Source organism: Dipteris shenzhenensis, chromosome 17 (assembly GCF_047967505.1).
Source record: "Dipteris shenzhenensis isolate YYH24624 ecotype China chromosome 17, Dip_SZ_1.0, whole genome shotgun sequence".
NCBI lineage: Eukaryota > Viridiplantae > Streptophyta > Polypodiopsida > Gleicheniales > Dipteridaceae > Dipteris > Dipteris shenzhenensis.
This window is the reverse complement of record NC_141612.1, coordinates 2216059-2288147: the sequence shown is the minus strand read 5'-3', so window position 1 is coordinate 2288147 and position 72089 is coordinate 2216059.

Genomic DNA, 72089 nt, shown 5'->3' with positions numbered 1-72089 from the left:
TTAGGGTTTAGGGTTTGGGGATTCGGGTTTAGGGTTTAGGGTTTGGGGGTTTGGGTTTAGGGTTCAGGGTTTGGGGGTTTGGGTTTAGGGTTCAGGGTTTGGGGTTAGGTTTTAAGATTTGAGGGTTTGGGTTTTGGGTTTGGGGTTTAGGGTCTAGGGTTTAGGGTTTAGGGTTTAGAGTCAAATTTGTAGTTTTTATTATTTAAATTTAAATTTATTAAGATTTAACTTCTTATTAATGTGAATGTTAAATTCTTATGAGTTGTAGAAAATTAGTTTTTGTAAATAAAAATTTTATCTTTTTAAAACTCGCAACCTGAGTATATTAAAAAGAGCAATGGAAAATAGATTATTTCTTGCTTTTAACTTGCAACGTAAGCATTTAAAAAGAACAATGGAAAATAAATTATTTGTTACTTTTGTTCGCTTCGACGGTTGGTGTAGTCTAGATTAGCATAGATTAGTTTGTCCTTAGAGGAGAGAACTCCAAAAAAACCAATCAAAGCCATGCTCAAAATTTTTCGACTAGTTCCGAATCGAAGTCCATTCGTTCACATTCAGTTTCACACTCATAACAACCCTACCATTTAAGCAACGATCAAGGTTTTAAAACTTTCAAGATAGGGCGATCTAAAGCAGTTCACATAGAAGCCTTAAAAAATAAACCCCGATGTCAAATGCAAAAGGCAAGTACTTCACGAGCTACAATTCGAAGTCCTATAACTCAAAAAAGAGGTCATTCATATACAAAGAAAGGGCAAAGAAGAGAAGAGGAAGAACACGAAGAGGATGCGGAGGGTCTTGAAATGGAGTCAGATTTAGAAGAAATGTTATCAATGAAGAACCTAAATCTTCACTTGAATGAGGCTGTGATAGATGAGGATCCAGGATATATATGAGGCTAGAATACTCAAGTTATACATGCTTCAACAGTGGTCAAAGCAAACGTCTGAGAGTGCTCTCAACGGAAGCAAGAACGGAAGAAGAAGAGAGAGAGACAGAGAGCCACACAAGTTTTGGTGGGTGCAGAACCACCCTAATCTTCTTTTTCATTCATTTATATATGTGTTTGAGTATTGTACATAACCGGGGTTAAGGCACAGTGACCTTTAACCCCCACAACCTCCCACTTAAAGGACAATGTGCCTTTAAGGGAGAACAACCAGTGAGCATACTATCCAATGCCCATCAATACACGACAATACTCAAACTGCTGACTAGGTAGACTCTTCGTCAGCATATCTGCAGGGTTATCATCTGTATGAACCTTGACAAGCTCTATGCGCTTGTCCTCAAGTACCTCCCTGATGAAATGGTACCTGACCTCAATGTGTTTGGTCTTTGCATGAAAGACCGGATTCCGTGCTAGCTGAATAGCACTCATGGAATCACTATGCAATGTCGGTACACCTGTATGAATCCCCAAATCTCCCACTAGCCGATCAAGCCATATAGCCTCCTTGCAACCCTCTGTGGCTGCAACATACTCAGCCTCTGTGGTAGACAAAGCAACGCACTTCTATGTGCGAGACATCCACGACACTGCACCACCTGCAAAGGTGAACACATAACCAGAAGTGGGTCTCCTACTATCCACATGCCTTGCATAATCTGAATCTGTGTATCCAAGTACACGCATGTCTCCTCTACCAAAGCAGATGCACATCTCCTTGGTACCCTTCATGTACCTCATGATGCACTTAACTGCCTCCCAATGCCTTTTTCCTGGATTAACCATATACCGGCTAACAACTCCCACTGCAAATGCAATGTCTAGTCTAGTAGCTATCATAGCATACATAAGACTCCCAACTGCTGATGCATAAGGAACCTTGGCCATCATGGCCCTCTCCTCATCTGATTTGGGACTATCTGTATGACTCAGTTTCACATATGGAGGCAATGGAGTACTCACTGCCTTCCCCCCCTCCATATTGAAACGCTGTAATACTTTTGTAACATACTCTTTTTGTGAAAGCCAAAGGAGTTTCCTACTCCGATCACGCGTGATGCGCATACCAAGAATATGACCTGCAAGTCCCAAATCCTTCATATCAAAGGCCTCATGCAACTTGGCCTTTAATGCATCTAGCTCATAAGTATTCTTGCTAGCCAATAGCATATCATCCACATATAGTGCCAGGATTATCAGGCTACTATCCTTAGCCCTTTTAGTGTAGAGGCAGTGATCGATTTCACTCCTTCTAAAACCTTGGGACCGAATGAAAGCATCAAACTTCTGATACCATTCTCTAGGTGCTTGCTTAAGACCATAGAGACTCTTCTTCAGCTTGCAAACTAAATGCTTTTTGCCCTTTTCTTCAAAGCCTTCCGGCTGCATCATGTAAATTTCCTCATGCAAATCCCCATGCAAGAAAGCTGTCTTGACATCCATCTGCATAAGCTCCATATCCTCTGATGCCACTAGTCCAAGCATGCATCTAAGTGTGGTCATCTTCACAACCGGAGAGAATATCTCATCAAAGTCCACACCCTTCTCTTGCTTGAACCCTTTAGCAACCAAACGGGCCTTATACCTAGGCACATCATCAGTTGTGACCTTCATTTTGTAGACCCATTTACATGGCAATGCTTTCTTTCCATGTGGCAAAGAAACCAAGTCCCAAGTCTTATTCTTCATAAGTGAACTCATCTCTGATTGCATAGCATACTCCCACTTGCGTTGATCCTCACGCATCATAGCCTCTCTGTAGCAAGAAGGCTCCCCGCAATCAGTAAGCATCACATAGTCTACCCCTGGAACAAACCTATCAGGTGGTCTAGACACTCTAGATGATCTTCTCAAGGGCATTTCAGCTTGCTGTCCCACCTGCATATCAGCCACATTTGGCTCATCATTTCCACTAATAGATGATCCATCATCTACCCTTGATTGTATACCTGTGGGAGTACTTGGTGGTACCATTTCTTGCACATTTGGTGCATGGACAGCTTGCTGTCTATCAACATATGCAGGTGGATTCCCATCCTGGAAAGTGATTCTCCTCATTTCCACATCCCTCATGGGTGCCTTATGCATCTTCTTCTCATTGAAGACCACATCATGGCTGCGTATGATCTTCTTTGCTTCTGGATCCCAGAGACGATAGCCCATCTCTCCACTTTCACCATAACCCAGAAAGATGCATTTCCTAGACTTAGGATCTAGCTTCTTTCGAAGCTCTTTTGGCACATGTGCATATGCCTCACACCCAAATATACGCAAATGAGAGTAAGAGGGCTTCTTGCCACTCCATGCCTCTTTAGGAATACCACCATCCAAACTCTTACTAGGTGATCTATTGATCACATGCACTGCAGTCTTCATTGCCTCAGCCCAAAAACCACCAGAAAGACTTGCATTGGAAAGCATGCATTGCAACCTTTCTTGAATGGTACGGTTCATCTTTTCTGCAACTGGATTTTGCTCTGGAGTACGAGGGGATTTAAGCTCCCTCTTAATCCCACGAGTATCACAGAAATGCTGAAAGTCATGAGAGAGATACTCTCCACCATTGTCAGTCCGTAGGCATTTAAGCGTTCTACCTGACTGATTCTCAACCAAGGCCAGCCATTTCTGAAATACCTGGAACACATCACTCTTCCGAGCTATAGCATAAGCCCACACTTTCCTAGTTGCATCATCAATGAATGTCACATAGTATTCAGCCCCGCCTAATGACCGTGTAGGCATGGGACCACATATGTCTGAATGCACCAAATCAAGCATTTCAAACTCTTTCTTTCCCCTTCTTTTATGGGCTGATTTAGTTTGCTTCCCATAGAGACAATGCTCACAAAATTCAAAATCAGAGAAAGTCAAATGCGGTACATAACCCAAACGGCATAAGAGTTTCATTCCATTCTGGCTCATGTGCCCCAACCTACAATGCCACAAAGAAGTGCTTGGCTGCTCGGTTATTGCAACAACATGATCAAATACCCCTGATACATGTAAGGGATACAAAGTCCCACACTTGGCACCCCTGGCCAAAAGCATAGAGCCCTTTTGAATTTTCCAACTCTGAAAGCCAAAAGTGGTGTGAAAACCAGCATCATCTAGCTGACCCACTGAAATAAGACTCTTGGTCAGCTTAGGCACATGTCTCACATGTTTCAAAACAAATGCAGACCCATTTGCAAAAGAAAACTTTATGTCACCTGCTCCCACTATGTCACATGCATAGTCATTTCCAAGATGCACACAACCTGTCTTTCCACTGTCATAAGTGGAGAACCATTCCCTATGGGGAGTAACATGGAATGAAGCACCAGAATCCAAAATCCAATCCTGGGAATATGCATCATCTGAAGTGGTAAGCAACTCTGTAGATAAACTAGACATGAAGAGAACGTCATTGTCACTATCATGTGTGACTGCATTGATCTCCTCGATCTTCACTTTTCCTTTGTCCTCCCTTGGACTCTCTTCCTTTTGATTTGCACCCCAATTTGCATTCTTTTTCTTATCCTTTTGCTCTCTTTTCAGCTTGTAGCAATCCTTTTTCATATGGCCCTTCTTGCCACAATGGTAACACTCAATGTTCCGTGCCCTGGATTTGCTACGAGACTTCCCTCTTTCTTGGGACTTTCCCCTGAACTGTGATCTGCCCCTTTGCACATTTAAGGCTGCATCCTGCTTGTTGCCATCCATAGACTTCCGTCTAATCTCCTCGGCCAACAAGCTACCTACAACATCATCAAATTTCAGTACTCCACCAGGTGCAGAGTTACTGACAGCTGTACGGAAGGTATCCCATGAGGATGGCAATGAACATAAGAGAAATATTGCCTTAGTCTCCGCATCAAAATTCATTTTCTGAGCCTGAAGCTGGCTGAAAATAATATTGAATTCATTCAAGTGAGAAGCAATGGAGACCCCTTCCTTCATCTGCAGCTCAAACAACCTCTTCATGAGGTAAACTTTATTAGAGGCAGTTTCCTTTTCATAAGTGGCACACAGTTTCTTCCACAAATCCTCCGTAGTCTGCTCATTTACTACTGTGAAATAAACTGACTCTGCAAGATGAAGTCTAATAGTAGACTTTGCTAATGCATCCAACTCATTCCAATCATCCTCAGACATATTTGCAGGCTTAGCTTCAATCCCTGCCAAGGGTTTAATCTGCTTCTTTTGAATAAGCACATCCCTTATTTGTTCTTTCCACAAAGAAAAGTTTGTCCTATCAAACTTTTTAATGTTGAAAAACTCCTTTTCAGACATGGAAGAGGATGCCATGATGCAAATGAAACAAAATCCCAAATGCTAGTGCCTGCAAGAGAGAATCACACCAAATACCAGGTGCACCCAAATGTGTATGCCACAATAGAGTGAAATGTCACCAAAACTCAAAGCTCAAAGCATCAAAAGATGCATCTGACTCATGTGCATATACTATGCATCCATATGAGCAAATCTGGCCCAAAAGAAAATGCCAATAAGTGCCAAATGATTCAAGCATAAACACCGTCCACTGGCATATGGATCAATAATATCTCATCCAAGAGAGCATAGCACTATCAGTGCATCACCAGCAATGTGTCAAAACTGTCCCTTAGCATAAAATAGCATCCATGTGCAAAGCGTCCATAAAAAATAGCATCCCACAAGGCAATTTGGGCCTATCAGCGCATCCAATAAGGACCGCAATGCATCCAAATGGCCTATAAATCATCCATTGCAACCCAATGCATACCACGAATGAGCACACACTACTCAAACTGCAACCAGAGTGATCTGCATAAGGTATGCTCAAGAAATCATAGTCCCACGGTAATGAGCGCTACTGAAAATAGAACCTGAGATGCCTCAAAACATGGGCGCCATTGCATAATCGGACTCAGCAAGAAAATCTGCAAATATCTCTCTTCTGCCAGAACTCCAAAATCCCAACCGATGAGTGAGAAATGGGAGTCAACACTTATCCACTGCCATGTGGCATAAATCTAAGGTTTCAAAACCTTAGAATGAAAAATGCATAACAGAGAGACGAAATCGAATACACAGAGATTTATAACTCTGAAAATCCTCCACCGAATCATGCAAGAACTGATAGGTAGGGGTTTTTGGGCATCCGGAACGCAATGGGATAGACGGTTTTGGAAACCGTAGTCTCAATCACTGGGTCCAACACACGGACTGAAAAACGTTTTTGGAAACAGAGCTGTTTGTAAACTCCACCGGAGTGCGAATGATGAGCAACATATAAGTTTTAGGACCTCCTGAGTCCACCGGAACTGACAGATCTGTAAATGGTTGCTCCAAACTTGAGTTCCAACACCCGGGCAAAAAACGCAGAAACTGACACAGTGAGTCAGAAATCCAATGAAATGATCCCAGATTCAAGAATGAAGGTGTTTCCAAGCTCCTGAAGTAATGCGGACACCAAAAGCAAGCAATAGTTGCCTCTACAAGTCAATATGGAGTCTCTGTCATCGAACGGAACAGGGAAAAGCTCAAAAAATGACTTTTTCGTTGAAAGCTCTTAACAGGCTCTCAAAACCACTTCGCAAAGCCAAAGTGACTTTTCCAAAGGTTCCTCCAAGGTCTCTGCACACTCGGATGCAAGTAAAGTCACCCACAAAGCTTCCCACAGAGCTTCTCCTTCCTCCCACAGAGCTGCTGAGCTTCAAAGCATTCACGCACGCTCAGCTAGATCACCCGGGCTCTGATACCAGTTGAGAGTGCTCTCAACGGAAGCAAGAACGGAAGAAGAAGAGAGAGAGACAGAGAGCCACACAAGTTTTGGTGGGTGCAGAACCACCCTAATCTTCTTTTTCATTCATTTATATATGTGTTTGAGTATTGTACATAACCGGGGTTAAGGCACAGTGACCTTTAACCCCCACAACGTCTTCACCAATAGCAGGACCTTAGATATTGTCTATGCTGAAAAGATTTTTCAGGCTTTGATTGATCGAAAAAAACTAGTTGTTTCTAATTTGGTACTTCATCCAAGGGCATTTTGGCCAGTCAGAGGAGATTCTAGTCAATCATCAATTTCTCTCAGCCTATAGATTTTGAGATGCAATTCACTAAGTTCCTCGAAAAACAAGTTCCCTCACTTCAAGAAGGATAGAGTTCAATGAATGATCCAAAACGACATATAAAGGATGCCGAGAGAAATTTCTTAGCTCATTGCACATTTGAGGCAATAGATGGTCAGCACTATGCCTATGCTTGTAATGAGCATTCTAGAGAGGCATACAACAAAGGAGAAATTACTTATCAAACCTTCGCGAGTGTGCCTCAATTTCACTACTATTCTGCATGCATTTGTATCTTCAAGAACGAGAAAAAATATTTGATTGAGTCGGAAAGACTTAATCATGACATTCATGAACTACGAAAGATCATCTCCACTTCAAAGATGTTGCTCAAAGCTAGGACCATATGGAGAACTTTTCATTCTCCTGTGACCACTCTCAAAAGAACTGTAACTAAAGTGGAAGTGGATAATCTTGTTGACTTCTACACATGCTTGAGTGCCATTGTACCAAGGGGAAAGCAGGAAAGAACAGAGGTGATTACAAGCTTTAAGACAGCAAGGGACAGGTATCAAGACTACACAAGCATACTTTTCTGTAGTGATGAAGTTTTTCATCAGATCAAAGACGTGTGTCTTGCATGTGAGAAGGGAGATGTCACATATGAGGCTCCATCATTGATTAAAGACAAGGCAAAGAAGATTGAGAAAAAAGAGATGATGGCTCGGATGTGGAGGCCTCTAAGAAACTTGCCAGACAAATACGCAAGTCTTGCTACAGAGAAATTAATGTCCAAAGAATGGTTTTTTGGCAAAAAGGATAAAGATCATTGCATGGAAGATTGCATCATCCAACAGGTCAAGCATGATGCAGTAAAGAGTGCAATTGAATATTTGTTGGTAGAAAAAAATATTCCAATTAGCCAATGTAAAATTGATCATAGCATTGTAAGGTAGATGGCATCAGCTTTACCGTCGGCTAAACAAAAGGCTTGGGTGCATAAATGGGTGAAGGTAGAAGATGATGGATATGAAATTACTCCTTCTATGGTAAGTGACATTCCGGAAAATGTGTATGCATATGCATAAAAAGTCATCAATAAGCATACTCTCAGAAAAGCAAAAACTTTGAACAAGGGCTTTTTTTTCATACATGAAATCATTTCAGAGTCTAGAAAGAGTGTTGAGTGCAAGGGAGTTTCATTGAATGATTTTTTGCCCGACGACACTGCTTGGGAGAGGCCTCAGCTTTTCTTTGTCTATGAAATATCACCGGATGATATTCATCAACTCCTTGAAAGAATATTACATACCACCATTGGTAGAGTGGGACTATGTAACATAGTCATATCTGCTCATAAAGATGACAAGGAAAAAATGTATGCTACCCTAGAAAGACAATATGGCAATGAGCTTAAGATTTACAATGGTATATACTCAAGAAAGAGGGACAAGAGAGAATGCGGTCTCAAGATACAGAGTCTTGAAACCTTTTTCTTGTGCATGAAGAGCCCTTACAATGATCACTCCTTACAGAACAACATAAGAGGGAAAACAAAGAGATTGCAACTATTGCTGGAAGAGCATGAAGCTCCAAGTCCCCTCCATCGCAACGCAAATCACTATGAAAGGCCAGCAAAAAGTGCCGATCTTTTAATTAGTATGATGGAATTTTTGATGCCGTCCGGATGGGAAGTCACATTGTGTCGAATGGGACATTTGTTTGAAGCTCTTATCAGAAAAGGACACCATGTAAATATTATTGAGAGCCCTGCTTTCTTGGAATACCTTGATACCGTGGCTTCTTAGGACGATGTGACCAAAACAAGGCTCAATTCAACTCTGATTCAATTGTCTAAACTTCAAGACATGAGAGGCAAATTAGCCTAGTAGAACACAAATCTTATGCTTGAACTAATTCTAGCTATGGATCGTTTGTCCTTTACACATGCACATAGTCTAGTGGACTTGCACTTACAACATGCGTACTAAATTTGTTTGTAAAGTTGTTATAGTTCACGATGCCTTTGAGTACAAATGAAGCATTTCATCTATTGCATAGTTTTTCCTATCTACCCATCTATCTATCTATCTATTCTTGAGTAAATCCCCACCTATGCCATCTTAATTCTTTTATTTAATAGAGAACCCATGTGCTCTTGCGGAATTATATTGATTGAATGAGAGAGCTGTAAGATGTTCTCAGGCATAGTCACATATTTAGGTGCACTTCATTATGTCATCACATGAAAGTGTGTGTGTGTGTGAGAGAGAGACAGAGAGAGTGAGATGCACTAGATCACACAACTCGAGATCATAATAAAGAGAAATACTTTACAAAGGAGATACTTCTAGCAAAAAGAAAATCCACCTGTCCACCCCCAACCCCTACCTCTGGTATCTCAATCTCAATCACAATCACAATCACAATCACAATCACAATCACAATCACAATCACAATCACAATCTCAATCTCAGTTGTAGGTATCAGTTTGTCCAAGAACAAAATGTGGAAAATAGTATCAAATGTATCAAGATCTCCACAACAAAATTGTTAAAGATAATTGAAATCTTCTTGGGTTCTCATTTCAAGCTATTTCTTGGGATTTATAGCATACTTGCAAGACCATCCATGTGTTTTCAGGTGACAGTTTTTCCATCCAGTTATATGCAAACTTCACAACCAAAAGTTATGACTAGTCTACTTCAATAAGTAAGAATATATAATTAATAAATCAAAATAAAATAATTTTAGGTAACAACAAACACAAATAAATATATAGATAATTATAAAATATAAAAATAAATCAATTTACCAAATTTGGTATTTATTTCATTCATTTCTATGTTAACTTCATAACTAAAAGTTATGACTAGTCAACATCGATAAATTCAAAAATACTAAAACAAAATATATTTTATTAAGAGTAAATACCAATAAATACATACAATATGACAATTATATATATATATATAGTGTTATATTAAAATGCAATAAAATAAATTATTGTATATTTCATGAACTAGTAAATAATTGCAAAATGTACTCCAAATCCTATTTTATTTAAGATACTGCTTGAGAAGAAATTATTATATATTTCACGAAACACTGAATCCAATTCCAAAATGTACTCTAATATTTTTTAAATATAATATACTAATTGCCAAATTTTGAAAAATTTCCATTTATTTCTATTTTCCAAATTTGCCAAATTTGGTAAATTCTCGATCCATTTCTTTGTAAACTTTATAATTAGAATTTATGACTGTCTACAATTATAATAAATAATATTTAAATAATAAATTTAAAAATAACAAAATAAAATACATTTAGGTAGGAATAAACACAAACATGTATATTCATTATGATATAACATAAAATATATACAAAAGTGGTGGTCCATTTGTAGAAGGGGTACCCAAGTTAGACCCACCAAAAAAAGGCACTTTTCCCACTTTTGCTAAGCATTTTGAAAAACTTAGCAGAATTGGCCAAAGTGCCCAATTTTGGGGGGTCTAGCCAGGGCACCTCACTTGCAATCAAACCACCAGTTTTGGTACTTTAGGTCCATCATTTTAGGTTGTCATTCAAGCTAAAGATAAAATCACAAGGGTGTCCATGACCTGGTCCTAGTCATGTCACCAAATTGGCCAAAAGGGAATGCTTTTATGTGGTTGGGGTTTCCAAACTGGACCCCCCAAATGTGAGCACTTTGGCCACTTTAGCAAAAGTGGCCACACTGCCCACATTTGAGGGGTCTAGGTAGGGGTTCCATTCTGCAAATGAACTCTGACTATATGGCATTTTAGAGCCCTCATTTCATGATTTCAATAGAAGAAAACTTCCCATGGGTGTCCTTGAATTGGTCCCAGTCACCTCACAAAATTTGCCAATTTTGATGATGCATTTGCAAGAGGGGTGGCCTAGCTGGACCCCCAAATTTGGGCACTTTGGCCACTTTTGCTAAGCATTTTAAAACTCTTAGTAGAAGTGTCCAAAGTTCCCAACATTAGGGGGTCTAGCCAAGGAACCCATCCTATAATTAAACTCTAGCTTTTTGGCACTTTAGGGCCCTCATTTTAGGTTTCATTCAAGTAGAGGGAAAATGCCCAAGGGTGTCTTGGAACCGCTTCTTAACATTACACAAAAAATGCAAATTTTGATGACACATTTGCAGGATGGATGCCCTGATTGGTTGGACCTCGTAAATTTGGGCACTTCGGTCACTTGTGCTTAGCAGAAGTGGCTAAAGTCCTAGAGTTTTGGGGGTCCAGCTAGGGTACACCCATCCTACAATTGCACTCTCACTTTTTGGCACTATATGGCCCTAATTTTTGGGTTTCATATAAACACAATGAAAATTCAAGTGTTGCCTTAAACTAGCCAAATTACCCTAATAAATTTTAGAGGGTCATGAAACATTTTTTAAACATCCTTTCAGGGCTTTCATAACAAAAATTGTTCTACATTTCTTGATTTTTATTTTTTATTTATCAAATAATACGATTTATATTTATTTTTTTGTTTCTTCATTCTTTTTATTTGTAATTTTATTTGTTAATAGAAATTTAATTTATTATTTTCATTCATCAAGTTATTTAAATATTATTCATTTCCTTATGAGTACAAAGTTATATATATACTTATATATATGTGTGTGTATGTATATACAGAAACATATACATAGATATGTAGTTATATACAAATATTATAATATGCATATATATATATATATATATATATATATATATATAGGTGTGTGAGTGCACACACACACACACACACAACTAGATTTTTTGAATACTATTAATTCACTAGGTTTTTTGTATAAATATAGAAACATATATATAAAGACATATATATAACAATATACAAATTAACATATACATATACATGTATATAAAATGTATGTATGTATGTATATAAACACTAACATTTGGCAAAATTTGTGAAATCACCAGGATAACTTCATGGATAGCCTTGGGAATTTTTCCTCTATTTGAATGAAGCCCTCAAATTAGGGCTAAAAAGTTCCAAAAAGTGAGTGTTCATGTGCAAGATGTGTGCCCTCATAGAACCCCCAAATCTGGGCACTTTGACCACTTCTACTAAGCATTTTAAAATGCTTAGTAGAAGTGGCCAAAGTTCCCAGATTGAGAGGGTCCTCCTTGGGCACACATCCTATAAATGAACACTGACATTTGCTAAAATTTGTGATAACACGAGGACCAGTTCATGGACATCCTTAAATGAGGACCCAAAAGTGCTAAAAATTGAGTATTGATTTGCAGGATGTGTACCCAAATAGGACCCCCAAATCCGGGTACTTTGACCACTTCTACTAAGCATTTTAAAATGCTTAGTAGAAGTGGCCTAAGTGCCCAAATTTGGGGGGTTCTTATTACTGGGCATGCATCCTACAAATGAACACTTACATTTGGTGGAAAACTTTATGAGATCACAAGGACCAGTTCATGGACACCCTTGGGCATTTTTCCTACCTTTGAATCAAACCGTGAAATGAGGGCCCAAAAGTGCCAAAAACTAAGTGTTCATTTGCAAAATATGTGCCTAGGTAGGACCCTCAAATTTGGGCACTTTGGCCACTTCTACTAAGCATTTTAAAATGCTTAGTAGAAGCGGCCAATGTGCCCAGATTTGGGGGTCCTGACTGTGGGGACACATCCTACAAATGAACACTCACATCTGGCAAAATTTGTGAGATCACCAGGACCAGTTCGTGGACACCCTTGGGCATTTTTCTCTCTTTGAATGAAACCCTAAAATGAGGGCCCAAAAGCTCCAAAAAATGAGTATTCATTTTCAGGATGTGTGCCCAGGAAGGGCAGCCCAAATGTGGGCACTTTAAACTTCTACTAAGCATTTGACATTACAAAAAATTTGGACTAAAAAAGGGGCCCTTGGAGAATTACTAAAATATTAGAGGCTTGGATAAGGAAATATGGTATCCATGAAGGAGATTATGCCATGTGAACTTCTCTCTAACAGAGGCTCCCCACATCTAGGGGAAATTTTTGTTTTTTTTCAAAATACCCCAAAAAATGTCATTGGTGGTTCACAATAAAAAATTATCTTTGATAGGCTTGCCCTGACCATGTCAGGCCTCCTTGTTTTCCTCCCAAGGCAAACTATCCCCTAGCTAGAACTATGCTCACGTTTTCCATTTGGTTCAACCATTTGGCCCAAACTTTGACTTCCTAACCAGCTCTCCCCCTATTCTCTCTCTTCCAAAATGTTTCAAACATTATTCTTGCCACTTTCTAGTAGCTGGTTTCAAAATATCTTCTTTCCACTCTTGCTTAGTCATTCTCTCTCCTCTTTGCTCACGTTTTTCTTCCACATTTGAAAATCTCTAAGAGAAACTTCTGTGCAAGCTCTGTTCATCCCTCTTCTCTTCCATTCATTCTCTACTTATTTCACTCTCTCTTAGAAACCAAAGTTGCGACCTAAATCTGCTTGGAAGGAGTGAAAAAAACAGGTGTTCTCTCATTTTTCGGTTCTTTCCTCACTTTTTGGAGTATAGAGAGTCACCTCCTGAAGTTGCGACCTAAATTTGCTTGGAAGGAGTGAGAAAAGCGGGTGTTCTATCATTTTCGGCTCTTTCTCTACCTTTTTCTAGTATATAGAGTCAACTCTAGAAGAAGGAACACAGCCTTTCCAGGTAATGAAGTGATTTCACCTTGAAAGTTTTGTTTGTATTAAGTAGATACGTTTTTGTATCACACTTTGTCTATATGTTTGTTACAAGAGACACGGAAGAGAGAGAGATTGAGGTAGATGATATATAAAACTACAAGAAGATTTTTGACATTTTTTTCTTCACTGGTATAGGAGGGATAGATAGAGGAAGGGAAAGAGAGAGAGAGAGAGAGAGAGAGAGAGAGAGAGAATATTTCGAACTGCTATGTTGTTTTCTATTTGAGGGGATGAGTGAGGGAGAGAGAGACATAAAATAGTCATTTTTTCTTCATTAGTATAGGAGGGATAGATATAGGAAGGGAGAGAGAGAGAGAGAGAGAGAGAGAGAGAGAGAGAGATAGAGAGAGAGAGAGAGAGAGAGAGAGAGAGAGAGAGAGAGAGATTATATTTGAAACTGCTATGTTTTTTTATCCGTTTGAGGGGATGAGTGAGGGAGAGAGATAGAAAATAGTCATTTTTTTATTTGCTAGTATAGAAGAGGTAGATAGAGGAAGGGAAAAGAGAGACATAGATTATATTTTGAACTGCTATGTTTTCTTCTATTGACGGGATGATTGAGGGAGAGAGACAGAGACTGTATTCCAAACTGCTAGGTTTTAGAAGTATTTGAGAGAGAAGGAAGAAAAAGAGATTCTAATCAAAGAGTTTTGGGAGCGAGGGAGAGAGGGATATGATATTGATAATGTTTTCTTTGTTTGTAGAGAAACAAAGTAGGAAGTCAGCATATTGTAACTAAGTATTTCAAAAAAATTTGATGTTTGTTTGTGTGAGGGGTACCTTGGAAGATAGACTGAGAGAGAGAAGTATTTTATGTTTTTTGTAATAATATTTTGTTTGTTTTTGTGAGAGGTTTAGTTAAAGGAGAGATGGAAGGAGGGGGAGAGAGAGAGAGAGAGAGAGAGAGAGAGACTTGCAAAGAAAGAGAAAGATAGGGATAGAGAAAGAGAGAATAGAAGACATAAATTTGGAGGGTCTTTGGAAGTAGAAAGAGCTAATTTTAATCATATGGTACAGGGGCAGAAACTATGGAAGTAGAAAATGATAGATACAAAAGTAGTTTATAGTCTGTTGTATTGAAGAATGTTAAGGATGAGCATGGGGAATGGATTCCTCAGCTCTACAGGAAATATTCTTGGATCACAATGCAACCCACTAATTGTGGGTGCTACAAAGTGGGTCGGAAAGATGCAATGGACATCTCCAAACATTGGAAGGGAAAGATCTTAGATTTTGAAATTTCTCTTGGTAGTAACACAATGACACAGGTATATATTCAGCATGTCTTTACCCATGCAAACATATATGTGCATCCGAATGCAGGACTTCCATATCGTAGGCCCAATTGTAAGTTTTTCAAAGTGTACTAGTACTTCATTTGCTTTTTAGAGTATTTGCATTTATTTGGGGACATTGACACTACTGTCTTATGCCTTGTATTTGTTTTATAGACTTATATCCATTTACTTACAAAGAGTGGGAGCCTGCAGCATGCGTAACTTGGGTGTTGCATATCCTCCATGTTGAGATTGGGAGTCTTCATTATGAAGGTTGCACACCATCAAAATTAAAAAAGGATGGGATCTTCTTCTATGACTCAATGTTCATTGTGCCAGATGAAGAAGGACAGTATGGTAGATTAGAATCTCTTCCCTTGCCCTCTTTTGATAGTCCAGAATGGTCGCTTCCAAGCATGGAGATAAGTGAATCATATAGAAATAGAATGTTTAATGATGTGAGAAATGCTATGAAGCCAACTACTGGTGAAAGAAATGCTAGGTTGAGTTGGTTTCTTCCATTTCCATGCTTTGTTGATTTCTTTGCAGGTTGTAGGCAATTAAGGAAAACAGAGATTACTTACACTTGCAAGAGCTTAGAAATGGACTGGCTATATGAGCTATTTGACAATGGAAGATGCAACCCTTACCGTTGTCCTTGTGACTGGCAATTTTGATGAGGATGTTGGTGAGCAGCCCGAGGGTCTTGCATCCACAAGTGGTGGAGCAAGTCCATCAATAAGTGGTGGAGGAGATGACCTAAACCTAGGCCTGGAGCTTGAGGAGCATACTATTAGCCTAGCTGAGGAGCAAGTTGAAAGTGAGGTCATCTTATGTTCATATTCGACTTGTGCATATCCATCCTCTACTTATAGTCTAGATGAGGTAGCAACCAAGCCACACCTTGCTTCAATTGATCCAATCAGGATTGAGGGTGAGGAATACCTTACCCTATTGGAGGTGATGGAAGAAACCGTTCTCCGAGAGGACAAGGTGCTATAATAGCTCTCGAATGACACTTTTGATGATGTCATTGACTTTGATGCTCCAGTCAATCAATCCAGCAAACGATGAGATTGCATGCTTTGATGACTCGAGCCTCACTGATCTGGATGCAATCCAACTAACACAGAAGGCAATCGAGGATGCCGCACCAGATTACAACATGTCCGATGAGCAGTTCATAAATTTGCAGAGGGAATTGTTTGGGGAGAGAGATGAAGAAGCTGGCACCTCAAGCCAACATGAAGTTCAAGACCAACCATAAAAGGGAGTCTAGTTAGACACTGTAGAGGTGACGCCCTTCACGATGAGGCAAAAAAGGTATGTAGCTTTGCCAGCTTCATCATGTGATTCAAAATCATCAGTACGATTCTAGGTTCCATTTAGGAACAAAAATCATTGCTTTTTCTTCAACTGGTAGGGGATAAAAAATAGGGTTTAGGGTTTAGAGTAGAAAACCCAACCAAAATTTATGATTTCAAACCCAAGACATCTTGCCATTGCCACTTGCCATTGCCACTTGCCCCTAAATTTCTGGAAACAATTAGGGTTATGGTTTTGTAATTTAGGATTTTCCTTTAAAGTTCTAATCAAATTTGGAAGGCCACCAACACCCTAGCAAACATGTGCATCATTTTCAAGCCATTTCTATAGAAATAGGGCTCTGGTTGCATGATGTCGGATTTAGGGTTTTCAAGGGGGTTTTTGGCTTGAAAATGATGCACATGGTTGCTAGGGTGTCAATGGCCTCCCAAATTTGATTTAGGGAATGAAAAATAAGATTGAGGGTTTAGGGTACAAAACCTAACCAAATGTTATGATTTTAAACCCAGGACATCCTGCCACTGTCACATGCCCTGCCACTTGCCCCTGCCACTTGCCCTACCACTTGCCCTTGACACATGCCCCTACCACTTGCCCCTCCCACTCCATTTATGTAAACAATTAGGGTTATGGTTTTTTCACAGATGAAAAATCATATCTTTAAGAAATTTGATTTGGGAGGCTACTGGGACCCTAGCAACCATGCCCATCCATTTTATGTGGGTGAAACTGGGGCTTTGGTCACATGATCTCGGATTTTGGGCTTGCAGGGGTTTCTTTGGCATAAAATGGATGGGCATGGTTGCTAGGGTCCCAGTGGCCTCCCAAATCAGATTTCTTAAAGATATGATTTTTATATCTGAAAAAACCCTTATTAATTCTTGAAAAATGATATTTTATTAATTTATATAATCTTTGGGTTTTGATGTAATATGTTGGTTGTAGGATATTTTATGGGTTGATGAGTATACCAAATGCAAGGGTGGAACCAGAGGGTCTTCTGGTGGGGGGATGGCGTTGATCGGCCACTACATCAATAGAGTGGCTCAACACATTTTGGTGTTCCATCGACAATTATTGCCAGATGGAAAGATGAACATCATGAAGTTCAGGATCCTCAGGCAGATGGTGAAGATGAGGCCCATCCGTCCTACTGCCGATCGTTTGTTCTTATTAGGCATAGTGTAGCTTTATTTTTGTTATTGAACACACGATCTGATCTACTACATAGTGTTATAGCTATTGCAGGGCTAGCTAGCATTATAGATCCTCAGGCTATAGAGAATGAAATTGTGCAACCCTCTCTGCTTTAGCAAGCAAAAAAGGGATCTGAGCCAAGCAGGAAGAAGTGTAGACTAGAGTAGCTTAGGCATTCAAGCTTTGATGATCTTTGTGATACTACTCAATGTAAATAAAGAATACCATTTTCAAATTATTTTCTCTTCCCGTTTACAGAACATTGTGTCCTTTTCTATGTTAATAAGTAAAATTGAGTATTATTTCCTTTTGCATGTTCTATTAAGATTTGATGTTTATTATTTCATTTTGCTTTTGTGTATGTCATCAGAAAGTCTTTCGTAAGTAAATTGAGAGTGCATGTAAGTAAATTAATAGATTGCAAATACACTGAAAATAAATTTGAGATTGCACATACAAAGACAATTCTAAAAAAGACATTTTATTATACTGATGCCCATAGGCAGAGTACAAGGTAGATGCTCGTAGGCAAAGTACAAGATAGATGCCCGTAAGGCAGAGTACAAGGTGGAGCATACAAAATCCCTAAGTGCCCTTGGGCTTCCCAAGATGTATAATAAATTGCATGTCTGCAGCGATCACCGTGACCCTTTTCCTATGGATGGCAGCTAGCTGGGTGTCATCCATGAGGTCTACTAGAGGTAGGCCTTAGCTACATACTGTAGGGCAAGCAAGGCATCTCTAGAAATATGCCAGGGAGCCTCCACAACTCCGCGCCTGAAAAACCGGGACGTTGGCAGGCTACGGTTGAGGTCTTGCATGACATCGTGTACCACCCTTGCAAAGCTAGCCATCGGGATGAGCAGATCAATGGACTTGTGAAGATTTCTGATCTCCCAAAGTGCCAGTTTCCCTAGCTTGAATCTGTACTGCCTCACTAGAGGAGGGTCTCTTTGCCATTGATGTTGAGGGCCTCTTCCTGGATGTTGAGGGCCTCTTCGACCAGCACTTGGAGCTCGGGCACCTCTCCCCCGTTGGCGTGGACCCCTATTGTCTGTTCTTGCCTTGGTCCTCTGCTATGTCCTTTGTTGTTCCTCTTCTGCACACTCCTCCTCTGTGCTCTCCGAGTCATCCGACCGTCTCTATCAAAGGATCTTCTTGTGCCTTCCTCTGTCCTCTTGCTCCATGTCTTGGCAGTTTCTCCCTTCAACGGGGATCATTGGGGGGAGAGGGGGGGGGCTGTTAGTCTCTGTCTATGAGTTTGGAGGTGGGTCTGGCTGTGCCAGTTTCCATGGTGCCTTGATCTTGGGCCTGGCCATGGGGGATGGAGAGAGTGTGCAAGAGAAAGGGTGATGGTACGAGAGATAGGGTGGAAATATTAGGGGCAAGTGGGAGGTGGTGTGGGAGTGGAGAGCTCTCTAAACAATGAAATGAAAATAAGGGCGCATTCTCTTATATAGGGACAAAAACCCTAATTTTTAAAAATACTTGTTTCAATAAAAACCCTAAAAAAAGTAAAATTAGTGTAACCTTGAGCTAAATACTTATAATTAACATCCAATAACACAAAAATTCTCATTTATACTGCAACTCATGTTCATTATACATTGGCTTTACTGCAAATCACATAACTAAAATTTTAAAGAAATTATGAAACTTATGCATGGGCATCCACATTGGAAGAGTCTACACCATCATTTTCATCTGTCTTCACCCATATGCGCCCTTGTCTATGACGAGCTGCATGACACCTTGCATGATTCTATCTTACATTCGATGAGTTGTATATTCTTCTTCAACGTTCCACGTTAACATCCTGCACTGCATGGGACACTAAGGACTCTTTGAATGCTAGTGTTGCAGCTGCTCTTATTTCGATATATCTGTACCACCATTGAACCAATTGAACCAATGGAACCATTGGGCTTGACTTAGTTCTACCACCCCCGTGTTGGGTCGCTCTATTATATGCACAACATGCTTGCCAATGCGATCTTTCCATGCCTAGAGTGGAACACACTCCGATGCTTCCATAATTCCATGCCATGTATGGTGCATGATCATATAAAATGTGCTGCCAAATAGAAAAACAAATCAATAAATATAGGACCATTCAATATGCACATTTCAATGTCCAAGTTAGAGATTACCATGTACTGTGTGAAATGATTCTTTCCCCAAGCTTTCTCCATATTCCAGCTAAAGTCATTCACAACATTGATGAAACACTGTGCATCATCTTCTTTGAATCTTTTCTTTTGTAGTAAAGGTACCAAGCTATCAAGAGCTAACCACACTCTTGCCTTTTCTAGTCTTTTTTGTCCCTTCCCCACTCATTCACAACAGACATTGTGTAACTTTCTCCATACATCAAACTCATTTACACGTTTGAGCTTGTCATTATTTTTCTTTGCAAAAAGGAATTTTAAAGCCTTGACACCACCAAAGCTTGGCTTACATGGAACATTGCCTGTTTTTCCAGATCTTTTCTCATCTTTTGTAATCTTTACTTGCCTAGAGTCTAGTCCCATATCTGAAAGAACCTTTTCAATTCTTGCAATCATCCTCTCACTCTCTTGTTGGGGCTTCAAGTTATATGCATCAATGATGTATAGATGCACCCACCTTTTAATTATTCTCACAATAGCATGAAGCACACAAATGGATACTCGCTCAAGAGGAATTTCAAGAATTGGGCTCCATGATGGATCTTTCCCTGGAGCATCCCTATATGGTGCCTAAGTTTGATCTATCTTTGCAAGTTCAGAGGCCCATTGCTTTTGATTCTTTTTACCACCCTTTGCAGGTACTCTTGTTTGCATGCACAGTGGACAAGGATGGCTTGTATTTTCTCCATGTGCCACATTAAACATACATTTAATAGTCTTGAGGTCAGCAGCTTGTATTTTCTCCATGTGCCACATTAAACATACATTTAATAGTCTTGAGGTCAGCAGCTTGTATTTTCTCCATTCTACACGGTAGGATCCATAACCCTCAACTTCAAGTAGCTCACCATTGTTATGACCTTTGATCTCACTTGGGATATCGGTTTGGTCAAAAAACCACTTCAAAATTGAATGTGACTCTTTCGGCACCTGCAAAAAAAAATCACATGTTATTTCAAAATAGTCTAAGTCTTTTTGCATTATTGCATTAAATTACAAATTTCCATCATACCTCAAAGGCAACCAACCACCAAATCTCCTGTTCTGATTGCACTTCTGATTGCACACTGAATTGTCTCGCATCATCAAGCTCAACTTCAAGGTCCAGTATTCTATTCATCATTTTCAAACTAATTCTTTCTAATTTTTTACCTTTGACCACCTCACTTTCATCAAGCTTTAGTACAATCTTCACAGTACCATTGCATTCCTCCATAGGCATATCATAAAACTTCACCATGGCTTGCAAAACTCTTTGAACATCCATCACAAAGTTATTATTGATTGTCAATTCCAATTCTTTAGTCTCTCCAACCTTTGTTTTCAAAGTTAGTGTATTACATACATGCTGGGGCTCATCGACTAAATCAAGTATGCCCAAATTGAGTGCATGCCTGGCCTTATCAACATTAGTCAGTTTAGGAAGTGAGACTTTAACTTTTGCTCCCACAGAAAGACATGTTGTTTTTAAGCTCTTAAATATGAGCTGATATGCCCTTGTACTTATCCCTGTAGTATCACAAGCTCCCTGTGCACTAGTTGCATTGAAAAGCTCCACAACTTTGTTCATTGACTCACATGTTATCTTTGATTTTAGACTTTTGAATTTTGGGATGTTGTATAATAGACTCCAACATTTTTTTTGTAAACACTTCACCCATAGCACCATAGTGTTCATCATGGATAGACATGAGTTTTGAAACACTCCTACAAGCTCTCACTCGATGCTTCCAGTGACCACTTTTCTTGGATATTCCATTGGATGCAATTTTTTCTTACATAGTCTTGGACCCACATTGGAGTATCCTTCATGAATGATAATGTTTTTTCTAACTTCTTGATCTCATCCTTCAGAGCTGTGTTTTGCATATGTAAGTGAGTTGCATTTATAGTGCTCTCTCCTAATTGAGCATCATTAACCTTTACCTGTAATTCTTGATTTTTCTTCTCTGTGCCATCATATGCAGGCATTTGAACACTTGTAGCTTGCATAAATGATACCAAATGTTGATTCCAAGCCTCCAACATTGCGGTCCCTTTGTCTCTTTCATCAAGCAAAGATTGATATTGGCTGTGAAGGCTACTTGCTCCATGACCAATAAACCTTCGACAATAAACCATTCTCACCCTTACATAGGAACTTTATTAAGTTGGTCAATCCATGGAATTGAGGAGTCTGACAAGTTTGTGGATCTACTGGATATATTTTCCCTTCTAACCACAAATCCATATGTGCTTTTCCTTGATTTCGAAGAGCTACTAAATCACTTTCACTTGCTAAGGAGGATTCATTCCTCTTTAAAAATGGTGCATTCTTTGCATGTATTTGAAAATGGATATCCACCTTTTTTTAATTCCGAGCGGCTTCCATGATTTCATGCACTTTCCACCTAATATCATATAACATTAACATTAACAAATAATATACAAACATGACATGTTTCAGAAAAGTATCAAACCAAGCAAAAATGAAAACCCCAATGGCATGCAAAATCTAACGATTGAAATCTACAAATTCAACAAAACATTTACTTATCATCAAACACTGTTAAACTATGTGAATGAACAATACCTCGGAGGGATCTTTGAAGAAAAAAAAAAGATCAAACTTGTCCTCCTCAATGGTCCCTCTTGTAATCCAAGATGCTGAAATTGATGGATTTTTCTCTAATACTAATTATATGCTTCCAAACAACTTCAAATCTATTTCAAACCATTTTCTATAAAAAAAATCAATAGTAAGAGTGTACCTTTTAAAACAAAAAAATCTTTCTTCCTCTTTAAATCATGTATTAATAGAAAACAACAAAATTACCAAAACAAACTACAAATTAACTGCTTCTTCAAAGTTGCATCATAAAATCTCATTATTTTCATTGTCTTGCATTGTTCTAAAGGTTTTCTCACCTGAATCGCCATGCAAGTTGCTCTGATAGACCCTGATTTGAGTTGAAAACTAAAAATATTATAAAACTACATAAATGAATAGTACCTGATTCTTGGAGCAAGGTTCTTTGAAAGAAAAATGTGATCAAACTTGTCCCTCCCAGTGGTCCCAAATGTGTTCCAGGATTGATGTAGTTGATGGTTCTTGCTTCAAAACAAATTATATGCTCCCAAACATCTCGAAATCTATTTCAAGCAATATTTTGTAGAAAACCATTGATAGTAAGAGTGAAAAAGACTCATTTCTCATGGAATTTCTTACAAAACAAACAAAATTTCAACGTTTTCAAACCATGAAATAAAACAAAACAACACAACTACACAAAATGGACTACAAACTAACTGTCTCCCCAAAGTTACATCATTAACAAACAAATCTCGTCATAATCACTGTGTTGCATTGTTCCAAAGATTATCTTAACTGAACCTCCATACAAGCTGTCTGGATGGACCCCAAACCTTCACAAATGGTTTGAAATCATGCACCCTTAGAGATTGTAGCAGGGAAAGTAACTAGTATTGAGAGATGGGCAAAAGAAAGATTGATTCTCATGCATCAGCAACAATTGCAATGCCTAAAAGTCAATCTTCTTTGATCCTTTCTCAAAGAATCTCATCCAGTAGCTCCTTCTAAGCTCCAAACACCTTGCATCATTCATGGCTCACCCAGAACATTGATTGCCTTGTCTTCCTGAATGAAATGGTTTCAAATCGTGGGAGAATCTCAGATGAGAGAGAAAGTGGCAAGATTTGAAGAAGAAGCGCCCAAAATAGAGAAATAAGAAGGTAGGTTGAATCTCCTTAAAAAATCTTGAACGTTTTGAAAGAATGAGAGTGAAATGGGAGAAAAATGCAGGTAGAGAAGAGAAGTGACGAGATTATGGTGTGAGACTCCATCCCATGAGAGGGAAAATAAAGAAAGAAGCTCCCCGCTCCTGGAGCAAAGAAAAATTCAAAAGTGCTCAGAAATGAGGAGGAAGCAAGAGGAATGAGAGAGAATGAAAGGAATGTGGTAGTTGGATGGGAGGATTTGGTTTCAGGTCAAATGGTTCAAGTTTGGTTGAGAAACTAGGTTTCTCAGTTTGGTTACAGTAAAAAAACGTGATGGGAGAGTTGAGGCAGCAAGTGGGTGCTCCACCTCATTGTTTGGGCCATTGAATAAAGAAATAGAGAAGTCAGGCCACTTCCAATATTCTATTGCCCTCCACCAGCAGCTAATATTCTATTGGTTTTTGTTCACCCTATTCTTCCATGTCACTAGCCCAAGGGCTCCCTTATAGGGCCCTTTTTGAGTTTGAATTTTTTGTAATGAAACACTTATTAGAAGTGATCAAATGGCCTAGATTTGGGGGGTCCTGGCTTGACGCACATCTTGTAAATGAACACTAACATTTGTCAAAGTTCATGATATCACTAGCATTTGTTCATGGATAGCCTAGGGAAAATTTCCTCTCTTTGAATGAAACCCTAAAATGAGGGCCCAAAAGTGCCAAAAAGTGAGTGTTCATTTGTAGGATGTGTGGTCTGTTAGGACCCCGCAAATCTGAGCACTTTGTCCACTTCTGATAATAAGCATTTTAAAATTCTTAGCAAAAGTGGCCAAAGTGCCAAGATTTGGGGGTTCACTGGGCACATATCCTGAAAATGCATCATCAAAAGTTGCAAATTGTGAGAGGTGACTGGGACTAGTTCAAGGACATATTTGGGGAAGTTACCTCTATTTGAATAAAGCTGACATGCACTTTGTAAATGTACATTGACCCTTGTATACTTGTTCCTTGTACACATTAGACACATGTACAATCCACCTTGTACCTTGAACACAAGTAATATGAACATGTATCTTGAAAGCAAGCACCTCACACATGAACATATGTACATGTGTATACATAGATTTTTACAAATACATATGCATGCAAATAATGTTGTATATGATAATTTGCAAAAAAAAAAAAGATAATTTGTATAGGATTATGTATTTCTACATTTATACAAAATACCTAGTGAATTATATATAGAGGTATATTTAAATATACATATACCTATATATACCTAGAAATATGTCTATATATACATAATAATCTATATATATACCTACACATACCTACATAAATGTATACCTACCAATACCTATATGTATACATCTATATGTATATAGATATATATACCTACATGTGTACACCTATATGTAAATACCTATATATATAGAGATGTCTGCATATACCAATATATATACCTACATGTGTATACCTATATATACATATATATACATCTAGATGTATACCTATATTTGTATAACTATATTTTTAAATCTCTATATATATAGCTATGTGTGAATACCTACATATATGTATATACCCATATATATACCTATATGTTTATTATACCTAGATATACCTATTTATATCCTTGCATGTATGCACCTATACACACCTATATAAATATACCTAATATATATATATATAGATAGATACCCATATGGCAAAAAGGAAAAAAACTTAAATAAAAAGTCATAAATCAAATTAATTTATAAATTTGGAATCAAAGTTTAGGCCTACAAGAATGTTTATAAATTGTTTTATTAGCCTCCACATTTTTTTGGGTGAATTGGCCACTTCAAAGGAACACTTGATTTTTTTTGAGTCTATATGAAATCATGAAATGAGGCCCTTATGTCCAAAGAGTGAGAGGACATTTGTAGGAGGGGTGCTTTGGCTAGACCACCCAAAATCTAGGGACTTTGGGATCTTTTGCTAAGCATTTTAAAATGATTAGTAGAAGTGGCCAAAGTGCCCATATTTGGGGGCTCCTGACTGAGCACATATCCTACAAATGAACCCTGACATTTTTGTGACATCAACGTGATTAGTTCATGGACACCCTTGGGGATGTTTCCTCTCTTTGAATGAAACCCTAAAATGAGGGCCAAAAAGTGCCAAAAAGTGAGTGTTCATTTCCAAGATGTGTGCCCATGTAAGACCCCCCAAATTTGGGCACTTAATGTAATGTGCTTTGTTAGGTTTGCTAATGTAATGGTTGTTGAATTGATGTAGGAGGCATTTGAGATCTCTCATTGGTGCACTATCTCAGTCGAGCAGGAGGATAAGTTGTGGTCTTCCACATCCAATTTTTAGAATGGCCTACTTAACTACTGAAGTGCATCAAAGTATTGACAGCTTGATCATTGTGATCCACATCACATGGCTTCTCCTATTGCATTGTATCCCATTGGCAATGGTGTAAAAAACTTTGTGCCTGGCTACTCTGAGAGGAGAGCCTTAATGGTATTAGTATTAGGATCTTACTTGGGGATTTCAAAAGCCTCTTTTACTATGTATTAGAGGTAGCAAAGAGGAGGTATAGGCTATGAAGAGTCTTTGTATTTTAATGGAGAGATTATAATACAAAAATGTACATTTTATCACATTCTCTTCCTTGCAAGATACCATGTCGTAAGCAATAATTTTGATTGAGTCATGGTTGGAATTTTGAATGTGTTGTTAATTCAATACAAGGTAATGTCGCCTTGAATACACCACCTCCAAGTGTGTTGTGTAGAGAGCTGAACCTTTTAGATGCAAACTTGTCCCTTTTCCTTCATTTGTATCCAAAGGAATTACAAATTTATGACCCCCTCAACTTGAGACTGATTTTTGAAAGTCTTCTACATTGAATTTGAACATTCGGGGTTTCTAGTCAAATATCATAGAGCTACTCATGCTCTCGATTTTGAACTAAAAAAATTTGCAATCAGAGTTATAGCTATTTTACTATTCTCTTCATATTCCATGCAATTAAGTTCTATTACTTGTATATATATTTTTGTAAAATTAATTTAGGAAAATATTATGAATATTCCAAGTCAAAATAATACTCTTAACCAAGTTTGGTAATTTTGGTGACCATTTTTGGCAAATGTAGGAGGAATTTGACCACGGTGCAGAAGGCAAAGTTGGTTAGGACATCATGGGGTGTCCAAAAATGCACAAACCCGCCATGGTGTGAATTTGGCCATCTGTGCCCAACTTTTCCTTCTGCGCCGTGGTCAAATTCCTCCTACATTTGCCAAAAATGGACATCAAAATGGCCGAAGTTGTTAAACTCCTTCATCTACCTCTTCAAAATCTATATTTCTTCATAGGAAATCATGAAGTGCATCAATCCTTTACAAGGTGATATAGTAGCCAACCTAAAAATTAAAATAAAAGATACATGGACATAGCCAACCTCCATGACTAAGAAAACATAGAAAATGAAAATTTTAGATTCCTCTTCAAAATATATATTTTCTCATGTAATGCATCAAATTATTTCAAGGTGATTTAGTGATATGAATTCAAATATTTCATTGACATAGCTAACCTAAAAGGTGGCTCCAAAGGCAAGATAAACAAAGAAAATGAAAATTTACAAGGTGATGTAGTGGAAGATCAAAGTCCTCTGGATTAAATTAAAAATTACATTGAAATAGCCAACCTACAAGGTTCCTCCAAAGTGCAAGAAATTATGTAGAGAATATATTGCCTAAGGGTCTTACAAGAGCTGTGCTACAAGGCACATAAGTTGTCATATTGACCAACCGTCATTTGCTATTACTTTGTAAATATTTTCTTTTCCATGTTTATCTATGTTGAAGTTGATGCATCTATAAAGACACATGGATTTCAATTAGTTAGATGAAGGAATTTGACAATTTGGGCCATTCCAATGTCCATTTTTGGCAAATGTTGAAGGAATTTGACCGCGGCATTGAAGACAAAGTTGGTCGGGATGTCATGGGTGTCCAAAAATGCAAAAACCCACCATGGCGCGAATTTGGCGGTCTCCAAATGGCCAAACTCATGCCATGGTGGGTTTTTGCATTTTTGGACACCCCATGACATCCCGACCAACTTTGTCTTCAGTGCCGCGGTCAAATTCCTTCAACATTTGCCAAAAATGGACATTGGAATGCCCAAATTGTCAAATTCCTTCATCTGTCCAAATGGCCAAATTCGCGCCGTGGTGGGTTTTTGCATTTTTGGTGCCGCGGTCAAATTCCTTCAACATTTGTCAAAAATGGACATTGGAATGGCCCAAATTGTATTTTAATTTTTGTAACATTATATGCTTAGCCTAAGGATATTAACTAAAGTGGGAAAAGTAGACTCTATTTCTAGAAAAGACAAGCTATTTTGAGGGCATGTGTGGCTTATCTTCAATTCATGCATGGAGGAGAGTGACTGGAGCTTCTATCGATTTTTTCTCAAAATTATTGAATGATTCAAATACATAAGAAGTGGAAGACAAGAATCACTCCTATGGGGGGAGATTGCAACCAGGCGCTTGTCATGTTTTCTGTTTGTGAGCTTTTAAAAGATTGTGCATATATCTATGTATAGTTTCCAATGTGTGTTTTTTGATGATTTGCAATACCATGAGCGATTTTTGTTGTATTTGGACAAAATTCTCTCATGCACTTGAGATACTTAATGATGCCCTCGCAAAGATGTCAAACTCTCACTTGCATACTAGAGTTTGATAAGAGTCTTATAAATGCACATAAGAGTCCCATATAGAGTCTTACATATATGGAGCATTCTCATAAACCACCTTGAATATATATTGAAATATATATCTAAATAATTCAATATGTGTATTTACAAATACACATGCATCTCAGTATGCATAGCATGTATTTGCAGATATACTCATGAAAAAGGCATTGAAATACCAACATTCCTATAGTTGCATGATTCCTACAAATGGTCTTTGAGTATTTATGCTAGCTTTATTCATTGAAAGAAGAGGAAATCCTATCTCCATGTTTCAGCTTGAAAGTAAATCTCCATCTATTTATTCATGTCTATATGTTTACTATATGTATTCCTATCCATTTATCTACATGTATGAAACCAAAAATAGCAAAAAAACTACATTTGATATCTATAAAAATATAAATATCCACTTAAATAAATCAACAAACATATTTATATATCACCATTTAGTTTCATCCATTCAACATTGAATTCAATTTCCAAATTATCAAAGTTATATTTATATCTATATAATCATTTACAATTTCAAGAACTAGGCTTTTTTATGTAAGCCTTATTTATTCCTTGCATTACTGGTTGTGCCTCATGCGCATAAAAATATGGTGAATCATACCTGTCGATGACATCCATGGCCAGACTAGTTACTCTGCCCTTGAATTCACAACTCAATCAATAATGAAATATTTCAAGCATAAGAAACCTTGGAATCAGTCACCAATATTATTTAATCTTTCAGCATTTAAGCGATGAAAAATCAACAAATCATAGATGGATGGTGCACACATGCAACATACCACTGCATGGTGCACACACTACTACATATGCATAAAATCATATGGATGGTGCACACACTGCTACACATACTGTCATCACATAAGTGGTACACACACTGCTACACACTCATACAGACATAGCCATATATCAAACCATGCATACGGATGGTTCACACACTCCTATGCCATCGCATGGTGCACACACTACTACACACTCATACAAACAACAAGCACACACTGCATCATATGTGCGACAAAATGCTAGATCTCACAACTAAATATTAAAAGATTAAAAAAATAATGGGATAATTACTATTCCCATAACATCCCTCTTGTTTGAGATCGCAATTGTCTTCAATTTTGTGACAAAAAGGTAGTCAACAAATCAAGGTACTAGTAAAAGTACCTTGCGGGCATCCATTTGGCATCTTGTACAGGGTGGTTCTTGAATGTAACAAGATAAATGGAATATACATGGCCACGTCTCATCTTAGTGATATGCCAATCAATGATACAATCTAGCTCTAATAGTTGGATCTCTCCTTGAAGCAAAGGTGCCTCCTCTACAATAAGTCAAATTGATGAATTTCCATGAAAAGGTTTCAAGAGATGCATATGAAAAGAGTTATGAATTGTCCAATGTGGTGGTAATTCTAACTGATAGGTCATTGATACGCTCTAAAACTTTAAAGGGACTATACGATTTAGGAGCAAATTTTATAGTAAGATGTGTCTCATTACTCTTAAGTTGACTCTTTTCAATTCTCAACATCACTAGATCACCTTTCTCAAATATAACTCTTTTTCTTTCCTTGTTTGCTCGTTTAGTATATATAGCTTGAGCGTGCTCTATGTTTTTATGAATATTAGTTAAAATTGTAGAAAAATCTTTAGAAAGTAGCTTATGCAACCAAGCTACCTCACATACAGCCATTGCTGCACCCCCGTACTCAACCTCTGTGCTCGACAAGGCAACTGTGGGCTGTTTCTTGCTGCTCCAAGTGACTACAACACTCCCAAAAGAGAACATATATCCACTTGTGGATCGTCTATTAGAAATACTACTAGCCCAATCAGCATCAGTGTATCAATGCAATTGTATCTGAACCCCAGTCTCATAAAATAGTCCATACTGCAATGTGAACTTCACATACCTCAGTATCCGTCTAGCCGCATCCAAATGCGGTTTCCTTGGAGCCTGCATAAAATGACTTACCAAACCAACAGCATAGCTCAAATCTGGCCTGGTAATAGTCATATAAATCAAACTTCCTACTATGCATCTGTACATTGTAGGGTCTTCCAAAAGCTCACCTACATCTGCACTCAACTTCACATTCTGCTCCAAAGGAATTGAAATAGGCTTATAGCCTATCATCCCATATTTGGACAGCATGTCCAATCCATACTGCCTCTCTAAGAGCCATATCCACTTGTGGATCTAATCACCTCAATGCCCAAGAAGTAATGCAGCTCTCCCAAATCCTTCATCTCAAACTTCTCCTTCAATCGCATTTTCACATGAAGGATATCTTCATCACTAACACCTGTGATGATCAAATCAACAACATAAATGACAAGCAGCATAATGCCTTTCTCTATTTTTCTCACATAAAGTGAGAAATCTGCCTTGGAAATTTGAAAGCCAATAGTGACAAGATACTATCCTATCTTGTCAGACCATGCTCTGGGTGCTTGCTTCAAGCCATACAAGGCTTTCTTCAACCTGCAAACAAACTCAGGATGAACAGCATGAACATAACCTAGTGGCTACTCCATATAGACCTCTTCTTGCAAATGACCATGCAAGAAGGCATTCTTTACATCCATCTGATGTAAAGACCATCCCTTTGATGCAGCCATAACAATGACTGCTCTTATGGTTGCCATCCTTGCAATCGGACTGAATGTTTCTTCATAATCAATGCCATATGTCTGTGCATACCCCTTGACAACTAATCTTGCCTTGTATTTGTTTACAGAACCATGTGCATTGTGCTTCACCTTATAAACCCACTTGCAGCCAATTGCATTCTTGTCTTTAGGCAAAGGCACCAATTCCCATGTAGCATTTGCTTCCAAGGACACCATTTCTTCATCCATGGCTTTCTCCCATTTTTCTTTTCCCATGGCTTGCTTAAAAGAAGTGGGTTTTGGTTCATGTATCACTTTGACCATATAGGCATAGTGAATGGCTGTAAATCCATCATATTTCAGCCTATCCACAGAATACCTAGCTCTGGTAGACCTGCACAAAATAGGCTCGCTACCAGGTGCTCTCAAAACATCCCTTGTCTTCCTTACTCTAGGTGTAACAATAGAAGGAATACCCAACTCATCATCAAGGCTCTGTTCTGAGCCACTAGATTCACCATCCACATAAGAGTGACCTGCATTCACATCAACCATGGGCTGATCTACTTTCTCTTTTCCTTTTTGTGATACTTGCATACCACTATCTGCATTGCTTTGAGGAGATCCTGCTGATCTCAATCTGCCTGTCCATGGCGAAGTATGTGAACCACTACTAGAGGACACTACAGGTCCACTAATATTTTGTGATTGCTGCTGTGAATTCTATGCACCATTACCATTTTGTGCATCCACATCATCGATCACATTTACTGGTTTATACCAACTACTCATCTCATAACTCTGCTCACTATAAACTTACGAGTAGAAGGGTTATAGCATCTATATCCTTTCTGCTATAGAGAATAATCAATAAAGATGCACTTCTTAGCTTTTGGATCCAACTTGGATCTCAACTCATTTGGCACACGAACATAGGCAATGCAACCAAAAACTTTCAAATGAGAAATATCTAGTTTCCTACCAGTATACCTCTCCTCTGGTGTCATGCCATGTATTGCTACAGTGGGAGTCTTGTTCATTATGTAGACTGTTGTAGCAATTGCTTCAGCCCAATAATAATCTAGCAGGTCTTTTTTGTTGAGCATGGCACGAAATACCTCTCCAATATGCCTGTTTTTCCTTTGTGCAAGTCCATTTTGCTGTGGGGTATGACTGCATGAATATTGCTGCTTTATGCCATGCTCCTGCAGGAAACTTGCAAACTCATTTAAGAGGTACTCTCCCCCCCCATCTAACCTTAAGCATTTTATTTGCAGGCCTGTTTCTTTTTCAACCATAGCTTTACAAGCTTTGAAATGCCCAAACACTTCACTTTTCTTTTTCATAAAATACACCCAAACTTTTCTGCTATAGTCATCAATAAAAGCGACAAAATAATGACAACCTCCAATAGATTTAGCTTTAGTAGTCCACACATTAGAGTGGATTAATTCGAATGGCCTATTACTCTCTTGAACACGTATAGGAAATGGTTTCTTTGCCTGTTTTCCAAAGTGATAGGCTTCATATACCTTATGAATTTCTGCAACCTTGAACTTAGGCAATCCTGCAACAATATTTTGGGCTTGCATTAATTTAAGTCACTGTACATTAACATGACCAATGTGTTTATGCCAGATATCAATATCTGCAACTACACCAGTCCCATGTGCAAACATTGCTGCACTCAATTCAGGCATGTCCGCATCCAACATAAACATCCTGCCCTTCTTCTTCCCTTTTGCTGTCAAGTGACCTTTATTTTTCATATCCTCAACAAAGCATCCATGAGGATTAAATCTGACCTACAAGCCCTGCTCAACCATTTGACCAACATAAACCAGGTTCTTGGAGATATTCGAGACATGAAATACATCAAACATGTATTTCTTTTTTCCATCCTGCATAGACAAAGGAATTTTACCAATATGCACAATGGGATGTGTAGTATCATCACCAGTCTCCACAAATCCTGGTGTTTCCATTTTCCTTGCATCCTGCATCCATTCTACATGACCTGTCATGTGGCTTGAGGCACTTGAGTCAACATACCACACATCATTGCTTTGTTCTACACTTGTCACAGAATTGGTCATGTGCTGCACCGTAAACAGATGCTCATTTCTGTCATCACCCTATTTACTAGAGGATGCATAATTGCCTTGCTGCAATTTTCTAGTCATGATGTCATTCTACTTTTTTGAGCAGTCTTTAACCATATGGCCCATTTTACCACAGTAGTAGCATTCAACATTGTTGTTTGCATTTTGGCCTCTCTGCCATCCACCACGACCTCTTTGGCTCCCCTTGCCTCTAAAGTTACCACGTTCTCCTCCATAGGACTGGTTTTCTTTAATTTGCTACATATTCTGATTTCTGCCATGGCCTCTAAATCGGCCTACTCTATCTCTGCCTCTACCTCTTCCAGCATTTGAGTAGAAGATAGCTTCTTTTGAAGTTCCTCCTGAAGAAGATGCACCACCATTTCTCTGCTCTTCAGAAATTAGAAGAGCAATCAACTCCTCAAAATCAGGAAAATTCTCACGGATGGCAATGGATGTCTGGAATTGTGCATAATCCTTTCCTAGACCATTCAAGGTCACAGAAACTAAATCATCATCTTCCACTGGCAACCGAATAGAAGCAAGTGCATATGCAATCTTCTTCACCTTCATGTGGTAGTCATTGATGCTCATATTTTCTCTCTGCACATTATGCAACTCCTGCTTGAGTTACATTTTCCTGGCTTGCATATTTGTGCCATACATTTTTGTCAAAGTATCCCATGCCTTCTTCGGCGTGCTTGCATTCTAAATATGCACAATCATACAATTTGAAATACTGATAGACAGCCAGTACATAATGTTTCTGGCTCTCTCATGTCAGCCTTTAAATGCCTGCAACTCCTATTGATTGGGAACATTAGGAGTAACTGGTTCTTGTTCAGCTCCAGTAATGAACTCCTAATAACCTTTTCCCTTAAGAAAATTCGTCATTCTAAACTTCCATGCTTGGAAGTTGTTCTTGTCAAGCCTTTCAGTGACAATCTGTGAAAGAGCATCAGACGCCATTACAGAACACTACAAAATATTCTGTCACTGCAAAAAAACACAACTTCTGCCTCACAAGGGCAAATTTGCAAAACTGACGAGAGTGGTATTTGACCACACAGTCACTTCCTAGTGATGATTATGCATCAACAGGCAATAAGAATGACTCTGTCATGCCCAATATCTCTGCGCATAGGCATACAATGTAATTTCTGCGATAACTTTTCACCAACCTATAGAACAGTGGTCGCATAGCAAAAACATGGCACTTTCTTGAGTGCATGCGAAAAACTTCCGGCACCAAAACGGGCCCCAAAATGGCCTCGAATAAAAAATTGCCCCGAAATGCCCTTTCCCGTAGCATATACTGCCCTCTCGCCACACCGCGAAGGGCATACCAATTTGAGACAGTGCACTCTTGCACTTTTCGGTTGTGCTACCTGCAAAGATTTGCTCCCAAACTTGAAAAAAAAAAAAAGGAAAGCAACACTAATCCTCTTACTAGGACACTGCGAACTTGGTTTGCTTTCTTGAGCTCCTTACCATGAACTGCCGAGCTCTGATACCATGTGAAGAAAGTGGGAGAGAAGGAAGGAGTCTCACTTGTAGCTTTCTCACATACACAATGGGGGAATACACTTAAAGGTGGAGGCTGAAAACAATTTTCCTTTTCTTAGTTGTGAAAGCCAAAAGAACTCTAAGTACAAAAGAATAGGTGAACCCTATATGTGGGTCTCAAACCAAACTCAGCTAACTAAGGTGGCATACTAACTGAGCCACTAACTAGAGTACATAAAGATAGCTGTCATCTAGCTATTATTCATGGGCGGTGTACCAACTGCATCTACAGTTGACAAGTCGGTGACATAAATGCACAACGGTCACCCTAGTATATCACGAGTGGAGCTCTATATCTCAACACCTAGGAGAGATCGTAATTCATGAATGTCTTTAGGCTGTGGCCAGTTCACTATTGCCTTTACTTTTGTACTATCTACTCAAATACCTTTAGTTTAAACAATGTGACCGAGATATTCAATTTTAGATTGGAAAAATGAACTTTTTGGTGGGTTAGCATAGAGTTGTTTCTTGCATAAGTGGGAGAAAATGAGATCCAAGTGTTTCTCATGTTCCTCTCGACTCTTTCTACTATAAACCATGATATCATCAAAGAAAACTACCACAATGTCTTGATAAGGTGGGAAAATACGGTCCATCATCCGACTAAAGGTGGAAGGTGCATTAGTTAGGCCAAAAGGCATAACAAGGAATTCATAGTGACTGCAAAACAGAAAATATGACAAGTGCATTGGGTGTAATCTCCCCCCATAGGAGTGGTTCTCATATTCCACTTCCTATGTATTTGAATCATTCAATAATTTTGAGCAAAAGCTGATACACAAACTCTAGTTAATCTCCTCCATGTATGAACTGAAGATAAGCCACATACACCTTCCAAAATAGCTTGTCCTTTCTAGAAATAGAGTTTGCTTTTCCCACTTTAGTTAATATCCTTAGGCTAAGCCTCTAATGTTTCAAAATTTAAAATATGTACATAATCATTTGCAATTTCAAGAACTAGAGTTTTTGATATAAGCCTTATGCATTCCCTCATTACTGCTGCCCCTCATGCGGACAAAAATATGGCGAATCATGCTTGCCACCAACATCCATCACCCAATTAGTTACTCTTCCCTTGAATTCACAACATCAATAAATAATGAAATATTTCAAGCATAAGAGACCTTGAAATCAATCACCAACATTATTTAATCTTTCAGCATGTAAGAGATGCAAAATCAACAAATCATAGATGGACATGCGACCCGTATCACCGCATGGTGCACACATTGCTAGACATGCATAAAATCATACGGATGGTGCACACAATACCATCATCACGTAAGTGGTGCACACATTGGTACACACTTATACGGCCATAGCCATATGTCCACCCATGCGTATGGATGGTGCACACACTGCTACACATACCATCGCTCATCACTAAGTGGTACACACATTGCTACACACTTATGATATAAGTGGTGCACACACTGCTACACACTCATATGAACAGCAAGCACACACGCATCAGTTGTGCAACAAAATGCTGGATCTCACAACTAAATACTGAAAGATTAAAAAAATAATGGGATAATTCCAATTCTCATAACAACAAACTCAAACATATAGTAAGACTCCTAAGAGTCTCATATAGTAAGACTATTAGGAGTCTCATCAGAGTCTTCTATGTTTACTTAGGATTCACATAAGAGTATCTTTAGAATTCTCTTGAGGACATAAGATTATCTTTAGGAGACTAAGATATGTAGACATATGAGACTCATTCATGTAGTTTCTATAAAGAAATATATGTAGTTTTAGAGAATACATAAGAGTAGACTCTAACACAAAGACTATACATAAGAATGTAGTTTTAGAGAATACATAAGAGTATACTCTAACACATAAAGACTATACATAAGAGTATCTTCATACATCAAGATATACAACAAAATCTTTATGGATGTGCATAAGAGTATCTTTGTGAATACATTTATGAGAGTATACAATGGACTCTTGTGCATTAGAGTGCACATAAGACTCTTTGTATATGTAGTGTTACAAAGATAGAGATATGTATCTAAGGAATATAGAGTAGATAACTACCTTATATTTATTTCTCTTACGGGTCTTCATGGGTGAGAACACAAAGAATATAGGAATCTTACATATAAGACACTCTTTAAGACTCTTGCATACATAGAAGAAACTCCACAACAATCTACTATTTCCAAAATACTGTGCCATGAATCCCCAAAGTATCTTTGTAAGGTATTAGTCTCATGTATGACACTCTTATGGTTGAGTACTCCAATGTACATTCTCACATTTTTTTAAAATTATAAAGAACTCCTATTTCCAATGCATTGAAGACAATTGAATAAAGATAGTAGCCCCTCTGCTCTCAAAAAACATTCCATGCAATCTCATTTGATGATAGTATCTTGAAAATGGTAGATAGCAACATCAGTAACTATAACCATACTAGGTTTTAACATGACTGCATTTGGCTAGTTGTATGATGTGAAACTTGCATGGACAAAAACGTGTTATGTGACATTTTTTGAAAAGTCTTGCTCCATTTATTTTGATCTCTTTTTGTTGCTCTAGCTACTTGAAGCTCCCAATTCTGTTGGCATACCCATCTCCATTGATTTCTATCTCCTTTCATGTTGCTTTCACTCAACTTTAGGAAGCTATTGCTCTGCTCTACCCACAAAATATAACCAAGAATAAACTACCATAATTCTTCCTCACATATCCTCATCCATTGATTTATCTCTCCTTTCTAGTTGCTTCTAATGAAGCCTTTCCTATGTTTAGAATGTATCCAAGAGCACACTTGTATCACTTTTCTTGATACAATCTCCTCTATTACTTTTCCTTTCCTTCCATATTTCCCTTTTGCTAATCTTCTCCAATCTCCATCTTTTTAATGCAACCCAAAATAGTCTTCCTTTATATCCATGACACTAACACGCTCTCTATTAGATATGACAGAGTTTTGTGAGATTCTCATAGTGAAAATTGCCATTTGGGTTAGTGAGATCAAGATGCATAAAGACACAAGAATTGATGATGCTTCCATCACACATGTAGTTATGGAATTAGATGGTGGAGAGAAATACCTTAAGTTGGATGCTCATCTGTTTTAACATTTCAAAGTAACTACCCAAAGGAGAGATTTGGCTATGACTACTACTTGAGAGGTGAGTATAATTGCAATGTTGCAAAGCCTTCCACTATCAAGTTCTCTACATGTTGCCAGTTTTTATGATGCAAAAGCTCTTTCTAAGATATGATGCGTATATTCTATGTGATCTTCCATAGATAGTAGCTTCAGGGTCTCCTATGCATGGAATGGAGCAAAAAAATGATGGGCATGTAAGGACATAATACACTACTATCATGCAAGAGTTCTTTAGCATTATTGTGAGAATGAACTGATGTGCTGGTTTTTTGTTATGGTATAATGTTGATTTTTGCTTATACAAAGTGCATTGGCATTGTTATTGAAATGAATTCAAAGAGTAAGGTTAAAAAGGTTCCTCCCAAATGCCCACAATTGGAAGACAATGGAACATTAGTTTCTAAGCATTGTGGGGAGCCACTAGAGTGTGTGGCTATGGTGCACTAATTACTATTTCTTGCATTATTGAATGTGAAAAAATTACAAGATGTGCAATTCATGTGGGGGTGATCACCCAATGGAGCTAGGAAATTCTAAATTGAAAAGAAAATAGGAAGACATGGTGTCAATGCTACTAAACTAACCCCATACGCTGAGAGATCTCAACAGTGGAAGCGGAACAAAAGAGGGTGAGAGAGAGGGAGAGCCACACAAGTTTTGGTGGGTGCAAAACACCATAATCTTCTATGTCATCCATATATATATGTGTGTGTTTGAGTATTGTACATGACCAAGGTTAAGGCACAGTGGCCTTTAACCCCCACAACCTCCCACTTAAAGGCCAATGTGCCTTTAAGGCATCTCCAAATGTGCATAATTAGAACACATAGTTTGATCCATGCAAGCATGTGATGTCGGAATCGATGATACCCTTCGACAATAAGAGGACATAGTAGTTGCTCTTTCCACTCACAGATCTCATTTGAAGTCATTACTAGAATATTATCATAGTGATTTGAATGTGAGATTACTAGGTTCTCTATACTAGAGTCTTACCCATGTGCTATCAAGAGTGTCAACCCATGACAATGTTGATAAGATTTATCGTGGGAGGCTATTGGCTATGGAAATAAGGAATGTTGATCTATGATCATTCATAAACCTAAGCATGCATTGAGTGCTATGATCTGCCATTATGGGTCTTATGCTTAATCTATAATACACTTTATCAATAAACCATGGTCGAACGTACTGTGGATGTTGCCCGGGGGGTCCACTAGGGTTTATTGTATGGTACCACGTGAGTGTAAGGGAGGGGGGTTATATAATGGAAGGAAGGTACATTTTATAAGGTAAGGTCCCGTAAATAGGGGTAGATAAGGGAAATTTTCATATATTTACTGAACACAAGTGACATCTCCTTATTACTACTAGTGCATCCCCTGTGGGATGTTGGAGGAGTACTTAGCAATGTGTGATCTGAGTCATCATGGCATAATGTGAGTAAATAACATGTGAAAGATGGCAAATATTAAGTTTGTAAATAAAATGATGAGAATAATGTGTCAAAAAAATCAAAAGTCTTTACAAGGATTTTGTATGTGCAAGGAACAATGCCAAAAAATAGTACACAATGTGACTTTACAAGCATGGCATGTGGAGTACAAAGTATGTGCAACTATCCTATATCCAATAGGGGATTAGTCTACCATGGGTATCAATGATGTGATGAACTTCTCACTATCAAGTACTAAGAGGGTATGCTAGATATATGACTATGAACAATGATGCTACATTTGAGGGGATTAATTCCCTCAAGGGAACCCTATTTATTGCATTTGTTCAAGGCCTTTTTGTAAAACCCCTTATCTATGAATTACGTTTCCTATTCAAACTATAAATGTTTTTGCAAAATCTTTTTTATGTCACCCTTGTATAAATTAAAATGTGAGAAAAAATGAAATAAAATATGTGCTTTTGTTGAACTCATGTGATAGACAGATATACTATTGAGTGAACTGTCCGAGTTGATTCCGTTCATTTTATGGACTAGGTTGAAGAGGCTACATGGATCAGCATGTGATTTGAGTCTTAATGGATATGAACTATGTGAATGTCAAAGTATTAGGCCTGAGATAACCATCATGTAGAGCATGATCTAATAGGCATTTTTTCTTTTTACAATAGTTTGAAATTCTACATGAATCAAAATTATCATCATTTGAAATTTGCCAAACTTTGTCAAAGGAGGAGTGGGTAAAAAATGATGATGTGGCATGCAGCATGATTTAGAAATATGTGTATATATGATTTATAGAAATGTGTACTTATGTAGCACATGATGACATGATAGTATGCCCACATGTATGTCATTGATATGCTAATAGAAATGGTGCCTATGTAGCACAATGTGCTTAGGTAGCACATGATAACATGATAGTATGCCACACGACATGGTAGTATGCCATGTGTCATTGATGACATGGTACATGATGATGTGGTCACATTAACATGGACAAGGATGTGGTTAATAATGTGTCACTATTGACTAGACCTATGGATGGCATGATGATGTGGTTGTTTGTTGACATAGACTTTTAGCATTATCATTATTCACATGGCAGGTGATGTGGAATTGTTGATTGGATTGTTATTTGTTGACTTGGACTTTTAACATTGTCACTATTCACATGGCAGGTGATGTGGAATTGGTGATTGGATTATTATTTGTTGACATGGGCTTTTAACATTATCACTATTCACATGGTAGATGATGTGGAAATGTGATTGGATTATTAATGTAAAGTACTTGCTATGTCTTAGGGCCCTGAATCTATCTGCCTCCCATCTGCCATATGGAGGCAAGCTGAGAGGAAAAGCTCATAGTGGTTTTTGTCATTGTAGCTTTGCTATAGTGTATCTCTGTGTGTAGCTTTGCTAGTTGATATAGTCTACTATTGTTGTGTTGAGGAATCTTTGTCTACTTGGGGTCTACATTGAATCATTGGCATGTGTTGTTGTAGCTATGTGTTGTGTCATGCTTTGCTACTGTTAACAACTATTTTGTAGCTACTTTTGCTTGACTGCTAATGGCTTAGCTTATTGCTTATGTTGTTTGTATGCTTAGTCTATTGCTCCTTATTATTGATCATTGTCATTGTTTCTTCTTAATTGTGCTCGTTCCCAGGGGGTTCACTAAAGTATATGTAACATATCACATGCGTTCAATAGAAGGGGTTTTATTTTCTTATGAAGTTATAGAATTATACATACATAAGGGATATAAGGGGTACTTTAAAGCCATTCTATTGAACACGTGTGATATAGGTATTTTTAGAAAGTGAAATTGCTCATTTCTCTTTTGCCTTTATTGTTGTCACTGTAGCAATTTTCATCTTAAAAGTGAGAAAAGATCACTATCAAAAGAGGAGAACTATTATTTAAGTTGCAACTTCATAGAGAATACTAATCAAGTACGAAGAACCATCTTTCCCTCATAGAAATAAATCTCAAAATCTCTCATAAGAGACCTTGTGAAGATAGTGGGAGAGAGGGAAGGAGTCTGACTTGCGGCTTTCTCACATACACAATGGGGGAATACACACAAAGGTGGAGGTTGAAAATAGTTTTCCTCTTCTTAGTTGTGAAAGCCAAAAAGAACTCTAGTACAAAGAAATAGAAGAACCCTATAAAGAAATAGATGAACCCTATATGTGGGTCTCAAACCAAACTCAGCTAACTAAGGTGGCATACTAACTGAGCCATGAACTAGAGTACATAAGGATAGCTGTCATCTAGCTATTATTCATGGGCGGTGTACCAACCGCATTTGCAGCTAACAAGTCGGTGACATAAATGCACAACGGTCACCCTGGCATATCACGAGTGGAGCTCAATATCTCAACAGACCTTACAAAACACTTCGTACTGATAATGAGATTTTTGACTCAAAAAAATAATGAAGATGTGCTAAACAAAGATGAATATGCCTCAAGAAACAGGGGTTGTGTATTGACAAAAGAGATTCCACTAGCTCTACGAAGAATGGAGCACCTGAGGCTCTGATACCATGTAGGAGCACTGGGGGGAGAGAGACTGTAGTGTACAAGAGATGACCAATTGTATTCCATGTTGTATTACAATTTAATTGAAATATACATGCTTACCCCTTAGGATAAACGTTGATTTTTGTCCTATGTCCTACATCTATGGTCTAAAGTACATTATTCTCAATAAGTTAAGCCTTAAAAATCTCTCTCTAGATAAAAACTACTTTGGCCCTATGTCCTATCCGTATGGTGTAATTAACATTATTCTCTAATGTGAAACCTTTAATAAATCTATGTTTAGATAGAAATGAATTTAGCAGTGGAAATTTGAGCAATATCCTCTCTCTATGAGAGAGAATTTTTTGTGTGTTGGAAGTGTTTCTAGGGTTGACTATAACAAGAGTGCATGCATGCATGAAAGCACTGGCTTCGGTTTTTGGGTTTTGCGAGTATTTGGACACCGTCAATTATCTTGTTCCTTTGGCTTCAGTTTTCGGGTTTTGCAAGGATCTAGTCACTGTCAATTTTCTAGTAAGGAATAGTGGAGGACAAATATGTGTGTGACCTTCTTTCTTATAGCTATTTTTTCCCACAGAATTGATGGTGGACATGCTATTTGGATGGGTAAGTGCTATTTTTCCTTAAACATTGGTAACTGTGCCAAGAATTGGTATGCGATGTAGACGAGGTCATGATCAGCCAAGTAGGCATGCATTGTTATGAAAAAGCTACTTGTTGTTAAAGGCACATTTGTCCAAATGTGGTCGAGTTGAGATCCATAAATCGTTGTTGAAGTTTTGTTTACTAATTGCATATGATACTGTTCCATGAGATTTTGTAGGTGCAATTAATTTTGAGAATATTGCAACATATTTATGTTGAAGTCTCCCATCATGAATGTTGGATAGAGCGATGGTCTTTGTTGTAACATGCACGCAAGTTGGTCTAAGAAAGTTTGGATGTTGCATGCTTTGGTACGATATAGTGCTGATATAAACATAGCCTTGGGTTCAGTCGAAAGTGTGCCATGACCATTTCAAGGCCGGTTATTCGTAAATGTTTTGTATGAAGTCAGAGAAAGTGTTGCTTGTATAACAATGATGTGCCTATTCCTCCAATTAAATGCCATGATAGTTGCAAACAATATTGTGTTGATATAATGTTCAGGGTCGATAGTTTTGGTCTCATTAAGGCAAAGAAAATCAGAAGCTTGGATGTTATAGTCTGCATAAAATGTAGTTGTAAAGAACAGGTATTTAGTGTTTGTATAATGATATGGGTCTGGTTCCAATCTCTGAGACAAGGGATATTAAATTGCCAAGCTATAGTTGTAAGGAGCCTATCCATCTTGGTAGCCACGGTTTCATCCACATGGAAATGTTTGTTGTTTAAGGGTTTGAGGAGATAAAGGTTTTCTTTAGAGCATACCCTTGAGAGTGTTGTATCTGCAAGCCCATGTTGTGGATGACCTATAGGATCAAAACACAATGTCTCCAGTGTTGAACCTTGTGCACAGTGGATGGTTCTTGCTGAGGTTGGCTGAATCAGGAATTGTGTTTGTGAAATGATGTAGTTGTTGTTGCTTCCTATTTGTATTTCTTTTGTGATTGGCAATATTGTAGTCCAAGACTAATCGATATGATCTTCATACAAGTGCCGAGTTTGTTGACATGTGCATGCTCCAACAGTAGGGCTAGAGAATTGGATCCACATAATTGCATTTGAGTTAGGTGTTTTTGTAGTTTTGAAGTGGCCGTCGGCCCCATTCACAAGGCCATCGACTGTGTTGTAGTTATTTGCATATAGCTTCACCATGATATTCGGTTTTAGCTTTATCTCTTTCTATAAGTAGATGGTCTTGTTGGGGTCATTTGGCCAGGGAGAGGGACAATTGCCATGTCTCCTATCCATCGCCTTAAAGGTAATGAAAGGATTATGTAGACTGCTTGCTGCGCTGACATCTGTTGTGCAAGTTCAAGATCGTGGTCCCCAACTTTTTAATTCAATCGACCAAATGGTATCTTGCATTTGCACAATTCATGCGTAGAGAAGAGATGAACTGATTTATTATTGTAGCTCGGATTTCCCTAGTTGTTGACTTTGTGTTTAGTAGATATTTCAATGTGTGAAATAAATAATCACCAGGTAAATTAACATAGTTCCTAACACACATCAAGTGCTTCTCATGCAATATAAAGTCTATTACGTCAGGGTGTACTTGCACATAAGAATGGAAAGTTCTTTTAGGAGTTACCGTGCTATTTTTTGATGCCTCGCTTGGATGATTAACCCTGGACATTGAATCATTCCACACTATAGGCTCAAAATGAGGCACATGGGATGGGCAATCATCGTAAAGGATTTTTAGCGGTGTGGATTTGAATTGCATGCCATACTTTATATAGACTTGTTCTTTTTGTAATGACCATACGTAGATCAAACTCTGCAAAAATAATGATGCCCAAAGAATGGCAAATTGATTTCCCCACCACAGCCCCCCCTGTGCTGCTAGTTTGCTCATTCATTCTAAAGATTCATCCTAAGTACTATTGCTACTCTGAGTTCTGCGGACATCAACTCTATATCAAGTAAGTACTTTAGTGTATCAAATAAATAATCATTGGGGTTGTATTTGTAATTTCTTTCACAGCGTAGTTGCTTGTGGTGGAGAACAATATTAATTGAGTGATGGTTTTCAATACTTGGTGTGAGTGTTGGGGTTATAGTTGCTACAAGAATTACAACTTCATCATCAGATTGAGTTGTTTTTGCTGGTGTATGTTGAGTCACTTTGTTTTGTGTTATAACAGAGGCATGATTTGCTGGACCAATGTTAGGTGCATGAGTTACCTCAACAATCGGTTTGAAATGGGGTGTGTGCATAGAACTATCATCATATAAGATTCATAATGGGGATGTCATGCTTTCACTCCCACATTGCATACATATCTGTCCAGCTGTAGCAGAGCTGACCATACATATTTGTTCGGCTACAGTAACTGATCATACTTGTATTGGACTTTAAAGGAACTTTGAAAGCCACATAATAACAAATCCATCGCCTCAAAGACCACCACGCACTACTAAAATGCTCATCCGAGAAAAATATTCATCGTGTGTTTCAACCCCATGTTGTGTACGTACGAAGTCCAAATCCAAATATGTATTCAAGCATTCTATTGCATGCTGGTCGTTGTTGTGTAGTTTTGAAATAAATGTTTTGATTGCTTCAGACCGCCAGAGTTGTTTAGAGGTCATCCTATTCTCCAACAAGTACACCACTGTGTCGAATAAATAGTCACCTATCTTGTGAATGCAAGGCATGATACGGCCTAAGTTTTGTTTTTGCAAAATGCTATCAATTGACTCGCTTCAATTCATTGCTAATTCATTAATTTTGAACTGGTGCACTATCCAAAATGGTTTTATGAGTTACTTTTGGACTAAAACTGGGAAGGAAAAGTGACTCTTTATAAAAACTAATTGAGGTAACTTTTGAAACATACAAAAATCAAAATTAAAAATTTTAACGTAACATTATAGCTAAAGTAGACTTAATCTATTCTTCTAGCTTTTCGAACTCAAAAAAACAACATTACATCTTAAGTTCTTAAGTACAGTAGCATCTACAATAGTGTTAAGATCTCAATTATTTTTTAATGGTGTTAACAAACAACTTCAAATATTACATCATGGGAAGATATCATCATTAGTATTTCTTCTCTTCTCATCAATCCACTCTTCTGTAGACTCCACTTCTTGCTCATCAATATAATAACAAGCATAGAAAAAATTCAAGCATTCAGAGATTGTTTTTCTAAATCTTCTCTGTTTGGACTTTGCATCTTCTTTAGTGCCCTCAGGAAGTCACCCATATCGATTGTTGTGATAACGAAGGCCTCTTTAAAAATCTACTAGATCTGATTGGGCTTGTATCATGGTTCTTAACTATCTTTGACTCTCTCTTATCTTGTTGCATTTGGCACTCTCTGCTCTCCTCTGTGCATTAAATTCATCTATCTCGTACTATGTTAGAGAGCCTTCTCGAAGCCTCGCTTCTCTCTGACTTGCTTGCTCCGCAATCCATTCTTGAAGATCTGTGATTCCTTGCTCCACACTTCCAACAAGGGAATATGGATCCATGGACAGAGAGATGATCAAGAAAGAGAGGTGGAAGAAGAAAGTCTTTGCGAAAAGAATAGGATGAAAGCAAGGAGTGAGGAGTGGAGAAAATAAATAGAGCATGGATGAGAGAAGAGGTGCCTTAGATATGATAGGGATGAGAATGGGTGAACAGTCCTACCAATGCTGATTACTTCTCACTACCATAATGTAGAGGGTGAGGAGCGAGAGGGAATAAATAGAGGAGTGAGGAGTGGAGAAAACAAATAGAGAGAGGATGAGAGAAGAGGTGTGTTAGATTTCATGATGATGAGGATGGGTGAATGGTCCAAGCAATGCTATAATCGATTAGTGTGAAGTGAAAGGATTCAAATAAAGTAAGTGGAGCATTGGGAATGCTCTACTTTAAGTGACTAGAGCATTGGGAATTGATACTTGGATGTGGAAGATTGTTGCAATACCTTCATCTAGAGGGTAAAGAATGGAAAAAATAAATAAAGCAAGGATGAGGGAAGAGGTGTGTTATCTCTGATGAGGATGGGTAAAAGGATGTTGTAGCTAATTAGTGTGAAGTGAAAGGATTCAAATAAAGTGAGTGGAGCATTGGGAATCGATACACAAAGTGAAAGATTATGCATAATTTATATTCAACTAATCATATATTCAATATTTTACATAATCAACAAAAACATTATAATTGAATACACTTTTTAAAAACATGTACATGAAATAATGAAGTGAATATCATGAGTAAGTGTCACTCATATAATATTAACTAACATTTAACACAATCAACAAAAACATCATGATTCAATAGTAAATGTCATTCAATAAACATGTACATGAAATAATGACTATCATGAGTAAATCTCACTCATGTAAGATTAACTTACATTTAACATAATCAACAAAAACATCATGACTCAATAGCAAAAACCTATGATAGAAAGATGTACATAGATCAAAATGCTACACTATAAGTGCCGGCACCGATGATCCACTTGTGAAGAGAGTGGGAGAGAAGTAAGGAGTCTCACTTGCAGCTTTCTCACATACACAATGGGGAATGCACACAAAGGTGGAGGCTAAAAATAGTTTTCCTCTTCTTAGTTGTGAAAGTCAAAAGAACTCTCTCTCTTAGTACAAAAGGAATAGATGAACCCTATATGTGGGTCTCAAACCAAACTCAGCTAACCTAGGTGGCATACTAACTGAGCCACTAACTAGAGTACATAAAGATAGCTGTCATCCAACTATTATTCATAGCCAGTGTACCAACCGCATCTGCAGCTAACAAGTTGGTGACATAAATGCACAATGGTCACCCTGGCATATCACGAGTGGAGCTCGATATCTCAACACTCCCCTCGAGCTCAATCCCAATTCCTGCACACCAAGCAGGTCTCTGAACTTGTGCAGCTTCTCTGCACCCAATGCCTTCGTAAATATGTCAACTACCTGATCCTCTGTGCTAACATAAACTAGATCAATAAAACCTACTAGAACCTTCTCCCACACATAGTGAAAATGCACCTCAATGTGCTTTGCTCTAGCAAGATAGACGGGGTTATTTGCCAAGTGTATATTGCTCATGTTGTCACAATAAATGACAACGGGCCCATCTGTAGACTGATGCATATCATAAAGTAGCTTATGCAACCAAGCTACCTCACATGCAGCCATTGCTGCACCCCTGTATCAGCCTCCATGCTCGACAAGGCAACTATAGGTTGTTTCTTGCTGCTCCAAGTGACTGCAACACTCCCAAAAGAAAACACATATCCACTTGTAGATTGTCTATCAGATATACTACCAGCCCAATCAGCATTAGTGTATCCATGCAACTATATCTGAACCCCAGTCTCATAAAATAGTCCATACTGCAATGTGGACTTCACATACTTGAGTATGCATCTAGCCGCATCCAAATGCGGTTTCCTTGGAGCTTGCATAAACTGACTTACCAAGCCAACAGCATAGCTCAAATCTGGCTCGGTAATAGTCATATAAATCAAACTTCCTACTATGAATCTGTACATAGTAGGGTCTTCCAGAAGCTCACCTGCATCCATGCTCAGCTTCACATTCTACTCCAAAGGAACTGAAATAGGCTTACAGCCTGTCATCCCATATTTGGACAGCATATCCAATCCATACTACCTCTATAAGAGCCATATCCCACTTGTGGATCTAATCACCTTAATGCCCTTTCATCACTATCACCTGTGATGATCAAATCATCAACATAAATGACAAGCAGCATAATGTCTTTATCTATTTTTCTCACATAAAGTGAGAAATCTGCCGTGGAAATTTGAAAGCCAATAGTGACAAGATACTATCCTATCTTGTCAGACCATGCTCTGGGTGCTTGCTTCAAGCCATACAAGGCTTTCTTCAACCTATAAACAAACTCAGGATGAACAGCATGCACATAACCTGATGGCTGCTCCATATAGACCTCTTCTTGCAAATCACCCTGCAAGAAGGCATTCTTTACATCCATCTAATGTAACGACCATCCCTTTGATGCAGCCATAGCAATGACTGCTCTTACGGTTGCCATCCTTGCAACCGAACTAAATGTTTCTTCATAATCAATGCCATATGTCTGTGCATAGCCCTTGATAACTAATCTTGCCTTGTATCTGCTCATAGAACCATCTGCATTGTGCTTCACCTTATAAACCCACTTGCAGCCAATTGCATTCTTGTCTTTAGGCAAAGACACCAATTCCCATGTAGCATTTGCTTCCAAGGCATCCATTTCTTCATCCATGGCTTTCTCCCATTTTTCTTTTCCCGGCTTGCTCAAACGAAGTGGGCTTTGTTTCTTGTATCACTTTGACCATATAGGCATAGTGAATGGCTATACATCCATCATATTTCAGCCTATCTATAGTATACTTAACTCTGGTAGACTTATACAAAATAGGCTCACTACTAGGTGCTCTCAAAACATCCCTTGTCTTCCTTACTCTAGGTGTAACAATAGAAGGGATACCCAACTCATCATCAAGGCTCTTTTTGGAGCCACTAGATTCACCATCCACATAAGAATGACCTGCATTCACATCAACCATGGGCTGATCTACTTTCTCTTTTCCTTTTCATGATACTTGCATACCACTATCTGCATTGCTTTGAGGAGATTCTACTTATCTCAATCTCCCTATCCATGGCAAAGTATGTGAACCACTGCTAGAGGACACTACAGGTCCACTAATATTTTGTGATTACTGCTGTGAATTTTGTGCAGCATTACCATTTTGTGCGTCTACATTATCAATCACATTTACTCGTTTATACCAGCTACTCATCTCATAAAAAACAACATCTCTACTCACTGTAAACTTACGAGTAGAAGGGTTATAGCATCTATACCCTTTCTGCTGCAGAGAATAACCAATAAAGATGCACTTCTCAGCTTTTGGATCCAACTTGGATCTCAACTCATGTGGCACATGAACATAGGCAATGCAATCAAAAACTTTCAAATGAGAAATATCTAGTTTCCTACCAGTATACCTCTCCTCTGGCATCATGCCATGTATTGCTGCAATGGGAGTCCTGTTCATTATGTAGACTACTGTAGCAACTGCTTCAACCAAATAATAATATGGCAGGTCTTTTTCATTGAGCATGGCACGAGATACCTCTCCAATATGCCTGTTTTTCCTTTCTGCAAGTCCATTTTGCTGTGGGGTATGACTGCATGAATATTGCTGCTTTATGCCATGCTCCTGCAGGAACCTTGCAAACTCATTTGAGAGGTACTCTCCCCCTCCATCTGACCTTAGGCATTTTATTTGCAAGCTTGTTTCTTTTTTAACCATAGCTTTAAAAGCTTTGAAATGCCCAAACATTCACTTTTCTTTTTCATAAAATACACCCAAACTTTTTTGCTGTAGTCATCAATAAAAGTGACAAAATAATGATAGCCTCCAATAGATGCAGCTTTAGTAGTCCACACATCAGAGTGGATTAATTCCAATGGCCTCTTACTCTCTTGAACATGTCTACGAAATGGTTTCCTTGCCTATTTTCCAAAGTGATAGGCTTCATATACCTTATGCATTTCTGCAACCTTGAACTTAGGCAATCCTGCAACAATATTTTGGGCGTGCATTAATTTAAGTCACTGTACATTAACATGACCAATGTGTTTATGCCAGATATCAATATCTGCAACTACACCGGTCCCATGTGCAAACATTGCTACACTCAATTCAGGCATGTCCGCATCCAATGTAAACATCCTGCCCTTCTTCTTCCCTTTTGATATCAAGCGACCTTTATTTTTCATATCCTCAACAAAGCATCCATGAGGATTAAATCTGACCTACAAGCCTTGCTCAACCATTTGACCAATAGAAACCAGGTTCTTGGTGATATTCGGGACATGAAATACATTAGACAGGTATTTCTTTTTCCCATCCTGCATAGACAAAGGATATTTACCAATCTGCACAATAGGATGTGCAGTATCATAACCAGTCTCCACAAATCCTAGTCTTTTTATTTTCCTTGCATCCTGCATACATTCTGCATGACCTATCATGTGGTTTGACACACCTGAGTCAACATACCACACATCATTGCTTTCTTTTGCACTTGTCACAGAATTGGTCATGTGCTGCACCATAAACAAATGCTCATTTCTGTCATTATCCCTGTCTACTAGAGGATGCATAATTGCCTTGCTGCAATTTTCCATTTATAACGTCATTCTGCTTTTTATAGGAGCCTTTAGCCATATGACCCATTTTACCACAGTAGTAGCATTCAATATTGCTGTTTGCATTTTGCCCTCTCTACCATCCACCACGACCTCTTTGGCTTCCCCTGCCTCTAAGGTTACCACGTCCTCCTCCATGGGACTAGCTTTCTTGAATTTGCTGCATATTTTGATTTCTGCCACGGCCTCCAGATCAGCCTGCTCTACCTCTGCCTCTACCTCTTCTAGCATTTGAGTAGAAGACAGTTTCTTTTGAAGTTCCTCCTGAAGAAGATGGATCACCATTTCTCTGCTCTTCAAAAATTAGAAGAGCAATCAACTCTTCAAAATCAGGAAATTTTTCACGGATGGCAATGGATGTCCGAAAATGTGCATAATCCTTTCCTAGACCATTCAAGGTCACAGAAACTAAATCATTATCTTCCATTGACCCAATGGAAGCAAGTGCATCTGCAATCTTCTTCACCTTCATGTGGTAGTCATTGATGCTCCTATTTTCTCTCTGCACATTATGCAACTCCTACTTGAGCTGCATTTTCTTGGCTTCTGTATTTGTGCTGTACATTTTTGTCAAAGTATCCCACGCCTCCTTCAGCGTGCTTGCATCCTGAATATGCACAATTATAGAATCTGAAATACTGATAGATAGCCAGTACATAACTTTTCTGGCTCTCTCATGCCATCCTTTAAATGCTTGCAACTCCTGTTGATTGGGAACATTAGGAATAACTGGTTCTTGTTTGAGCATCGACTCCGCTTTTAGATGTAATGCTTTCCTCTAGGACTAGTAAATTGTAAGTCTTCTTTGGGAGTACAGTCTTCCTGTGGAGGCTCTAATGTAGCACGATATGTCCCTAGAGGCTGCGATGCTCTAGGAGTAGAGTCTTCCTCTGAAGGTGCAGGTTGTGATGCCAAAGACATAAGCTGAATCTCTGCTTCCTTTTTAGACTTTGATGTAGATGGCTATGTTGATGTGGATATCGATTGAGTCTCCTTTTCTTGAGGGATAAGGGTATATTTTGTAAATACATATCTAATGCTCTCAGCCATGAATGTATACAGATCTACATTGGAATATGTTGCCATTGAGGAGTGTGAGTCCTTCAACACAAATATTTCATGGAGAAGAAGCTTGCAGTTTTAGCACACTCTCCACCCACAGGTATGCCCATCTTGCTGCTCTACAACCTCGCATCTTTTCAATTCTATAGCCTCCTCTAAGTCACCACCATACTGAGTGACTTGTTCGATTGCCTTTATTAACTTTGATGCTAATCTGTCAATCATAACACACAATAGAATGAGAGCCTCTGAATTGCACAATGTACATACCATGAGGGTTACAAGGAGTTAAAGGTACACCTTCATTAAAACGGTTCCATGGTAGGTTCTCACGTAATTCACAAAATAACATCACTTCTCTTCAAGATCGAGATTCACTAAACTCCAATGTGAACTGCATGACCAATAAGAATCCTTATTATTGAACTGCATCCTGCCTCATGAAAAAGTAAATACCAAATTGGGATGCTACTTACTTCTCATGATATGGCATCACTATAACTCGTACATCGTCCATATTGAGAGATTGCAATCATGTACAAACACCTCCTATGGACTTTTCCTTCTGAGGAATTATACTGGAAAGAAGAAAATCTATTATATATACATGTCTCCCTATTGGTTTGGGCAACTGTGATATAATTGCACTGCATCAAACAATAAACATTCGTTAGCTCATTGGATTCAATAAAAATATGAAATACTAATCAAGAAGATAAATAATTCGTGTGTCTAACCTGAGGATGACCATCATAACTTTGTCATTAACCTCTTTCTCCTAGTGTTTGACGATTAGAACCTCTTCTAAACCAAATGATAAATATTGAGGTTGTTGACCAATGATAGCTTGAACATCAAAGTTGCCTCCCATTGTGAAGATAGTGGGAGAGAGGGAAGGAGTCTCACTTGCGGCTTTCTCACATGCACAATGGGGGAATACACACAAAGGTGGAGGCTGAAAACAGTTTTCCTCTTCTTAGTTGTGAAAGCCAAAAGAACTCAAGTACAAAGAAATAGAAGAACCCTATATGTGGGTCTCAAACCAAACTCAACTAACTAAGGTGGCTTACTAACTGAGCCACAAACTAGAGTAGATAAGGATAGCTATCATCCAGCTATTATTCGTGGGCGGTGTACCAACCGCATCTGCAGCTAACAAGTCGGTGACATAAATGCACAACGGTCACCCTGGCATATCGCGAGTGGAGCTCGATATCTCAACACTCCCCCTCGAGCTCATCAATCCCAATTCTTGCACACCAAGCAGGTCTCTGAACTTGCGCAGCTTCTCTGTGCCCAATGCTTTTGTGAATATGTCAGGTACCTAATCCTCTGTGCTGACATAAAATAGATCAATAAGACCTAGTAAAACCTTCTCCCACACATAGTGATAATGCACCTCAATGTGCTTTGTTCTAGCATGATAGACTGGGTTATTTGCCAAGTGTATGCTGCTCATGTTGTCATAATAAATGACAACTGGCCCATCTGTAGACTGATGCATATCATAGAGTAGCTTATGCAACCAAGCTACCTCACATGCAGCCATTGCTGCACCCCTGTACTTAGCCTCTGTGCTCGACAGGGCAACTGTAGGCTGTTTCTTGCTGCTCCAAGTGACTGCAGCACTCCCAAAAGAGAACACATATCCACTGCTAGATCATTTATCAGAAATACTACCAGCCCAATTAGCATCAGTGTATCCATGCAGCTGTATCTGAACCCCAGCCTCATAAAATAGTCCATACTGCAATGTGGACTTCACATACCTGAGTATGCGTCTAGCCGCATCCAAATGCGGTTTCCTTGGAGCCTGCATAAACTGACTTACTAATCCAACATCATAGCTTAGATCTGGCCTGGTAATAGTCATATAAATCAAACTTCCTACTATGCGTCTCTACATAGTAGGGTCTTCTAAAAGCTCACCTGCATCTGTGCTCAGCTTCACATTCTGCTCCAAAGGAACTGAAATAGGCTTACAGCCTGTCATCCCATATTTAGACAGCATGTCCAATCCATACTGCCTCTGCAAGAGCTGTATCCCACTTGGTGATCTAATCACCTCAATGCCCAAGAAATAACGCAGCTCTCCCAAATCCTTCATCTCAAACTTCTGCTTCAATAGCATTTTCACATGAAGGATATCTTCATCACTATCACCTGTGATGATCAAATCATCAACATAAATGACAAGCAGCATAATCCCTTTCTCTGTTTTTCTCACATAGAGTGAGAAATCTGCCTTGGAAATCTGAAAGCCAATAGTGACAAGATACTATCCTATCTTGTCAGACCATGCTCTAGGTGCTTGCTTCAAGCCATACAAGGCTTTCTTCAACCTGCAAACAAACTCAGGATGAATAGCATGAACATAACCTGGTGGCTGCTCCATAAAGACCTCTTCTTGCAAATCACCGTGCAAGAAGGCATTCTTTACATCCATCTGATGTAAAGACCATCCCTTTCATGCAGCCATAGCAATGGCTGCTCTTACGGTTGCCATCCTTGCAACCGGACTGAAAGTTTCTTCATAATCAATGCCATATGTCTGTGCATACCCCTTCACAACTGATCTTGCCTTGTATCTATTCACAGAACCATCTGCATTGTGCTTGATCTTATAAACCCACTTACAGCCAATTGCGTTCTTGTCTTTAGGTAAAGGCACTAATTCTAATGTAGCATTTGCTTCCAAGGCATCCATTTCTTCATCCATGGCTTTCTCCCATTTTTCATTTCCCATGGCTTGCTCAAAAGAAGTGGGTTCTGGTTCCTGTATCACTTTGACCATATAGGCATAGTGAATGGCTGTAAATCCATCATATTTCAGCCTATCCACAGGATACCTAACCCTGGTAGACCTGCGCAAAATAGTCATCCCTGGTCTTCCTTACTCCAGGTGTAACAATAGAAGGAATACCCAACTCATCATCAATGCTCTGTTCTGAGCCACTGGATTCACCATCCACATAAGAGTGACCTGCATTCACATCAAACATGGGCTGATCTACCTTCTCTTTTCCTTTTTGTGATACCTGCATACCACTCTCTGCATTGCTTTGAGGAGATTCTCCTGATCTCAATCTGCCTGTCCATGGCAAAGTATGTGAACCACTCCTAGAGGACACTGCAGGTCCACTGATATTTTGTGATTGCTGCTGTGAATTCAGTGCAGCATTACCATTTTGTGCATCTACATCAATCATCACATTTACTGGTTTATACCAGCTGCTCATCTCATCAAAAACAACATCTTTGCTCACTATGGACTTTCGTGTAGAAGGGTTATAGCATCTATACCCTTTCTACTGCAAAGAATAACCAATAAAGACGCACTTCTCAGCTTTTGGATCCAACTTGAACCTCAACTCCTCTGGCACATGAACATAGGCAATGCAACCAAAAAATTTTTAAATGAGAAATGTCTGGTTTCCTACCAGTATACATCTCCTCTGGCGTCATGCCATGTATTGCTGCAGTGGGAGTCCTGTTCATTATATAAACTGTTGTAGCAACTGCTTCAGCCCAATAATAATCTGGTAGATCTTTTTCATTCAGCATGGCCCGAGATACCTCTCCAATATGCTTGTTTTTCCTTTCTGCAATTCCATTTTGCTATGGGGTATGACTGCATGAATATTGCTGCTTTATACCATGCTCCTGCAAGAACCTTGCAAACTCATTTGAGAGGTACTCTCCCCCTCCATCTGACCTTAGGCATTTTATTTGCAGGCCTGTTTCTTTTTCAACCATAGCTTTAAAAGCTTTGAAGTGCCCAAACACTTCACTTTTCTTTTTCATAAAATACACCCAAAGTTTTCTGCTGAAGTCATCAATAAATGTGACAAAATAGTGACAGCCTCCAATAGATGCAGCTTTAGTAGTCCACACATCAGAGTGGATTAATTCCAATGGCTTTTTACTCTCTTGAACATGCCTAGGAAAAGGTTTCCTTGCCTGTTTCCCAAATTGACAGGCTTCACAAACCTTGTGCATTTCTGCAACCTTGAATTTAGGCAATCCTGCAACAATATTTTGGGCTTGCATTGATTTAAGTCGCTGTATATTAACATGACCAATGCATTTGTGCCAGATATGAATATCTGCAACTACACCGGTCCCATGTGCAAACGTTGCTGCACTCAATTCAGGCATGTCCGCATCCAATGTAAACATCCTACCCTTCTTCTTTTCTTTTGCTATCAAGCGACCGTTATTTTTCATATCCTCAACAAAGCATCCATGAGGATTAAATCTGACCTGCAAGCCCTGCTCAACCATTTGACCAATAGAAACCAGGCTCTTGGTGATGTTCGGGACATGAAATACATCAGACATGTATTTCTTTTTCCCATCCTGCATAGACAAAGGAATTTTACCAATCTGCACAATAGGATGTGCAGTATCATCACCAGTCTCCACAAATCCTAGCTTTTCCATTTTCCTTGCATCCTGCATCCATTCTGCATGACCTGTCATGTGGTTTGACGCACCTGAGTCAACATACCACACATCATTTTGTTCTTCTGCACTTGTCACAGAATTGGTCATATGCTGCACCATAAATAGATGCTCATTTCTGCAATTTTCCATTCATAATGTCATTTTGCTTTTTGTAGCAGTCCTTAGCCATATGCCCCATTTTACCACAATAGTAGCATTCAACATTGCTGTTTGCATTTTGGCCTCTCTGCCATCCACCACGGCCTCTTTGGCTCCCCCTGCCTCTAGAGTTACCACGTCCTCCTGCATAGGACTGGTTTTCTTGAGTTTGCTGCATATTCTGATTTCTACCACGGCCTGCAGATCGGCCTCCTCTACCTCTGCCTCTACCTCTTCCAGCATTTGAGTAGAAGACAGTTTCTTTTGAAGTTCCTTCTGAAGAAGATGCACCCCCATTTCTCTGCTCTTCAGAAATTAGAAGAGCAAACAACTCTTCAAAATCAGGAAATTTTTCACGGACGGCAATGGATGTCCGAAACTGTGCATAATCCTTTCCTAGACCATTCAAGGTCACAGAAACTAGATCATCATCTTCCACTGGCTACCCAATGGAAGCAAGTGCATCTGCAATTTTCTTCACTTCATGTGGTAGTCATTTATGCTCAAATTTTCTCTCTGCACATTGTGCAACTCCTGTTTGAGCTGCATTTTCCTGGCTTGCGTATTTGTGCTGTACATTTTTGCCAAAGTATCCCATGCCTCCTTTGGTGTACTTGCATCCTGAATATGCACAATCATAGAGTCCGAAATACTGATAGACAGCCAGTACATAACTTTCTACGCTCTTTCATGCCATCCTTTAAATGCCTACATTTCCTGTTGATTGGGAACATTAGGAAGAATAGGTTCTTCTTCATTTCCTGTAATGAACTCCCAATAGCCTTTTCCCATAAGGAAATTCATCATTCTAAACTTCCATGCCTGGAAGTTGTTCTTGTCAAGCTTTTCAGTGACAATCTGTGAAAGAGAATCAGATGCCATTACAGAACACTGTAAAATATTCTGTCACTGCAAAAAACACAGCTTTTGCCTCACACGGGTAGATCTGCAAAACTGACGAAAGTGGTATTTCACAACACAGTCACTTCCTAGTGACGATTTTGCATCAACAGGCAACAAGCATGATTCTGCAACTCCCAATATCTCTGCACACATGCATACGATGCAATTTTTGCGGCAACTTTTCACCGACTAGCCGAGCAGTGGTCGCACAGCCAAAACAGGGCCTTTTTTTGAGTGCCTGCGAAGAACTTACGCCTTCAAAACGGGCCCCAAAATGGCCTTGAATCAGAAAAATAAAGTCACCGCGAAGGGCGTCTCAATCTGAGACAGTGCACTCTTGCACTTCTGGTTGTGCTACCTGCAGAGATTTGCTCCCAAACTCGAAATAGGAAAGCAATACTGGTCCTCTTACTAGGACACCGCGAACTTGGTTTGCTTTGTTGAGCTCCTTACCACGAACAAGGCTCTGATACCATGTGAAGATAGTGGGAGAGAGGGAAGGAGTCTCACTTGCGGCTTTCTCACATGCACAATGGGGAAATACACACAAAGGTGGAGGCTGAAAACAGTTTTCCTCTTCTTAGTTGTGAAAGCCAAAAGAACTCAAGTACAAAGAAATAGAAGAACCCTATATGTGGGTCTCAAACCAAACTCAACTAACTAAGGTGGCTTACTAACTGAGCCACAAACTAGAGTAGATAAGGATAGCTATCATCCAGCTATTATTCGTGGGTGGTGTACCAACCGCATCTACAGCTAACAAGTCGGTGACATAAATGCACAACGGTCACCCTGGCATATCGCGGTGGAGCTCGATATCTCAACACCCATGGCCTCTAGCTTAGTCAACTGGCTTGAATTTTGTAGCGTGAGTTGCAACAATGTAGTCTGCTTTGGGCTCCCATGTAATTGATCCTTTAGTTGATTCGCTACATTGGCAAGATCTACCGGTGATGCTACTATTGCCTCGATTATTTCACCATCAATTTGTCCAGCAACCACCATGCCACTTAAACTAAAGGATGTCTTTCTCGGAGTGATAGCAACCAAAGATGAAGGAAGGTCAACATCCTCCTCCTCCTCCCTCGCCTATAAGAAAATACAAATGCTTGTGAGATAGATACATTATGATAAAATAGAATTCTTCTAAAAAAATAGTAAATTTGAAGAGTCAAGAGATGTACTGATATATAGATCCACTTTTTCTTTACGTAATCTTGCAACCCATCACTTTCCTCTTCATCATCTGACATCTCCTGCATTGTCTCATCATCATCATCTAGAGTCATCTCTGCATCTTTCTTATTCTTGACATCAGAATCTATGTGAGCCATGTCCTCATCTTGCACCCCATCATCCATGTCATCATATGCAATCTCCTTATTTTTTACCTCTTTCTCATAGGAGCTAGTTAGATCAGCTTGCAAGTGAAATTATTTCATTCAAGCCTTTCTTTCAATAATGTTGGTCGTATATCCTTTTTTGAGAAGATCTTCAAAAAGATATCCCATTCGGAACAAGGTGACCTCCCAACCACGCAGTTGTAAATATTCCAACATAGCAACCAAAAGACTGCCACTTTTGTTGGAAGTTTGTACATGTGCTTGTGATGATGACATGACCTAGGATTTCTTGCTCTTCTAACATGAGGCACAAAATCTAGAAGTTCCCCTTACATTACGATGTAGAGAGTGATCAAGATGTGAGCTCCGCATGCACAAGAGAAATGATTCCAAGCATTGGACATTCAATCCACATTCTCTCTTGCTTCTCTTTGGGGCATACACACCATCATAGATCTTATAATTAGAGGCATATAGCTTTTCCATTGTGCTAAGCATGTTCTCCTTGTTTTATTTATCAACAAAGGTCATAATGTTGCACATCCCCACCTTACCAATGGTAGTATACAGTATTCTATCAATGAAATTGTGTATATCATTGAAAGAAACCTCATTGATAAAAAAAACTTGAGGCTTATCCCAACTTGAATCATCAGTTAGGAAGTCTTCATCTGCAACACCCCTATAAGTCACTACCTTTCCATATTTTGAGGTAATGTCTACCTCAAATTCAAATCCTTGCTCGAGATTCCTCAATAGATTCACCTGATGCTCATTAGTGAGTTTTTGGACATATGCTAGCACCTATTGGGGGATTTGTGCTCTCATCATTGTGGTGACTGCCTTTGATCATCTTGCTTCTTCATCCAGCTATGCACCCAATTCTTTTCCTTAGGTGTCAATAATGCAGCCATATGCTTCACAATAATGAGGTCCATATTGCATTGACTTAGAGGGATACCTTTTTTTGTGAGCATAAATTTTACTGCACTCTGTATTGCATCACATTTTACATGCACATTGACTCCTCCTCCATGCAATGAACTTTGTCCTTCTTGCCAAAAAACCATTCTCTTTTTAGGAGTTTCTCTACAGCCATGGTTACATAGTTGTCTGGCAAATATTTTACAGGCCTCCACATCCTTGCCTTCAGCCCTTTTTTCTCCACCTTGTGACTTAAGTGAGAGAAACATAGGTGCTTCATAGGCCAGCCTACCATTCTCGTATGCTTTGCATACATCCACGGCTTGCTCAAACACCTCATCAGACCAAAAAATTATGCTTGTATAGTTTGCATATCTGTCTCTTGCCACCTTCATGGTTGTAATTGTCTCTTCCCGTTCTAGATTCCCCCTAGGTACAACTGCACTTAAGTATGTATAAAAATTTACTAATGTATCTACCTCTACTTTTGTCGCAGTTCTTCTCTTTGATTTTGGAGAACCAAGCATCTTCCATAGACACCTTGCCTTCAATGTTACTGTCTCCGGATTGGGAGAAGAATTTTTATGTATTGTTGATGCTTCGGATAGGGTGATTGATAGTGTCCCAATGCAAGAAGATGTGGACAAATGGTATCATCCAGTCTACTATGTAAGCCAATAGCTCTCGACTGCCGAAAAGAATTACTTTGTCATAGAAGGATTGGGCATGATTTATTTAGTTAAAAAATTCTGGCATTATTTGTTGGGCCGACCATTTGTGTTCCATGTTGATCATATGGCTCATAAGCTTGCTAAAGGTCATTGCATTTCATAATACATAGCATCAAACCCGATAGCATGCCCTATGGCCTATTTGTATTTTGAAGCATTTAAGGCCACATTATACTTGTTTGGGATATCCAATTCTGCTGACGTGTATCATCAGAGGGGAAAATTTTGACGGCTGAAAATTTTGCTACTCCTGTGAATTTCAAATTTTCACACCTCCCGCCCATCAAATCTTGGAAGATTAAGTACCTGCCCTTGCCCTGCAAGGCGCATGCACCTTGACGTGACCTTGCACAAACTTTGGTTTGGCATTTCCTTCTTTTGGGTAAGTTGTCTTCTATTCTTTGCTTGCCTCACCGGCTAGCTTCTCTGGGTCTATTTTGGACTGATCGTAGCCATGGCATCAATGGCAACATGCAGCTCACCATGGCTTGCAAGAGAAGCAAACAGAGGCTGCGAGACAAGAAAGCTCAAAAGCCCGGTCAAGGCACAAGGAACAGATTGCAGATCAAGGAAAGCAATGGCACAGTATCAAAATGGCAATGGAAGACACTTTTGCAACATTTGTGAAGGGAGAAACAACAAGAAGACAGAAGACTCCTTGTAGAGCCGCAGTAGAAAGCGGTTGCAGATGCACATTGCCATTAGAGCAAAGAACATGAGATATGGTGTCACGATTGGTGGGAGCATTTGAGGTAGCAACATCAGGCCATTCAGGTGATTACCAAGTCTTGAGTCTTCACAAGCTTTAGCTTGCACCCTAAATTTCGTAGAGTAACAACCCTACCAACACCTTGGGAGATGCATGCCCAAGAGGCAATGCTCTCTAACATGAGAAATGGCCTACAAAAAAGTGAAAGGGGTGCATAGCTTTAGTCAACTAGCTACAATCAAAGAGGGCGACATTAGCTATGTTGGTGTCCCTTGAAACAAAGGAGAAATGGCTTGGGCACACAATGTGAAAGATGTTGTCAATTAGAAGGACCAACATGGCTCCAGTGGTTGAACATAGAAAAGCAATGTACAATCCTCTCGATATGAGAAGTTTGTGGGCTTCAACAGAATGTAAGGAAAGGAGAGACTAGCCTAAGTATGGAAGTCATTACTACAATGATGATGTTTTGCCACAAAAATATGAGAGTTTCTCCAAATAGAAAGGACATCTATAAAAAGTGGATGGGATGCAAGGTGTTTGAGGAGCACATCATACACATGCTTAATACAATGCAGACCAGTGGTGCCTAAACTAGCCTGGTGGTTGTTTGTGATTGAGCTTTAGGATAGTTTACTTGTTTGATTTCTTAAACCAGGCTTGGACTATGTGTAATTGTCCTAAACTAGCCCGGTGGTTGGAACATCATGCAATCGTAGGCATGCAATCGTAGGCTGGTTCAGCTCAATCACTAGTTATGTGATTGTCTTGAACTAGTGTGGTTGAACAAACATTAGTTTTTGTCCAGCTTGCACACCGGTTCTATCGTGTGGTCGGTGGCCTATTTCGGGACTGACCCCCAGTCGACCGTTTTGGGCAGACTGGGTCGGTCACCATATTGGGTCTAATTGACTACAATTGGTGACTATATAAGAGCGAGCCCGTGAAGCCCATTTCATCACTGGCTACAGCAACCCTGATTCCTTAGCATCCAGCCTCCGTCTTCTATTGTTTCCAGCTTGCCATCAGAGCTTCTTTCACAGGAGCGCACCGTTGGGAGGCAGTGCCATCTATTGTATCAGTTCTACAGTAATCAAATTTTTAATTCTCCATACTATCTGGTTTTCTCTCTTGTGTACGAGATCCTGTTCTATTGAGCACAGACGTTGTATTATTTTCTTACAGAACATGCATGTAGGAGTTCCATGTACAAACTGCATGTAGGAATTGTATGTAGAACTTGCATGTAGAACATGTATGTAGGAGTGACTTGCATGTTGAAGATGCATGTTGAGGATTCCTAAGAGAGGTTATTCCTAGCCTTATGCAAGTACAAGCGGAGCTTTACTGCTACTCTACATATACAAACACATTCTGTGCTACCTAAGTCCATGTTGGCATAGAGACAACAGATAGGATCTCGGCTCTTTTCAATAGGGCCTTGGCACTGTGAAGAGAGTGGGAGAGAAGGAAGGAGTCTCACTTGTAGCTTTCTCACATACACAATGGGGGAATATACACAAAGCTGGAGGCTAAAAACAGTTTTCCTCTTCTTAGTTATGAAAGCCAAAAGAACTCTAAGTACAAAAGAATAGGTGAACCCTATATGTGGGTCTCAAACCAAATCAGCTAACTGAGGTGGCATACTAACTGAGCCACTACCTAGAGTACATAAAGATAGCTGTCATCCAGCTATTATTCATGGGCAGTGTACCAACCGCATCTGCAACTAACAAGTCGATGACATAAATGCACAACGGTCACCCTGGCATATCAGAGCTCGATATCTCAACACTCCCCCTCGAGCTCAATCCCAATTCCTGCACAGGCATTATGTAAAGGTAGAGAGGACACTAGCATAAAAAATTAGGCACCTTGGGTAAGTCAATGGAGAACATTGTGGCCCCACAATTCTTTGGAAAGTGGATGAACTTCCCTTTCTCAAACCTCAAGATAAAGTCTGCACATGTGCATTCTAGAGTATCACTTAAATAGTCGCATTGTATGTACTACCAGAAGGAGTTGTTGCATAGCGTTCAATCTAAAAGACAACCTTCTTATTTTGGTTAATGACTTGCTCTTGCACCACCACTGCTTTCAATCTCAAAAACAACTTTCCTATGCTGGTTAATGATTTGCTCCCGCACAACCACCTCCTTCGTGATCCTATCATTTGCTACTACAGTAGCAAACATTGTTCTTCCTTGTCTTCTAAGTTCCCCTTATTGCAGCCTCACCTATGTCAAGAGCACTATCTGAAACCATATTATTGGCCTACACATTGTAGGCCTACAACATGTACCCTCCTTTATTCAATGCATCCACTTCCTCTTAGCTCATGTTAGTTCCCTAGCCATTGCTGTAGTGGAACTGTGGGTGGATTCACAATGTTCTTATTTAGAAGCCATGTATGAGTCACATCATTTAATTTAGGAGAAAACCACATGAATTGCATTGTCTCACCCCCACTATAAGTCTGCTTTCCAAAGAATCCTGGGGCCATTATGAATTGCATTATGATTACCACATGAAGGTGAAGAAGATTGCAAATGCACTTGCTTCTATTGGGTCGCCAGTGGAAGATGATGATTTAGTTTCTATGACCTTGAATGGTCTAGGAAAGGATTATGCACAATTCTGGACATCCATTGCCATCCGTGAGAATTTTCCTGATTTTGAGGAGTTGATTTCTCTTCTAATTTTTGAAGAGCAGAGAAATGGTGGTGCATCTTCTTCAGGAGGAACTTCAAAAGAAGTTGTCTTCTACTCAAATGCTGGAAGAGGTAGAGGTAGAGGAGGCCGATTTGGAGGCCGTGGCAGAAATTAGAATATGTAGCAAATTCAAGAAAACCAGTCCTATGGAGGAGGGCGTGGTAACTTTAGAGGCAGGGGGAGCCAAAGAGGTCGTGGTGGATGGTAGAGAGGCCAAAATGCAAACAGCAATGTTGAATGCTACTACAGTGGTAAAATGGGTCATATGGTTAAAGATTGCTATAAAAAGCAAAATGGCATCATGATCGGAAAATTGCAGCAAGGCAATTATGCATCCTCTAGTAGACAGGGTGATGACAGAAATGAGCATCCGTTTATGGTGCAGCACATGACCAATTCTGTGACAAGTGTAGAAGAAAGCAATGATGTGTGGTATGTTGACTCAGGTGCGTCAAACCACATGACAAGTCATGCAGAATGGATGCAGGATGCAAGGAAAATGGAAAGACTAGGATTTGTGGAGACTGGTTATGATACTGCACATCCTATTATGCAGATTGGTAAAATTCCTTTGTCTATGCATGATGGAAAAAAGAAATACCTGTCTGATGTATTTCATGTCCCAAATATCACCAAGAACCTAGTTTCTGTTGGTCAAATGGTTGAGCTGGGCTTGCAGGTCAGATTTAATCCTCATGGATGCTTTGTTTGTGGGGGTTAAAGGTCATTGTGCCTTTACCCCGGTTATGTACAATACTCAAACACATATATAAATGAATGAAAAATGAGATTAGGGTGATTCTGCACCCACCAAAAACTTGTGTGGCTCTCTGTCTCTCTCTCTCCTTCTTTCGTTCTTGCTTCCGTTGAGAGCACTCTCAACTGGTATCAGAGCCCGGGTGATCTAGCTGAGCGTGCGTGAATGCTTGAAGCTCAGCAGCTCTGTGGGAGGAAGGAGAAGCTTTGTGGGAAGCTTTGTGGGTGACTTTACTTGCATCCGAGTGTGCAGAGACCTTGGAGGAACCTTTGGAAAAGTCACTTTGGGTTTACGAAGTGGTTTTGAGAGCCTATTAAGTGGTTTGAAAGAAAAAGTCGTTTTTTGAGCTTTTCCCTGTTCCGTTTGATGACAGAGACTCCGTATTGACTTGTAGAGGCAACTATTGCTTGCTTTTGGTGTCCACATTACTTCAGGAGCTTGGAAACACCTTCATTCTTGAATCTGGGATCATTTCATTGGATTTCTGACTCACTGTGTCAGTTCCTGCGTTTTTTGCCCGGGTGTTGGAACTCAAGTTTGGAGCAAATATTTGCAGATCTGTCAGTTCCAGTGGACTCAGGAGGTCCTAAAACTTCTATGTTGCTCATCATTCGCACTCCGGTGGAGTTTACAAACAGCTCTGTTTCCAAAAACGTTTTTCAGTCCGTGTGTTGGACCCAGTGATTGAGACCACGGTTTCTAAAACCGTCTGTCCCATTGCGTTCCGGACGCCCAAAAACCCCTACCTATCACTTCTTGCACGATTCGGTGGAGGATTTTCAGAGTTATAGATCTCTGTGTATTCGATTTCGTCTCTCTGTTATGCATTTTTCATTCTAAGGTTTTGAAACCTTAGATTTATGCCACATGGCAGTGGATAAGTATTGACTCCCATTTCTCACTCATCGGTTGGGATTTTGGAGTTCTGGCAGAAGAGAGATATTTGCAGATTTTCTTACTGAGTCCGATTATGCAATGGCGCCCATGTTTTGAGGCATCTCAGGTTCTATTTTCAGTAGCGCTCATTACCGTGGGACTATGATTTCTTAAGCATACCTTATGCAGATCACTCTGGTTGCAGTGTGTGCTCATTCGTGGTATGCATTGGGTTGCAGTGGATGATTTATAGGCCATTTGGATGCATTGCGGTCCTTGTTGGATGCGTTGATAGGCCCAAATTGCCTTGTGGGATGCTATTTTTTATGGACGCTTTGCACATGGATGCTATTTTATGCTGAGGGACAGCTTTGACACATTGCTGGTGATGCACTGATAGTGCTATGCTCTCTTGGATGAGATATTATTGATGCATATGCCAGAGGACGGTGTTTATGCTTGAGTCATTTGGCACTTATTGGCATTTTCTTTTGGGCCAGATTTGCTCATATGGATGCATAGTATATGCACATGAGTCAAATGCATCTTTTGATGGTTTGAGCTTTGACTTTTGGTGACATTTCACTCTATTGTGGCATACATATTTGGGTGCACCTGGTATTTGGTGTGATTTTCTCTTGCAGGCACTAGCATTTGGGATTTTGTTTCATTTGCATCATGGCATCCTCTTCCATGTCTGAAAAGGAGTTTTTCAGCATTAAAAAGTTTGATGGGACAAACTTTTCTTTGTGGAAAGAACAAATAAGGGATGTGCTTATTCAAAAGAAGCAGATTAAACCCTTGGTAGGGATTGAAGCTAAGCTTGCAAATATGTCTGAGGATGATTGGAATGAGTTGGATGCATTAGCAAAGTCTACTATTAGACTTCATCTTGCAGAGTCAGTTTATTTCACAGTAGTAAATGAGCAGACTACAGAAGATTTGTGGAAGAAACTGTGTGCCACTTATGAGAAGGAAACTGCCTCCAATAAAGTTTACCTCATGAAGAGGTTGTTTGAGCTGTAGATGAAGGAAGGGGTCTCCATTGCTTCTCACTTGAATGAATTCAATATTATTTTCAGCCAGCTTCAGGCTCAAAAGATGAATTTTGATGCGGAGACTAAGGCAATATTTCTCTTATGTTCATTGCCATCCTCATGGGATACCTTCCGTACAGCTGTCAGTAACTCTGCACCTGGTGGAGTACTGAAATTTGATGATGTTGTAGGTAGCTTGTTGGCCGAGGAGATTAGACGGAAGTCTATGGATGGCAACAAGCAGGATGCAGCCTTAAATGTGCAAAGGGGCAGATCACAGTTCAGGGGGAAGTCCCAAGAAAGAGGGAAGTCTCGTAGCAAATCCAGGGCACGGAACATTGAGTGTTACCATTGTGGCAAGAAGGGCCATATGAAAAAGGATTGCTACAAGCTGAAAAGAGAGCAAAAGTATAAGAAAAAGAATGCAAATTGGGGTGCAAATCAAAAGGAAGAGAGTCCAAGGGAGGACAAAGAAAAAGTGAAGATCGAGGAGATCAATGCAGTCACACATGATAGTGACAATGATGTTCTCTTCATGTCTACTTTATCTACAGAGTTGCTTACCACTTCAGATGATGCATATTCCCAGGATTGGATTTTGGATTCTGGTGCTTCATTCCATGTTACTCCCCATAGGGAATGGTTCTCCACTTATGACAGTGGAAAGACAGGTTGTGTGCATCTTGGAAATGACTATGCATGTGACATAGTGGGAGCAGGTGACATAAACTTTTCTTTTGCAAATGCGTCTGCATTTGTTTTGAAACATGTGAGACATGTGCCTAAGCTGACCAAGAGTCTTATTTCAGTGGGTCAGCTAGATGATGCTGGTTTTCACACCACTTTTGGCTTTCAGAGTTGGAAAATTCAGAAGGGCTCTATGCTTTTGGCCAGGGGTGCCAAGTGTGGGACTTTGTATCCCTTACATGTATTAGGGGTATTTGATCATGTTGTTGCAATAACCGAGCAGCCAAGCACTTCTTTGTGGCATTGCAGGTTGGGGCACATGAGCCAGAATGGAATGAAACTCTTATGCCGTTTGGGTTATGTACCACATTTGAGTTTCTCTGATTTTGAATTTTGTGAGCACTATCTCTATGGGAAGCAGACTCAATCAGCCCATAAAAGAAGGGGAAAGAAAGAGTTTGAAATGCTTGATTTGGTGCATTCAGACGTATGTGGTCCCATGCCTACACGGTCATTAGGCGGGGCTGAATACTATGTGACATTCATTGATGATGCAACTAGGAAAGTGTGGGCTTATGCTATAGCTCAGAAGAGTGATGTGTTCCAGGTATTTCAAAAATGGCTGGCCTTGGTTGAGAATCAGTCAGGTAGAACGCTTAAATGCCTACGGACTGACAATGGTGGAGAGTATCTCTCTCATGACTTTCAGCATTTTTGTGATACACGTGGGATTAAGAGGGAGCTCACATCCCCTCGTACTCTAGATCAAAATCCAGTTGCAGAAAAGATGAACCGTACCATTCAAGAAAGGTTGCAATGCATGCTTTCCAATGCAAGTCTTTCTGGTGGTTTTTGGGCTGAGGCAATGAAGACTGCAGTGCATGTGATCAATAGATCACCTAGTAAGAGTTTGGATGGTGGTATTCCTGAAGAGGCATGGAGTGGCAAGAAGCCCTCTTACTCTCATTTGCGTATATTTGGGTGTGAGGCATATGCACATGTGCCAAAAGAGCTTCGAAAGAAGCTAGATCCTAAGTCTAGGAAATGCATCTTTCTAGGTTATGGTGAAAGTGGAGAGATGGGCTATCGTCTCTGGGATCCAGAAGCAAAGAAGATCATACGCAGCCATGATGTGGTCTTCAATGAGAAGAAGATGCATAAGGCACCCATGAGGGATGTGGAAATGAGGAGAATCATTTTCTAGGATGTGAATCCACCTGCATATGTTGATAGACAGCAAGCTGTCCACGCACCAAATGTGCAAGAAATGGTACCACCAAGTACTCCCACAGGTATACAATCAAGGGTAGATGATGGATCATCTATTGGTGGAAATGATGAGCCAAATGTGGCTGATATGCAGGTGGGACAGCAAGCTGAAATGCCCTTGAGAAGATCATCTAGAGTGTCTAGACCACCTGATAAGTTTGTTCCACGGGTAGACTATGTGATGCTTACTGATTGCGGGGAGCCTTCTTGCTACAAAGAGGCTATGATGCGTGAGGATCAACGCAAGTGGGAGTATGCTATGCAATCAGAGATGAGTTCACTTATGAATAATAAGACCCAGTTGAGAGTGCTCTCATTGTTGAGGATATGAAAAATAAAGGTCGCTTGATAGCAAAAGGGAAGAAGAAGGGCAGGATGTTTATGTTGGATGCAGACATGCCTGAATTGAGTGTGGTGTAGTTGCAGATATTGATATATGGCATAAACGCATTGGTCATGTTAATGTACAATGACTTAAATTAATGCAGGCCCAAGATATTGTTGCAGGATTGCCTAAGTTCAAGGTTGCAGAAATGCATAAGGTATGTGAAGCTTGCCAATTTGGAAAACAGACAAGGAAACCATTTCCTAGACATGTTCAAGAGAGTAAGAGGCCATTGGAATTAATCCACTCTGATGTGTGGACTACTAAAGTTGCATCTATTGGAGGCTGTCATTATTTTATCACTTTTATTGATGACTACAGTAGAAAAGTTTGGGTGTATTTTATGAAAAAGAAAAGTGAAGTGTTTGGGCATTTCAAAGCTTTTAAAGCTACGGTTGAAAAAGAAACACGCTACAAATAAAATGCCTAAGGTCAGATGGAGGGGGAGAGTACCTCTCAAATGAGTTTGCAAGTTTCTTGCAGGAGCATGGCATAAAGCAGCAATATTCATGCAGTCATACCCCAGAGCAAAATGGACTTGCAGAAAGGAAAAACAAGCATATTGGAGAGGTATCTCATGCCATGCTCAACGAAAAAGACCTACCATATTATTATTGGATTGAACGTTCTACCTCTCATGCTCCACCTCTCACAAAATGACATTCTACCTCTCATGCTCTACTATCTCTCTTCCGCTCTCCTTTCATGTTCTACCTCTCTTGCTCCACCTCTCATTCTTATTTGTTTTCCTCTTCTTCTCATCACGCTTTTCTTCACCCCTCCAATCTCTCAAGCCCTTCTCTAGCTCCAAGCTCTTCTCCACCTCCAATCTCTAGCTTGCCTCTTCTTCTCAAGCCCTACAATCGCCTTTTGTTCTCAGTCCTTCTTCTCCACCTCCAAGCTCCGTTCACCCAAGCTCCTTCTCTCCCTATACTTCCTTGCTCCAACAACTACTCCATGACCTCTCCTCAATTGCTTATAGCTTCATCTCCTCACAGCTGCTCCTCCTTGCATGAGCGAGACCTGATCCAACCTCCTTTCTATTGATTGCAAGTTTCTTCTCGGCTCCACATAGCCCGAGCCTATCTAGTGTGCAGCCTCTACATCTCCTCAGGACTGCTCCACCTCTACAAGCTTTACAAAAGCTTTGGCTTTTTTTCGTGGGCGCAAGCTCTTTAGTAAGCTTGGTAGTATCCTTTATTAATCGCGCGTAGGCCATTGCTACCTTCGGTGGAGACCATTGTTTGTTTATACATTGTATTCATAGCTTGGGCATCGGATGTCTATGTGTTGGAGCGGCAATTTGTAGTGCCTCTTCTACAACTCTTTGACCGTAGCACGAATCTATTGGTTAGGCACAATTTCTAGAAGCTCGCTCCTTGAAGCTCTAATTGGCGCATGGCGAGTCGATAGCTTATTTCTCAATGGGACGTGCTCTTCCCCCAATCGACTCATGGAATCATCATAGCTCTACTTCATCAATTCTTTTTAGGAACCCTCCAAGCATAGCTCATCGGCGAGCTATGTCTGAAGGGTGCATAATTTTTTGTACATTAGAAAATTTCCCCCCTCTCTTAGCATAGCTCGCCGGTGAGCTATGCCGGGTGGGGGTCTTATTTTAAAAACAGTTTTGCTTTCACCAACATTCTTGATGTTCATTCAGTCCTTTCTTGGTCTTTGTTTTACAGCTCAAGTTTAGACTCAACAACCGAGGAGGGGTAATAGAGAGAGAAAAAGGAGAAAAAGAGAGGTAATAGAGAGTATGGTCTTCTTGAATATATCTTCTAGTCGCATGGTCTTCCTAGAATAGATCTAGCTCTCCAAGAGCAATCTCGTATAACAAGCTCCTCTGGTCACCTACAAGTGTTTTCATACACAATTCCTTCTCTTCTTTGAGGAGAGTAAATGCACCAAATAAGGTCATAGCTCCTCACCACCAGCTATGGTGGAAGGGAGGAGAAATTGCAAGCAGCGAGCTATGGTGGAAGGGAGGAGAAATTGCAAGCAGCGAGCATAGATCATTGGTAGTTCGTCAACAAGCTATGCTGATAGGGGTTGAATACTTTTAATAGCAAGATCTAGTTGTGTAAAAAGATGGTAGTCCTCTGTAATGATGATAAACATACATTCAAGAGGGGGAAAGGGATGGTTGTAATCAAGAGGGGGAAAGGGTTATTTTAGAGGCCTTTTAGGTGGGAAATGTGGAGGGACTATGTAACTCCCCATCCACCACTTATTGTAATGTTTTGAGGTGACATCTAATCCCAAAATTTTGTATAGGAATTCATTTATCTCAATATGAACATTGTATTGAACCCTTTTCTCTTCCCCAAATTCAAGGGCTTTCAGTGCCAGCCATTGTTACTAAAATAATGGCTTATTATGCTTACAACATACAAATTAAATCTGATGTGAGGCTCGATGTAGGTTGGAATACTACTCAAAGAATTTTCCTACTTTGATGACTTAAGGAAAACCAATTTTGATTTAGAGACTGAAACCATGTTGGGAAATGAAATAGGTGGGTAATGCACTTGTTTTTCAAAAAAAAAGTACCCTCCTCAGCATAGCTCATCAGCGAGCTATGCTAGAATGGGGGGGGGAGGGGAGGATTTATTAAATTCCTTAAAATAAATACCTCCTTTAAGCATAGCTCGTCGGTGAGCTATGCCAAGAGGGGTTAAAAATTTTACAACATCAAGATCTTTCATGGTCTCTAAACTGTTCTTAGATCTGGACAAGGTCTTCTTGGCATGGTCTTTTTGGTTTTGACATTTCAAAATCGTGGACTTCTTATCATGTACTTGGGCATGTGGCCTATAATTTTGAGCCCCTCCGAGTATAGCTCGCCAGTGAGCTATGTGAGAGGGGGATAGAAAAATATATTCATTATAAAAAATTTGATCCCCTCTGGAATAGTTTGCCTACCTACTATGGTCTATGTGGGAGGAGGATGTATGCATTATAAAAAATTTGACCTCCTTTGGCCCTCTTTTGGCATAGATCATCGGCAAGTTGTGTCAAAATGGGATGGAAAAATGTGTCTAGTTCCAAGATTTAGATCCCCTCCAGCATAGCTCGCCGGCAAGCTAATGTCAAAGGGGGATGGACAGATTTGTTGCATCTATGTGGATGACATTGCTCTAGAGGAGTAGCCATATCTATGTTTCCTTTCACTTTATGTCCTCATTGTAAAAACATGCAATTATCACATTTGTTGCATCATGTGGATGCCATTGCTCTGGAGGAGTGGCCATGTTCTATGTTTGCTTTCTCTTGTACAAACTTTAGGTGAACTTATGGCATAATATTTTGGGATACATTGTTGATCCTTGTAGTCAGGATGCCAATAATTATTGGATTGCTTGGGAGAAACATTCTACTATTAGTTGTTCATTTGAAATGGGCTTTTTGCAATTTGGTGAGATGATTGCTTTGCAAGCACATACTTGTTTTGGGATTTCATGTTAAACACAGCTAGCGACTATCTATGTTTTTTGTGGTTGCATTTTATTGAAAAACTCACAAAACTCGCAAAAAATAAACTCGCAAAATGTCAAAACCTTCTTCAACAAGTTGTTGTGTTCCTGTTGGCATTTTGAGTTCTCCATACTATCTTGTTTTCTCTCTTATGTATGAGATCCTATTATCTGT